Source organism: Corythoichthys intestinalis, chromosome 7 (assembly GCF_030265065.1).
Source record: "Corythoichthys intestinalis isolate RoL2023-P3 chromosome 7, ASM3026506v1, whole genome shotgun sequence".
In the NCBI taxonomy this organism is placed as follows: domain Eukaryota; kingdom Metazoa; phylum Chordata; class Actinopteri; order Syngnathiformes; family Syngnathidae; genus Corythoichthys; species Corythoichthys intestinalis.
This window is the reverse complement of record NC_080401.1, coordinates 30,681,853-30,753,941: the sequence shown is the minus strand read 5'-3', so window position 1 is coordinate 30,753,941 and position 72,089 is coordinate 30,681,853. Positions and strand designations below refer to the sequence as shown.

The 72,089-nt window shown below is 38.0% G+C and overlaps 1 protein-coding gene across 3 annotated transcripts; it reads left to right on the top strand.

The window, feature by feature from the left end:
• Positions 1-31,996: 31,996 nt before the first annotated feature.
• On the top strand, positions 31,997-63,154 carry usp46 (ubiquitin specific peptidase 46). Of its 3 annotated transcripts, none has more exons than XR_009063946.1 (9): positions 31,997-32,312; positions 40,341-40,421; positions 51,661-51,874; positions 51,947-52,191; positions 56,692-56,768; positions 56,833-56,916; positions 57,078-57,325; positions 61,917-61,995; positions 62,066-62,132. XR_009063946.1 is itself a non-coding variant. In XM_057841947.1 (9 exons), exons 1-9 carry the CDS (start codon positions 32,277-32,279, stop codon positions 62,165-62,167), a joined length of 1,116 nt encoding a protein of 371 aa, XP_057697930.1. In that variant the 5' UTR covers positions 31,997-32,276; the 3' UTR covers positions 62,168-63,154. The 3 variants fall into 3 exon arrangements, 2 of the variants coding, with proteins under 2 accessions (XP_057697930.1, XP_057697931.1); XM_057841947.1 differs by having other exon boundaries at positions 57,078-57,275; positions 62,066-63,154; XM_057841948.1 differs by lacking the exon at positions 40,341-40,421 and having other exon boundaries at positions 57,078-57,275; positions 62,066-63,154.
• The last annotated feature ends 8,935 nt before the right edge of the window (positions 63,155-72,089 follow it).

Genomic DNA, 72,089 nt, shown 5'->3' with positions numbered 1-72,089 from the left:
TTAAATGCACACATTTGTTAATAAATGTGTCATTAATTCATTAAAATGGCAATCGCTTTCATGTAAAAACTTATTCAAGTTATAATTTTTTTTTGCTACACATATTATTTAATTCATTATCATTGGATAGTCCTGTGTAGTTGACGTACTTCAAGAATTTATTTTCTTGTAACTACGCCCATCAAAGATAGTGGCCAGATCCAATAGACAGGTACAGTAGGCTGCAAGAATTTAGGCGCTATTATGGTTATGTCATGCTGGTTTCGCAATCAACAGCTATTTGACTAATATAATGTAACATTCCACTTTCTTCTCTTAGTAGATGCTCTTCTGAAATATTTTCCTTCTACCTCTGTACATCCTGGGCCATCTTTTACAGCAAATTTATCCATATCAGCACAAGTCCAAGGCCACCAAGTCCAGGAAAGAAGTGCACCTTCCAAAACAACTGTCATATGAAAGTGCAATAGATGCTTTTGCATCAGCGAAGCCAAGGTGAGTAAGGTTATAGGTCAAGGTGAAAAAAAAAAAGTTTCATTTTAAAGTGTTCTGTGTGTCTTTATATAGGTTTGCGTGGGTGGGTGTTAATCATATTGTAATAACAATTCTAATTTATTTAATGCATTTGTTTTTCAAGTGTTTTTTATTGGTGCTTTTGAATAGTTATTACAGCATTTTCTTTTAATTTATGCACTTGTTCGTTGTCTTTTTTTATATAATGAATTACAAAGAGATATTGTGCTTTTTCAGTGTGAGTGTTTAAATATATGTGGTGAAAATGGGGGTGGGCGCCAACAAATGTGTTGCCTAGGGCACAAAATTGGTCAGGAATGGCCCTGCCTTATCATGGCGAAAGGAACGTGCAGCGATATTACACTCATCAAGCCAAGGTAAAAAAAGAAATGCGGTTCTTTTAAAATGGAATGGCTACGAAATGGTGATATATCATGATACTTTGTATTCCAAAAGGTTATCGATATGCTCCTGTCAAGAATCGAGATATAATTTTATAAAGGTGTCAATGTTTAAGAAAAAATAAAAAAGAACCATCAAGTTGCTACCAAAATCTTCCCCCATAATAGTGTCTTAGTTAACTCTAAGGATGCCAGTGACGGTGCTCGACGCCCAATCCATTTAGACTGGGAACATTCGTTCATTCAAAAACAGAGCATTCACAGTCATTCAGTCCGATTTTCGGGGCATTTACAGGGCACTTGCTGTTAATTTTAGGCCATTTACTGTTGAGTTTGAGTCACTGCCTATTCATTTGGGTGATTCCCAGGTCAGTTCCTGTTCTGTAACTCAAAATAAACAGGAAGTGACCCATAAAATACCCCAAAATCAACAGGAAGTTACTGAAAATCAACAGGTAAATTGACCTTAAATGGACCAAAACTACCTCATTGCCTGGCATTGGCTGCCACTGATGGCCATAGACGTTCAATCCATTTGAACTGGGAAGGTGGCAGCGAATGAAAGTTCATTCGCTGCCACCCTCCCAGTTCAAATGGATTGGACGTCACCCTCCCAGTTCAAATGGATTGGACGTCTACTAGTGATAAACTCATTCCAATTCACAGCAGAAGCTTGTTTTTCTGTTTATTAGTTATTTGTAGAATATCCTAAATTGATTTCCTGACCAATGATTATAATTATAATAATAACAATAATCGTTGTATCGCCATATCGTCAGATCATCGTTATCGGGAGCTTTGTATAGCAAATCGTATCGTATCGTAAGGGACCAAGAGGTTCCCGCTCCTAGTGTAAACAGAGAAGAAGCTGTTAAACTGAGTGAGATTTTTTTCGGTGTTTTTTCGGTGTTTTTTTTTTTTTTTTTTTCCAAATCTGTCCTGTATACACTGCAAATTTATAACTTTTAAATCAGATATTTTTTCTTAAATCTGGTCAAATAATTTTCTCCATCTTGTTTTGAGTGTTAAAGACTAGTTAACATATTAATGCGTCGGATTATTCCACTGACTTTAAGTAAATATTTCTATTTGGTTTTATTCAGCCCCACTTCTAAAAGTTGGCCATTTTTCACCTAAATCAAAAAAATTTGCAAACAAATAATGATTTGCAAAATATGTGTTCTTGAACTAAGAATAATTCTGACCTTTCAAAGCTTTTTAAAGATTAAATATACTAATTTATTGCTTAAAATAAGTATTTTAAGCTTATTTTTATTTTTTCATTTTCCGAGCCGCTTATCCTCTCTAGGGTTCGGCTAGCTATTATTCTACAAGAAATCTGAGTAAAATTTACTTGAAGCACTGGCAGATAATTCCACTTATTTCTAGTAGATTTACACTGAAAACAAGGGAATTTAACTAGTTTTAAGCAGTGTTGTTAATCTTACTGAAAAAAAGTAATTAATTATAGTTACAAATTACTTCTCCCAAAAAGTAATTGCGTTAGTAACTCAATTACCTGAATCTAAGAGTAATTAGTTACTTGGCAAAGTAATTGGTGATAATTACTTTTTTTTTTTCCCTCCAAAAAAAAAAAAAAAAAAAATTGGCCACACTATGTGAAGTTTTTTGTGAAGGTTTTTGGTACAATTGGCCCGAGCCCAATTCTTTACCCTAATTTACCCTTTACCCTGAATCAACTGTTAAAAGTTGTTCAAATTGCTCCCATTATTGCATTTGTTCCCTTCTCTCTACTTTCGACATATGAAAGTTTTAAAACTGTTTCATCATTTAAAGATAGATTCAAGTCAAGATTTTGCCGATTTAGAAGTATTTTAGATAAAAAGTTACTTAGGTTCGCTAGGAAGGTTCTCTACAACAGAGCCGTCCTAAAAAGTCTACTGCTTTAAGATGGCGGCTGTCTACTAACGCATTTAGTGCCATGCAGTGTTGTTAATTTTACTTTAAAAAAGTAATTAATTACAGTTACAAATTACTTCTCCCAAAAAGTAATTGCGTTAGTAACTCAGTTACCTGAATGTAAGAGTAATTAGTTACTTGGCAAAGTAACTAGTGATATTTTTTTTTTTTTCCCTTAAAAAAAAAAAAAAAAAAAAAAAAAAAACGTCACACAATGTGAAGCTTAAAGGGTTTGGGGGACAATTGGCCCTAGCCCAATTCTTTACCCTCAACTTAACTAGACAAAAGGGTATTGCGATAACTAGCTAGTAACCTTTGCTATGTGTGGAAGTCATTTAAAGTTGTGAATCAATCGTTAAAGTTGTTAAAATTTCTCCCGTTATTGCATTAGTTCCCTTCTGTCTACTTTAAACATATGTAAGTTTTAAAACTGTTTCATCATTTAAAGATAGATTTAAGTTAAGATTTTGCCGATTTAGGAGCATTTTAGATTTTTTAAAAAATTACTTAGGTTCGCTAGGAAGGATCTCTACATCAGGGCCTTCCTGAGAGGTCTACTGCTTTAAGATGGCGGCTGTTTACAAACGCATGTAGTCCTTAAAACATGTTGGCAATGCAGCAGTGTCTGTCATTTGCATCTAGTTCTATAATATGATATCTACCGTGTCATGTGGGTGTAGTTTGTCGGCTATGGCTGCAGTCAGGTATTATTGGAGCCACCTAGCATCGCGGTTGCAACGGCGTCTTCCCCACTCCTGCTCTGCTCTCGTCCCCGTGAGTCCGTTTCTCTCAGACTTTTTTTATTCAACCAACTTAGTAACGCATAGTAACGCACGCCTTTCCCGCCTCAGTAACGGTAACGGCGTTGCCAAGATGAGAAAAGTAATTAATTAGATTACTCATTACTGAAAAAAATAACGCTGTTAGTAACGCCGTTATATTGTAACGCCGTTATTAACAACACTGGTTTTAAGGAGGTGTGTTTTTGCTGTGTAGCTGCTTAGACACGGAAAATAGGACTCTTGAGTGTCCCTGTTGTCTGAACAGTTTTAATGTAGGAGTTTAATATACTGTACTTCCATTGTGGTTGTTCATTTTGTTTTATTTATTAACTCACCCATGCAACAAATGGACCTTACCCAGGCCAAAGCAGGATTCTTACTATGGTTAAAGCAGGGCTCTCACATATAACATAGTACACATCTCATGAACAACAAGATTTTGGTCTTTTTCATTTTAAATGGGCTAAATCAATTATATTTAAAGTAGGGCTGTCAAACGAATAAAATTTTTAATCGAGTTAATTACAGCTTAAAAATTAATTCATCGCAATTCATCGCAATTCAAACCATCTATAAAATATGCCATATTTTTCTGTGCCATATATATTCTGTAAAATAATTTGTTGGAATGGAAAGATAAGACACAAGCTGGATATATACATTCAACATACGGTAAATAAGGACTGTAGTGGGCATTTCTCTCTACTGTCATTTAAATCTGTCTATGCTGTCCTCACTCTGAAGCGTCTACTTTTTCCAAAGCTAGACAGCTAGTGAACGACGCCTTAATAATCAGACTTCTTCCTTTTTCATCTGATTTATTAATAAAATGGCCTCAAACCACTGTCCTCTTTAGACCGTAGTGAAACTACAAAAAAAAAAAGTACACAAGCATTGCATTAGCAACAACGTTAGCTTAGCACGCTATACAGGTTCACTAAACATAAACAAAAAGCGTCTCATACAAAATATGTAACATTTCGCTTACTAACATAATATGTACATTCTTTACAACAACCATACTTACGGACAAATCTTGTCCAAGGATCATATAAGCACAACATTACAACGTAGGCGTCAGCCCGAGACGTCGTGCAGCCATAGTGAACTGACAAGAAAGCAATAAACCATGTCGCAAAGCGACCACAAGAGTTCGCTGTTAGACAGCACAAAAAACCTTGCTGCAAAACTTACCAAAAGGCGAATATTGTCTGAGCGGGACATGTGCGTTAATTGCGTCAAATATTTTAACGTGATTAATTTAAAAAATTAATTACCGCGCGTTAACGCGATAATTTTGACAGCCCTAATTTAAAGTAAAAGAATGAAAATCGCTGCTGTAATTTCATTCTTTCAAGTCATGTAACTTGCTATGATCTGAGGTTTTAAACAGGCGTGATATTGGTGTGTTGCCACTCTGTACACATCTGATGTTGCTCACCGTGGTCCGCAGTGTACTCAGGGAGCTAGTGAGTCTGCTCAGACACATGAAAAATTAGAGGGAACATTGGTTTCCATCACATTTTGACAATGTATGACATTTTCATGTGTAGTTAGCCTGCATCGTAGCAGTGTCATCCTGTGTCACTCTTGTGACGTGCTGCAGCCCCCCACCCCCACTCACCAGTGCAGTGTTCTCCAATATCAAGGCTTGCACACACTGTAGGATTTGTTTTCTTATCTTGGCCAGAGAAAATATGCAATGCTGCTTTAGCCTTTAAAGGTCTGTACTGAGTGATCATCACACACTAAATGTAACTTGTAGCATTAGCATAGCATTCGCTTTTTTTACATACAGTTCGTGCAGTCTAGTTGGGTATAATTCATTGAAAATAATGTACTGTTTTCTTGCTGAGTGTGTATTTTCACTAAGTTGGCATCGTCCTTGTAGACGCAACAATATGTGCTAAAACATTTTTAGTTAGGGCGATTAAAACTAGAGAAATTAGTCTTGAGTTTTTGTCAACAAAAACTAGACAAAGACAAAAACATTTGGAGCTGACTAAAATATGATAAAGACTAAAAAGTATTATCGTCTAAAAGACTTAGACGAAAATTAAAATGGCTGCCAAAAACAAAACTGTTATATAGGATTCCTAAATATATACTTTTAAAAAACAAAACAAAAAAAAGTAAATAATCATCTCAAAGCAAATATTTTAATAAATATTTTTGGTTCTTTTTTGCTCATTAGATAATTAAAAAAAAACATTTTAAAAATTTGAAAAAATGTGTTTTCATTCATAAAAATCAGAAGACAATATTTGTTTTCACCAAAAAACATAAATAAAGAGAATGACAGTTTTTTTAAACACTTTCTTTTATTTAAAAAACAAAAACAACAACTATGATAGATAAATGAATAGATATGAGACTATTTGATATCAAGAGGCTCAAAAAAGAGGAAATGGAAAATATTTAGGTCAACAATATCTAAAATCGATTCATTGACTATCAAAATTGTTGTCAACTCATTTGATAACTGATCAATTGTCAATTTGGCACAGCAGCCTTAGTTGGCAGGCAAAATGGCCCTCTGAAGGAACCCTAACTACAATGTGGTCTATGACAAAGCAGAGTTTGGCACTCTGCTCTAGAGTACTGGACATGACGTTTACAATACAAGCAAGAGAGCAGCGTGACGTTCAATTTGGTAGACAGCAGATAGTGACATTTTGCAAAATGGCGGCCTCCCCGAGATGGATAAAGAATTATGATTTTATTTGATAAATGGTAATCCAACACGTGCAATATTATACAATATTTTACAGTGTCCTTACTACTACTAAAATAGAGTCTGTGTACTTTTACCACTCATGCACTCACACATACACACACAAAGCCTCCTCCCACCTGAGGAATTCTCAGCCTTAAGCCGCAAGTCAAAGTTGTGAGGAAACCTGAAAAATATCTCAATCCAGATTCAATCTCCATTCATGTCGCGCCGCCTGTTTACATTCCGCAAGCTGATCTCTGGCACGACGCTGGATAATTGGGCTCCGTCGTGCACGTGCCCGTACAAACTATTATCCTGTGCGCTGTGTGTGTTTATGCACACCCTGCCAGATTAAAAGCACTTAGTGTTGCAGCAATAACAGAAGACACAGAGTTTTTTCGCTGCATGTGACATATACGTTGCTGTTTTTAAGACTTTAAACTGCTAGATTATTCTCCTTTCACATTGTTGTTTTCTTCTTCTGACAGAGTCAAACTTGGGATGCTGAAAATGTTCAGTGAATTTTGGGATATGTGGACATTTTGCAAAAAGGGCACGTGTACAGGCATCCTAACAGATCCAGTAGATTGCATTAGAAAAATATAAGTCGAAGTACCAAGGGCGTAGGTTTGGTCTCAACATTGGTAGGGACGATATAGCAGCATAAACTGCATGTACACGTTTTGCTGGGGACGGGACATTAATAAGACCAAACAGATTATTGAACATGGGTCAGGGCTACATTTCTCACGAATATGAGATAAGAGATGATGATCAATGCTAAATAAATCTGTATTAACTTGTACCAACTTTCATGCAGACTGGTTCAGGTGAAACAACGTTCAATTCAACCTTTGTTTTCAAAAACTATTAAAGAACCATTTGAAGTGCAAGTCCCTTTATTGAAAAAACGGGGAACTATCCAAGAATGGGTGCACTTTTGGGGGCACTGGAGCACCCCAAGACTCAAACTAAAATATTGCAACATACAGTAAAAGTGATTTGGGAAAAAAATCAATGAAAAAAATATGAGCTGTCCAAGGACTGATCTACATCTGACCCATACTAGACTACCCCAAGACTTTAAATAAAGGGACTTGCGCTCTGAATCCACCGTGACGCACATAATGCAAATAATGATCCAAATGAGGGATGGCAAGCTTGACGGCAGTCATTTTGCAGGTTAGCAAGTTCACACAGTTTAATGTTATGCCAACTCTGATACAGATCTGACTTTCAGTACCAAAGTTAGTGTTATGTTCCTCACCTTCACAAGATTGACGTCTTTTTACATTTTTTACAGTGGCTGCTGCTGGCTGAAAAAAACTTCTAATATCCCTCCTCTTTTAAGGGGGCGGAGGATGCGGCATGTTGACAATATGAATCTGTTGGGGTTGTGTGAGTGTGCGTGTGTGTCTGTGTGGCGGGAGGGAGTGTGTGTGTTCAAGTCATCAGCCAATCAAACGTGCATTTGAGGGGGGAAAAATGAACAGGCACATTCAGCAAGTGAAAAGGGATCAAGTTTGAACATAATGAAAATAATTTATTAAATAATGGTAGGGTGTATTCTATCCTTACAACATATTTGAAAATAATCTAAATTTTTATCATATTATAAAGACATAATTATTATCATATAACTGATTTCATTATGAAATGCAAATAAGGTTGCTTAAAAGTTGGTGGGGACAATTTGAACATCCTGAAAAGTTGGAAGTGTTCTGTTCCCACCGTCCCTATGCAAACCTACGCCGTTGCTTTTACTTGAGTCAAGGGCGTAGGTTTGGTCTCAAAATTGGTAGGGATGCTATAGCAGCGTTACCTGCGTACACTTTTTCTGGGGACGGGACATTAATAAGACCAAACAGATTGGGTACGTTTCTCAAAAATGGCTGGTTCCTACATTAAAAAAAAAAAAAAAAAAAGTTAACATTATTTTCAGAGGGAGAAAGTCATTTTTAAAAAAATGCTCGCTTCAAATTATGGAAATTTAGAGTGGTTGTGCTTTTGAAGTTTTTTTTGGTGGAGGGGTAATATGCATAGGCTACAAATATATATATATATATATATATATATATATATATATATATATATATATATATATATATATATATATATATATATATATATATATATATATTAGGGCTGTCAAACGATTACAATTTTTAATCGAATTAATTACAGCTTAAAAATTAATTAATCGTAATTAATCGCAATTAATCGCAATTCAAACCATCTATAAAATATGCCATACTTTTCTGTAAATTATATATATATTCTGTAAAATAATTTGTTGGAATGGAAAGATAAGACACAAGATGGATATATACATTCAACATACGGTACATAAGGACTGTAGTGGGCATTTCACTCTACTGTCATTTAAATCTGTCTATGCTGTCCTCACTCTGAAGTGTCTACTTTTTCCAAAGCTAGACAGCTAGTGAACGACGCCTTAATAATCAGACTTCTTCCTTTTTCATCTAATAAAATGACCTCAAACCATTGTCCTCTTTAGACAGTCGTAAAACTACAAAAAAAAAAGTACACAAGCATTGCATTAGCAAAAACGTTAGCTTAGCACGCTATACAGGTTCACTAAACATAAACAAAGAGCGTCTCATACAAAAAATATAACATTTCGCTTACTAACATAATATATACATTCTTTACAACAACCATACTTACGGACAAATCTTGTCCAAGGATCATATAAGCACAACATTACAACGTAGGCGTCAACCCGAGACGTCGTGCAGCCATATTGAACTGGCAAGAAAGCAATAAACCATGTCGCAAAGCGACCACAAGAGTTCGCTGTTAGACAGCACAAAAAACCTTGCTGTAAAACTTAACAAAAGGCAGAATACTGTCTGAGCGGGACATGTGCGTTAATTGCGTCAAATATTTAACGTGATTAATTTAGAAAATTAATTACCGCGCGTTAAGGCGATAATTTTGACAGCCCAAATATATATATATATATATATATATATATATATTTTTTTTTTTTTTTTAATGATGTAGAAAATAAATACATTTTAATTAATGAATAAATGCACAAAATGCACAGTTAAATTAACATTAACAATACAAAACATACAGGAATCTCTAAGCAGCTTCCTACTCGAGTTTTACAGGTTAGCAAGTTCACACAGTTTAATTTTATGCAAACTCTGATGCTGGTTGCACTTTTAGTAGCTAAATTATTAGTGGTGTGTTCCCCACCTCCACAACATTGACATCTTTTTACATTACTTACAGTGGCTGCTGCTGGCCTGACAAAAAAAACTTCTAATATCCCTCCTCTTCAAAGGGGGCGGAGGAGGCGGCATATTGACATGCATTTCTGTCGGGATTGTGTGAATGTAGGGTTTCTAGTCATCAGCCAATCAAACATGCGTTTGAGGGGGAAAAATGGACCAGCACTACTAAATAGCTAGTGAAAAGGGATAAATGTAAGTCTGAACATAATGAAAGTAATTCACTTAATAATGGTAGGGTCAATTCTATCCTAACAACACATGGGAAGGCAATCTAAATTACATTTACAGCTGAACTCATTGTATAATGCAAATAAGGTTGCCTAAAAATTGGTGGGGACAATTTGAGCATCCTAAAAAGTTGATAGTGTTATGTCCCTACCGTCCCCACGCAAACCTACGCCCTTGCGAAGTACCACTGTTCTCAGCTGTGATGCCGTCAGGAAATTTGTAATGAATTGCAGAACTTTTGGTTCTGTCAGTAACTGTTGAAAGACAAACTGGAAGCACATCTGACACAAAAGTAATGTGCTTGGTTTTCCTGTTATTAGCCTACCTAAGTGCCTTTAACGATGGCGAGCCAAGACGCAAGCAACACCGTGAGCTTTGAACGTTGCTCCACATTCCATTCTCAAAGTTCAAATGAGGCAAAGAGTCATTTAGTCATTCGCACAACAGAGCTTAGAAGGAATAACAAAATCATGACATGTGATTACTTGCAGGACCGTCCGACAACAACAAATTTTTGTCTGAGGACCAGCCCGCTTGGTTGTTTTTATGTGTGACGCAACCTAGATGGACCGCGAATGCTATCAACTGGGACACAAGAAAATTTCAGTATTCAACCGAAGGGCCGTGGGCAGGGCAAGCGTATGTCAACACTTTTGCACACAGCAATGTTGCTGCACCCGGCTGAACCCAGATATGGCGGAAAACACAGACAAGACTGAAAAAGCAGTTTCTGCTCTTGCACCCCTGTTTAAAATAAATTACTGTATTTTAAGCCAAAAGAACTGTTGTGTTTGATAGAACAATATGTCTTTATGCCGCCATAGCAGATTCATGGCGTACTACGCCTCCAAATTATTTTCAATTTTTCGGTTTTACCCTGCAAACCCCCGTTTACAGACGTCACGCAACCGCTTTTGTTTCAACCTAGCCATAAAAAGAAGGTAAGTAATTATATTTATTATTCAAAATGTCTGTTATTTTTAGCTTATAATCATTAATTGATGTCTATAATTTAGTTTAAAAAAAAAAAAAAAAAACGACTAAAAAAAATTATTGACTAGCATATTTTAAACTTTTAAACAAATTACGTCATAATGAAAAATTTGGCGTATGTAAAAAAGTCACGGATATCTACTTCATAACTATTGCTTAATTGAATTTTTTTTTGTTACTGTTGCATTTTCCCGATATGTTAGATGATAAATAATCGATCCAAACAAAGTGTAATTGAAAAATAATGTTTAAAAAGGTAAATATATGAAAAGGAAAATCTCAACCACTCCTTGTTGTCTGCGATTTCTGCATCGCGACCCTTGTTATATCACCATGTTTCACCCATAAAATCCCAAAAAAATCCGGCTGTGGCCATTCACAGCTGTGTCTTGACACTCAGTGATACATGCTACGTGGAGTTTTTGGATCAAAACAAGGTAAGTACGCAATAATATCTCGTTAAAATCGTGGCGTCTTTAATTCTGCTCTCGCGTGCTCTCGCCTCCAGTTAGGGTTTTTAAATTTTCTTGAATGCACTCCTGTTCAAAATTTTTCTTCCCCCAGAAAGTTGAGATTTTAAGCTTTCCAATGATGTATCACACATGCACATAGGACGATTTTGAAATTTGGCCAAATTGGGGGTTTCAGAGCGGAACTTCAAGTGACCTTAGTGTTTACCGCCATATGTCTGTTCAGTGATCAGTATGTTTGTGTTCATGATGACTCACGAAGGAAGAAAGGAATTATTATCAAACTTGCAGGATATGTGAAACGGAAGAGGTGATTCAATTTTGATGTAATGAGGTCAAGGGTCACAGAGGTCAGAAAAGGAATTTCACCCTATGCTGATAACGGATTGTAAAAGTATTTTTCGGACTACAGACAAGTTTCCTAAACGAAATATGGGCGGCGCCATCTTGGAAAATATCTGCTTTGAACTTCCGGTTTTCAGGAAACCTCATGAGTTGCGGTTGAAGTTAGCAGTGTGTTGAGGAAGTTAAAACTGCAAAATCAAGGCAGAGGAACCCACGGAATCTCCAAAAATAGATTCTGCAAAACGTACAGTAGATGACATTGTATGATTGTTCTTATCACTTTGTTGATCTTTCATGGACAAAATTACCGTATAACAACCTGTCTGCCTCTGTTGACATGAGGTATAGATTGATACGCCGGGCACTTGAGTGACCAAAATGAGGTGAAATTACAAATTATATTACATTTGCCGTATGCAGAAGGGCTGACACAGATTTTGTTGTTACAAGGAAGGAAATACTGCAAGGTATGTACATATCAACAAAAATAGTATGTCATTCTTTTTCATTGCAGATATTGATCGCAATAAAACATTTGGACAACATGATTCCATTTCTTGTTTTATTTAAAACGATTGGGGCATGTACAAAACAGGTCAAAATATCCCACTGTGTAAAATTATTTGAAAAATATTAACGAAGGTTAAGCATACTAGGAATGTGTTATCAGCAGTGTTGAGCATGTCAATTTAAAAAAGTAATTAGTTATAGTTACTCACTACTTCTTCCAAAAAGTAACTGGGTTAGTAACTGAATTACTCTACAGTAAAAGTAATTAGTTACCAGGGAAAGTAACTATTTCCGTTACTTTAAAAGAAGTTGTTGTATGTCAAAGAATTTGAAATTTTGTGAGCAGTATTCGAGTCAGTTAAATAGAGAAGAACAGACAGGTAGTTGTGTTATAAAACCTTGTAATATTTATTGCACCTCACCAGCAACAGATTTATCCTACACTTGAAGTGCAACAAAGTTAAGCAGATTTGAATTGCTTACCACAGATGTCGACAAAAGCTTTGCCCCGGGATATAAATTACACTTTACATGCACGTTCTTTCCTTTAATTTCGACCATCTTGAAATACTGTTTATATCCCCACCTCGTAAAGGACAACTTTTGCTCCGAAAGCTCTTCCATCATATCCCTCTGCATCTTTTTTGCGTGTGTGTGTTTGCCGCACGCGCTGTTCCGGTTTGTGTGTGAAAACACCGGCTCTGAAGTACGTGCGCTATTAGGCTCGAGTGTTTACGTCACAGAATGGGGGATCACGTGAGATTTGACAACAACGCAGCCATATTGGAAGCAGGTCTGGCTCGCGGGACATTAAACTTTAACTTGCCAGTTCGATAAAGAGACAAACTCGTTACTAAGGCGAAGCACAGATATGTGATCAAACTTAAGGATGTGAACAATGTTGACCCTTACGAGCAAGCCGAAGACAAATGGAGTAAAGATGTCGACGGGCTTCCACAATTACGCAAAATGGACATTCTGCGGTATTTATTGTTTGGTGTATGTCACTAAACTCATCAACGATTTCGAAATTACAAATCGTTACAAAGCTACGAACAGTTTTGCTGCGGATGGGTGCTGGACCTGCACATTATGACCCTATCAAACGGCAACTCCATCGTTCTTGCAAAGGTAGGCTATGTGTGTTTACTATTTTCATTGCCATGAACCTGAACGCACCCCAAGTCTTGGATGACAAATAAACAGAGCAGAGTAGACTCGCTACGGCTGGTAGTTTCTTCAATTTATTCAAAGTAAGTAACGCACCGCTTTTGACCGTCAGTAACGGTAACGGCGGAAAAAATTAGTCAGATTACCCCGTTACTGAAAAAATAACGCCGTTATGTAACTTTAGGGAGCTTCTCCAAACTTTCACCCGACATCACGGAGACCCTTGGTCTGCTCACTCAGAGTGCTCACCTAGAATATGGTATTTATTTATTTATTATTGTACCTTTTCCATGATCTGTTCAAGTGAGGTTGTGAAAGATTTTACTACAGGTGGCCAGTATCAATTAAGACACAAAAAATGACATGGGCCTAATAGGTTAAAGAACCCTTGAACTAAATGATGTCCCGTGTGACACCATCACCCATCAGAAAGACTGCCCTTCAAAAACTCCTTTTTATATCTATCGATAAAAGGTTTGTTTTGACACCTCTTGTCATCTTTTGTCTTTTTATTCAGGTCCAAACGCGACGATGGACGGGCTCGGGCCTGTAACTAAGCACCATGCGAAGAATGGTAGGATTAGACACCTGTGAACACACCTCTAGCAACAACCTTGATGGATTTTAACTCCTTTTGGTGTCTAGATGGGAGTCTCTTGAGGATTCTTGTCTAGTTCTATTTCTTGGTGCTACCTAAAAACTCAAACAATAAGATCCTAGAGAAAGCTGAGACAGATAGACGTTCAATCGATTTGAACTGGGAGCCAATGTGTAAAGAAGAAAAGTAGTTCTTCACATATAACGAATTTGTCTCTCTATTTCTCGGATGACCAGATACTCAACTGGACTCGCGTGATTAACGCGCCTGTTCGAGTGCTTGCCATTGTTTGGAATGCACGTGTGCCCTCCTGGCGCCTCCCCTGCAAACCCCACTCAGGCGCCATCATGCTGGCATATGCCCAGCTGTCAGGGTGTCTGCTTCCAATAACGCTTTTCAAAAGACAAAACAAAACTCAATTTTACCCACGTGTCTCAGTCACTCATAAACTGTTAACATTTTAACTCATTGGCTGCCATTGACCATTAATTTTGGTCAAAAGCAGTAATATTGCAGAAAATATCAGCCCTGCCCCTTGAGATGGATAAAATGGATGATTTAACTACAAAATAGTTTCCCAGTCAAAATGAGTTGAACGTCTATCACAGTCATTGCAACTGAAACATAATCATTCAGGGCTCCAGACTAACATTTTTTACTAGGAGCAGAGTGGCCCCTAACTTAAAGTTTTAGGGGCACAAGCAGAAGATTCAGGAGCGCACACTGTAAATTGACATGCAAAGTTTTCCTCTAATTATCACTGTTTAATCGATAAACAGACCTGGGTGGAGTAGCCAAAAATTTTAGTAGTGTTACTTCAAAATAATATTACTCAAGTAAAAGTAGTAATCCTAAAAATGTACTCAAGTACAAGTAAAAAAGTATTTGGTCAAAAGAATACTCAAGTAATGAGCAACATTGTGAGTAACTGCTTACATTTTTTTTTTAAATAAACACTGGTATATTCTTCTCAACACAGTTATCTCTATTAACTGTTGTTATAATGATACTGTAAAATAACCCATTACATAACCACTTTAAGCAAAAGAAATACGAAAAAAGGGGGGAAAAGTCCGCGAATTCCACTGAGAGAAAGAAAATGACAGAAATGAGCATTCGTCCAAAGAGCATGAGCGCTCTCTAGTGGAGAAAATAGTTCCTAGTTTGAATTGTGAATAGTTCCTTCATAGTTACTATTATGATATTAAAAGGATCATATCTCTGTTTTTTCGTGGTCAATCGGCACCAAGTAAAAACTGGGAGAGAGGTTAAAATCCGTGCCCTCGAGTCAGGTTGAGGCTCTATGTCAAATGCCTCATTTTTTACGGTGCTTTAAAGACGCCACGTGATTGAACAGACTGGTGTGATCATAGAACAGCAAGCTTGCATCTGATTGGTATAATGGAGTCATGTGATTATTGTTGTGACGTCTCATTGGTGAAATTGGTAGACTTACTCTTGGCATCACTGGCAATTTTTTTTTTTTTCAATATAATATGTAGAATAAAGACGAAAAATGTAACGACTCTTGTGTAGCCTAAAGTAGCGGTGTAAGAGAAGCGTTTTTTTCTTCAAAAAATGTACTCAAGTAAAAGTAAAAATTATGGCTTCATAAAACTACTCTTAATCCAGTATCGTGCTTAGAAATTAGGTTAACATGGGAAGTTTGTTCTATTTCTGTCGCTGTCACCTGGCACTACAACCAATTGGCAACAGAATTACTGATCGACAAATCACCTAAGAGGACACTGGCCAGGCCAAACCAAAAATTGACATCCACACGCCACACTTTGGCTAGGTTCATATCGCAGGTCTTAATGCACGAATCCATTTTTTTTTCGCGTTTTTCCGACTCCAATTAGGCATTAACTTGACGGTCTGAAGGTGACAAGTTGCATAGAAGTGGACCATTTCAAATCCAATCTGATTTTCTTGAAAAATGTACATATATAAGTGGCTGAAAACATTCAGGTGACTTGAAGTTCCGCTCTGAGACCCACAATTTGGCCAAATTTCAAAATTGTCCTATATGCATGTGAGATACGTAAGTCAGGTGTGTGCCCAATCACTGATGAGTGGTTTAAAGCTGCCCTGCCCAATATAAAACACACGGCTGGTCAGGATTGTCTTAATGAGAAGCATTGTCTTATGTGCATCATGGCTTGGTCAAAAGAGCTGTCTGAAGACCTGCGATCAAGGATTGTTGATTTAAATAAAGCTGGGAAAGGATACAAAACCATCTCTAAAAGTCTAGATCAGACATGTCCAAAGTCCGGCCCGGGGGCCAAATGCGGCCCGTGGTCAAATTTCATCCGGCCCCCAGCCTGTCATAAAATCAATAACGTCTGGCCCGCACACAGACTTCATAAATTGGTCAGCAGTACTGCGACCAGCATTTGAAGTAGCTTACACACTAAATGATGCTCCTCATTTACCCACTAAAAGGCAGCAGCACTGTAAGCAACATTACCCAGTGTGACCCTCTACTTCCAATTTTCTAAAATGGCGACAATCAAGAAAAAAAAAGTTGACTGCGATGACTGACGCTTCAAGGATAGGTGGAAATTGGACTATTTCTTCACTAAAATACATAACGACTGTGTCTGCCTCATTTGCAGAGACAGTTGCTGTTTTTAGAGACTTCAATTTGAGGCGATATTACCAAACAAGACACACTGTCACGTACGACAAAATTTCAGGGAAGATAAGCAGCGAGAAATTGAAGCAACTTGAAGCTAGTTTAATTTCACAGCAGCAGAATTTCGCAAGAGCCCGAGAGTCGAAAGGGAACGGCACAAAGGCCAGTTGCGAGATTGTTGAAATTATTCATTAAAAAAAATATCAAAGCAAATGTGACACACAGAATGGTTTGCTAAAATTTGCTTAAATATATTGTTCTACGAAAAGGACGTCAACCAAGGTCGGCCCCCCACATTTTTACCACACCAAATCTGGCCCCCTTTGCAAAAAGTTTGGACACCCCTGGTCTAGATGTTTTCATCAATCGACAGACAGAGAAGCTGTCTATAAATAGACAGAGTTTGGCACTGTTGCTTCTCTTACTTATTTTTTCCACCTTCTGTCATTGTTTGCATACTATCCTGATTAAAATATGAAAACCAATAAATGTGTGGTTTTAGTTAAGCAGACACTGTTTTTTCATCTGTGTGATTTTGACAAGATCACATGTGATGGTGATTTTATGCAGAAATGTTAGAAATTCCAAAAGGTTCAGACACTTTTCATACCGCTGTAACTCTTGTTATGGCTGCCAATAACAACAAAGTTGATTTGTTTTTAATTAAATAGTATTTTAATGAGTCCCCTATAAAGGTTTAATATGAAATCAATGTCTTTAGATTTGATCCCTTTTAATGCCAAAATTCAAACCATTAATAACGCTTTTGTCACTGCACACTTGTCATTGGGGTCCATTAGGAAAACTGGCAGTGATGTAAAAAACCACAGCAAGGGTCCATAGTGCCCCCTGGGCCGGCGTACTTGTGCGCTACTTGTTTCTGAAGGGTACACGCTGTACAACGTACACGCCGTACGTGTAAATTGGCACCGGCGAAAGAAAAGCCTACGTCAGATGTCTTGAAGATCCTTTTGGAAAACCACTGGATGTAGCACATTTGGTGGGGAAAAAAAAGAATACTAATATTAAGTGGTTAGAAAAGCCACAGACTCATTTTCCTTTAGCCATGTAGTTTTCTCACACACCAACAACCAAAGACGAAAACAGACTTGTGACGAAAAAGTATGTTCTGTGGGATAGTTTTAAAAGTTTTTAAATCAGGAAATATAGATTGAATATGCATGTAAATTGAGTTCCAAGCACTGTAATAGCACCTGGTGAGGCACTCAAAGGTAGCATGAAATTTGCTTTGTTGTCATACTTTGATAGCATCATGCATCATGTTGCATTTATGTGCTTTCCACAGGGACAGAAAAGTAGGTCAAGTAGCTCTATGGGTATTGGCGGCCGTGTTGTCATTATTGGGCTGGAAAAACAAACTGCAGATGGAATGAGAAGATATAGGACTGGAAGTGAATGATAATGGATGCCATTGATGCTGTCAGTCCTCCCAGTTCAAATGGATTGGACATCCATCATCGTCAATGGCAGTTGCGCAGTAATATGGCTGCCATGATTAATTAACTAATTGCCAGCTAATCGATTATCAAGTTAATCGGCATCTATTTTGACAGTTGATTAATGGTTTGGAGATATTGTTGACCAAAGAATTCTCCAAAAAATTTTTGAGCCTCTTAAATAAATTACAGATTCCTAATTACAGCATGTTTTAATTACATTTATAAAAAGATTTATCAAATAAAATTGCATGTATGAAAGCTAATCAATAATCAAAATTCTCAGTAACTATTTTGATAGTTGATTAATCATTAAAAATTAATAAAAAAGAGAAATTTTTTTAAAATCCCCTATTTTATTTGACATTTTTATAAATAGTACAGGGTGCTGTTGTTAGCTAATTATATTTATCCATTGATTAATTTCTTTTAGAAAATAAAGAATAAACAAAAAGGTTTTAGGGTCAGAAAAAAAAAAAGTCATTATTCACCGATTTCTATTGTCCACTATGAAAGTATTCTTTGTACTTAGTCAAATTAAATCTTTGCAAATTTCTGCATTTCCCTTTGAAACCAAGGGTATAATTACATAATTACGTTATATCTACAATCCAACTTTTCTTATACCTTACTATACCTTTAGTTTTCAAAGCATATTTAGAGCTAAAATGTGACGATTTACTGTATATTGGAGTTGATAAATCACAAAAATACTTAGTAATTAATCCACCATCAAAATAGCTTGTGGCAGCCCTGATGAGTCATGTCATTAAAACAATGAGAGTGAATTCCAGTTGTTGTTTAAAAGGACTCTTGGGTGACATCAAGTTGCCCACGCAGAGAAGACAATAAGCTCTTACTGAAATGATTCTGTGTAAAATAGGTCAGTATGTCCGCTGAGCAACTTATTGTTTCTGAGATGAGAGTGAAGCAAGTCATTGTGATTGATTTTGTGAGGCAGCTGCCATTTGCATTCGGGGAACGTCATCTTAGGAGTTGTGCGTGATCAAGAGGCTGTTCTGGCTGTTTGTGTTGCCGTGTGCCACTTTGTATGACACGTACGACATGGAAATACATATGAAATGCATAGAGTTCATTTAAAATTGTTGATTAAAAAAATGCATATTTTAACAAGTTGAATTTATTATTTTTTTGGTCACTGGATTACAGTGGGGCAAATAAGTATTTAGTCAACATCTAATTGTGCAAGTTCTCCCACTTGAAAATATTAGAGAGGCCTGTAATTGTCAACATGGGTAAACCTCAACCATGAGAGACAGAATGTGGGGGAAAAAAACTGAAAATCACACTGTTTGATTTTTTAAGAATTTATTTGAAAATCATGGTGGAAAATAAGCATTTGGTCAATACCAAAAGTTCATCTCAATACTTTGCTATGTACCCTTTGTTGGCAATAACGGAGGCCAAACATTTTCTGTAACTCTTCACAAGCTTTTCACACACTGTTGCTGGTATTTTGGCCCATTCCTCCATGCAGATGTCCTCTAGAGCAGTGATGATTTAGGGCTGTCGTTGAGCAACACGGACTTTCAACTCCCTCCACAGATTTTTTATGGGATTGAGAGCTGGAGACTGGCTAGGCCACTCCAGGACCTTGAAATGCTTCTTACGAAGCAACTCCTTTGTTGCCCTGGCTGTGTGTTTGAGGTCATTGTCGTGCTGAAGGACCCAACCACGCCTCATCTTCAATGCCCTTGCTGATGGAAGGAGATTTTCACTCAAACTCTCTCGATACATGGACCCATTCATTCTTTCCTATGCACAGATCAGTCGTCCTGGTCCCTTTGTAGAAAAACAGCCCCAAAGCTTGATGTTTCCACCCCCATGCCTCACAGTGGGTATGGTGTTCTTCAGATGCAATTCAGTATTCTTTCTCCTCCAAACACGAGAACCTGTGTTTCTACCAAAACGTTCTATTTTGGTTTCCTGAGTTATGCTCCTGCGTTGCGGTGACGGCGCAGCGACTACGGCGTCATTCGACATTCGATGGTTCTCCGGCTAGGTGACCAGTTGCTCTGTAATTCACCGCCAAGCCACTAGAGGGGTGTGGCGTTATGTTTATACGGTTTTGGGGCATGCTTGTTGACTTCCGCTAGTCCAGTTTAAGGGAGATAAAAAATAAATAATGCAAGATGGAACTCTTGAAAGTAAATATTCTGCTCATCAACATTGAATAAATATTGAACATACAAATGTTGAGGGGCAGGCGACGCAGAAGACTGTTTCAAGGCGGTCTGGCCGACTTTTGATGCCGCACGGAGAGTTTTAGACTCGGGTGGAGAGAGCTAGCTGTGGCGGCTAGCTTCAAACTGGCGTCAAACACTGCGTTCAAGGTCTGCAGAGCCCTCCAGCTTGATTTGTTTGCAGTGTCCTACAACCAGCCAGTGGGAAGCCACAGCAGATTTCTGGCGTCTATGGAACTTCCCAAACTGCGTTGGGAGCCTTGATTTTAACGTTATCATAAAAAGCACCGAGGCACTCTCAATCAGTGATTATGTATTGTAAGTGAACTGTCTGGTATTGAAAATTAAAGATCAAAACAGCTCTTTTGACACCAAATCTGTGCTTTATTCTTCATATACTTGATGTGTGACACGTAAATAAGTCACAGACTCACAGCACACATATGTACACAATAAATGATGAAGTGCACCAACCAAAACTACGACATAAAGTGATAAAAAGTTGGCAGTTTTTGGCCGACTGGGTCACCGCTTTGTGTGGCCACTCGATTCCCAAAAAACATCTTGGTGGTTCTTCCATTTTTTTTTTTCAATCGCCGACCTTGCCATTTGGCAATCACAATAATGTCTTGACGAGACTTGCTCTTCGATGATACTCGCGTCGGCTTGGTCCATTTTTGCGTGTAGAAAATAATGTTTGATTCTATTCTACAATAGCGGTGATCTCACGCTGAACCGGAAACAACAGTCTGAGCGGACCAATCACAGTCCGTTTCTGCCACGTCACATCTACGCGACGCGAAGGTTAGAAAATTCTAGAGCAGCGCATCAGGCTACGGCGCAGGGTCGTAACTCGGGTCTTTCTTGACGGCGCAGTTCTGACGCGGAAGTATAACTCGGCCATAACACATTCACCTAGTCCTCTTCTGGATCATCCAAATGCTCTCTAGCGAATCGCAGACGGGCCTGGACGTGTACTGGCTTCAGCAGGGGGACAGGTCTGGCAGTGCAGGATTTGAGTCCCTGGTGGCGCATTGTGTTACTGATAGTAGCCTTTGTTACTGTGGTCCCAACTCTCTGTTGGTCATTCACTAGGTCCCCCCGTGTGGTTCTGGAATTTTTGCTCATGTTATCATTTTCACGCCACGGGGTGAGATCTTGCATGGAGCCTCAGAGCGGAGAGATTGTCACTGGTCTTGTATGTCTTCCATTTTCTAATAATTGTTCCCACAGTTGATTTCTTTACACCAAGCGTTTTACATATTGTAGATTCAGTCTTCCCAGCCTGGTGCAGGGCTGCAATTTTGTCTCTGGTGTCCTTCGACAGCTCTTTGGTCTTGGCCATAGTGGAGTTTGGAGTGTGACTGACTGAGACAGGTGGACAGGTGTCTTTTATACCGATAACGAGTTAAAACAGGTGCCATTAATATAGGTAACGAGTGGAGCCTCGTTAGAAGAAGTTAGACCTCTTTGACAGCCAGAAATCTTGCTTGTTTGTAGGTGACCAAATACTTATTTTCCACTCTAATTTGGAAATACATTCTTTAAAAAAAATCAAACAATGTGATTTTCTGTTTTTTTTTTTTCCACATTCTGTCTCTCATGGTTGAGGTTTACCTATGTTGACAATTATAGGCCTGTCTAATCTTTTCAAGTAGGAGAACTTGCACAATTGGTGCTTGACTAAATACTTATTTGCCCCACTGTGTATGCAAAATTATTTAATGGTATTTATGAATATTATATGAATCGTTTTTTAATAATTGTAATGGCATTATGATTTTTTTTTTTTAATTATTGTTGAGTTAGTTGACTTTTGATTTATTTGATGGCAGTTGAATTATTTTTATATTCACAAAAAATAGGAATTATTGTATTCGTGTGTTTGTTTTTTAACTTGGAATCTTTTATTTATTATTATTTATTCATGGCCATTCTGGGGGGGGCTGTAGATTAAATTTGTATTTGTCTAATGATTTTATTTAATTCATGACATTATTTAATTTGTAGTATAATTTTTACTCATTGAATGGCCATATTGGATCATTTCTTGGAATTTGTGCAGGGTTTTTTGTTTGTTTGTTTAGTGAAAAATTATTTAATGTGTCATGCGACTCATGTTTAGTTTTTCTGTATTTTCACTTATTTCTATGAAATATTGAATCTAAAACACCTAGGGATTTATTTATTATTACCATAATTTTCTGACTATAAGCCGCTACTTTTTTCCTTCTATTTGAATCCTGCGGTTTATAGTCCAGAGCGGCTTATTTGTTTATTTATTTGGATTATTAAGTAACGCTTTATTCGGCAGCAGTGGCATAAGACTGTCATAATTATGACATGACACTATCATGGGCACTACTAAATGCTTATGACAGATGATCAGGTGTCATCCAGCAAATTATGTCCAGTTCGGATCTTTTACATCCATTCAAAAGTGAGATAATTTGCCGAATAACACTAAATGACATTTGTTATAAGCATTCATTAATGCTCATGACAGTCTCATGTCATAATTATGATTGTCTAATTACAGTCTTATGGCGCCCCTATCAAATAAAGTGTTACCATATACCATGACTAGCAATTCATGAAACAATTGGAACAGTAACTGAATAAATAATTAACACAGAACATGAATTTTGATTATTTGCATCTGTAGCGATGCAATGTATGCTAGGAGGCATGTTGGACAACAAGTGTTGACAGCAGGTGGCAGCAGAGGTTTACTGTCCCCCCCAAGGGAGCAGTGATTACCAAATGAAGCTTCTTAAAGCAATGAATCTTTGCAGCCAATTGGTTCAAAGTTTCATGGTGGTTCAATTGGTCTTATAACAGTCGTATGATGCCGCTGTTAAATACAGTGTTACTGGTTAATATCTTTTGGTGTAAATATCCCATAATACATTGAGGACAGCTATGACTTATAGTCCAGTGCGGCTTATCTATGAACAAATGTCATTTTTGTTTCAAATTTGGTGGGTGGCGGCTTATAGTCAGGTGCGCCTTATAGTGCAAAAATGACGGTACTTTACAATTTTTGTATCATTCTATTGTATTATTATTATTATTATTATTAAATCTTACCAAATTTGTATTTTGACGACCCTTTTTATTCATTTCATTGATAAATGCTTCCCACATGACGCAACTTTGCAAGTTTTTGTCCACTGCATTGGAACATTCACTAATATTCAGAAGACAAATTAACAATCAAATTTGAAATATGGCCAAAAGACCGACTCATTGCGACAAATTTCTTCTGACTGCACTAAGCAAGTATTGTGATGATGGTCCGTACTTGTGCAGCTGGTACCGATTTGTTTAATCAAAGCTTCGCATTGGACATGTCCCCTTGAGTTCTCACGTTTGGAACACTGTGTGCCAAGCCAAGAGTCAAGCCAGGCCTTGTGTGAATTTGAATAATAATGACTGCTCATCTGACTTTTGTTGCTTTGTACAATTGAGAAATGACTCCACTTAGGAGTTTTTTTTACGTGACATGCTTGTAATTTACTATTATATCAAATTAATTTTGCCCAAAGCAATAAATAAAATGTCAAAATGCCATTTTTATGTTCAAATCATCGTTTTTGTTTTTACCGGAAAGACACATATGTCGATCATAACAGGAAGCACAAAGAAGTCTTGCATGGGTTAGTAAAAGTGCAAACATCCTGCCCTGACACTATGCTTCATCTACCTGGCATGGACTTGTTGTGGAAACAAAATTCCAAGGCGCACACAGCAGAACATCGGTTACCACACAGCCTGAAAAGGACTGGAGAGATTTTCGGGCCTGATTTCAATTAACCCCTTGATGCCTGATTTTACATTTACCGCACTCCGTGACATTGACGATGCTAAAAGTCCAACCATGTTGCGTCCAACCGTCTTTCTGCTGTGCATTTAAATGCATTTGTCACTAGTAGACATCCCATCCACATAATAAAAAGGATAGTCGTCATATCCATTTGAATTGGGAGGATGGCAGCGGATGAATGAATGTTCACCGCAACCATCCCACTTCAAATGGATGTGACGTCAAGTGCTGTCAATGGCAGCCAAAGAGTTAGCAAACATCCATAAAACATTGGAGGAATACATAAGTACATAAAAATAGTATTGATTGAAAGAAATAATAAATATTAAATTTAAACAAAAGGTAAAAACCCCTAAAAAAATAATTGTTTTTAATTGATTTTACAAAATCATTAAAAATGAATACATAAATAATACATAATCCGTAGGAATTTTTAGACAGATTTCTCCCATTTAGATTTTTAAAATATATAATTTTAATTTTTTGTAGTGCTTTATTTTGAATGTTTTATTTTTATTTTTTTATTGACAAGTTTCCAAGGTACCTTTGCTTTACTTCCGCATTTCTGCTTGCAACTTCCATTTTACATGTTCTCCATCCAAAACAACAGTGGAGATGGAGTAACCTTACTCATCAAATCCCTCAAAAAAGACCATTTGGAAATACCGCATCCATCTGCCATCATCACGACATGGGAGGACATGTTCATGAAGCCAGATGTGGAACCAAGCCCGTGCCACCACACAGACCGAGTGTTTATGTACCCATGTTGCCACTGGTGTTATGGAAGGTATGTTCTTCCTATCCCTGTATTTTCATGTGTCCTGTGCTCAAAAAATACCAAAACTAAAATCTTGCGCATGGAACGACTTGTTGTCTTTGATATTGTTAGTACGATGATGATTGTAATTATGATGATGTTTCATATGATTTACTACAACCACTGTACTGATGTGGCTACAACACATGCTATCTGCTGCTTGCCTGTTGCTAATCAGTACATGTAGAATGGCACAATTATGTAAACGCATAAATGCAAGTGTTACAATTTTTTTGTTTGTTTGTTTACAGGTGAAAAACGCTGTTAAGCAAGGGAAGACAAATTGATGTGCCTCACAAGAACACTTACTGTACGTCGATGGACATATATCAAGACTACGTGTGTTCCACTTTGATGATGGAAGGCTCGACTTATGCTCCACCTTTGTTAATATTTTTCTAATGATTTTATAAATTGTAATTTATTGACCTGTTTTGCACATGCACCAATCATTTTAACTAAAACAAGAAATGGAATCATATTGTCCAAATGTTTTATTCTGATCAGTATTTGCAATAAAAAAGAAATAAATACTATTTTTGTTTTATATGTACATACCTTGTAGTATTTCCTTGTAACAACAAAATCCGTATCAGCCCTTCTGAATTCGGCAACTGTTATATTATTTGTAGTTTCACCTCATTTTGGTCATTCAAGTGGCTGGCATATAATCTACAACTCAAATCAATACAGGCTTCACAAGTTGTAATAATTTTGTCCAGGAATGATCAACAAAGTGATAACAACAAACAAACAATCGTTTATGTAGATCCTTAGGTTTAAATCACAACCTTAACTTATTGTCTGCAGCTGGTTTCTATTTAAGGCGTATAGCGAGGTATATCCACACTGGCGCTTTAAAGCTGGACGCAGTTCAAAACATTCCACTTCCAACAATATATATATTGGCGCTTCCAGGAGTTCACGCACAGCACAGAAAGTCTTTGAGTCTCATCTACGTCGTGCTGAATCCGTTTTTTGGAGATTCCGTGGATTCCTCTGGTTTGATTTTGCAGTTTTAACTTTGTCAACACACTGCTTCAACTGCACTTTATGTTGTTCTGTCTAAACCGGAAGTTCGGAGCAGAAATTGTCAAAGATGGCGCCACCATTTCGCTCAGGAAACTTGTCTATATTCCTTTTATTTCTTTTTTATTATTATTCATTTTTACAATCTCTTTTTCTATATTTTCTACTATTTGTTTTCATTTATTTATTAATTCTCCTTTTTTAATAATAACAGTAATATTTTTCTGTTTAACCTTCTATATTTTTCTTTTTGATTATTGTTGTCGTTTTCATATGTTTACGTATTCCCTCGATGCTTTTTGGTATACTGGACTGTCTCAGAAAATTAGAATACATAATATTCTAATTTTTTGAGACAGTCCTGTGTATATATACAGGACTGTCTCAGGAAATTAGAATACACAATATTCTAATTTCCTGAGACAGTCAGGAAATTAGAATATTGTGTATTCTAATTTCCTGAGACAGTCCTGTATATATACACAGGACTGTCTCAAAAAATTAGAATATTGTGTATTCTAATTTTCTGAGACAGTCCAGTATATTTGTGAAATTTAACTTCAGGCAGCAAGGGATTAACAACCAATGATGGCAATAGACGTCCAATCCATTTGAACAGGGAGGGCTGACAACAATCATTCGTTGCCGGCCTCTCCCAGTTCAAATGGAATTGGAAGTCTATCGCTGCAGTGGCAGCCAGTGAATTGACTCACGCTGCAGGGTTCCCTACAGACATTAATGACTGATGACATGACTCAGACAATGAATACAGTACATCAACACAGGGACAGAAATAGCTAAACAATTCAGTGGAATGCTTTGTATCGCAAGGCCACGAGCTGCAATTGTTTCCTCGTCAATTACAGGCCTACATAATGTAAGCAAAGCTAGCTGCATACCAAACACGACGCCCTCCCCGTCCCCCGCCCCCCTTTCCCTTTTGAAGTGCCTTTCATCCTAATTATTTGTTGTTTTCCTTTCTTTTTCAGGGCTCCATATTTAATGCTGAGGAGATAATTGCGAGGGATTATTGTGAAAGTACAAACAAAGTGGCCTGAGGGTGGGAGGATCCCTACAGAGAGAACACTGCACCTTTACAAAGCCCCCCGTAGGCTACATCATGCCTTCAGGCATGCTGAATAATGCAATGTGACACTTACAGAAAATTAACATTAAAAATATTCAAATAGGACAAAGGCATAATCAGATGTGGGTTTTTATTTCTGGGAAGTGTGGGCATTTTCACAACAGATTAGTTAACATTATTTTGCCAATGTAAACTGTTTGTAATAAAGTGTCATAAAACATTTGTTTTCTTCAATGTTTTTTTTTTACACTCAGGGGTCTCGAACTTGCAGCCCGGGGGCCAGTTGCAGCTCACGGGCAATAATTTGTAGCCACCATTTGACATTAGATTGTTGCCCGCAAAACTTTACGATGAACAGTTATAAAAAGAAAAATCTATATTTTTTAAGAAAAATCAATGAATTAATTGAAAGATATATTTGGAGAAGAAAAAAAAATAGTAATGTTTATATTAGGGCTGTCAAATGATTATTTTTTTAAATTGAGTTAATAACAGCTTGAAAATTAATTAATCGTAATTAATCGCAATTCAAACCGTCTATAAAATATGCCATATTTTTCTGTAAATTATTGTTGGAGTGGAAAGAGAAGACACAAGACGGATATATACATTCAACATATTGTACATAAGTACTGTATTTGTTTATTATAACAAAAAAATCAACAAGATGGCATTAACATTAACATTCTGTTAAAGCGATCCATGGATAGAAAGACTTGTCGTTCTTAAAAGAAAAATGTTAGTACAAATTATAGAAATTTTATATCAAAACCCCTCTTAATGTTTTCGTTTTAATAAAATATGTAAAATTTTTAATCAAAAAATAAACTAGTAGCTCGCCATTGTTGATGTCAATAATTACACAGTGCTCATGGTGCTGAAACCCATAAAATCAGTCGCAACCAAGCGCCAGCAGAGGGCGACAAAACACCAAAAAACACAAGTAACAAGTGGACATGACATTGTGCTGTCATTTCAATCTGTTTGAGAGGGGCATGTGCGTTAATTGCGTCAAATATTTTAACGTGATTAATTAAAGAACAATTAATTACTGACCATTAACGCGATAATTTTGACAGCCCTAATATATATATATATATATATATATAACCATGAGTAATCAAATATACAAAGTAAAATGAAATGATTAGTTAAAAATAATAACAACTTCAAAAAATAAATTAAAATTAATTGTAATCAACTGAAAAAAGTAGTAGAATAGAGACATAAATTCAAATAAGTGTGGCTTGTGTGTATTTTACGCTGGTATTTTTTTCTTTTTTCATTTTATAAATCTTTTGTGATCTCACAAAGCTTAATTCTTTGGCTGCCATTGACAACAATAGACGTCCAACCGCTTTGGAGAGGCCGGAAGCAATCTTGAAATGGATTGGACATTGTTGTTTTCAGTATCAATTTCCCTATTTTACAAACTACCACAACACATACTCTGTAAACTGAAGTGGCAGTGTATGAATTACACTTATGACAACCTTTGGTGTTTATACTAACAAGGTAGCCAAAGTAACATTAACAACAACATAGTAACATTCATTCATTCATTCATTTTCCATGCCGCTTATTCCTCACGAGGGTCGCATTAGTCCCTTTTATAAGAAACCTTGATGCATCCCTGATCCGTATTTCCAGCAAATGGGTTTATCACTAGCAGAAGTACAATCATATGAATTGAAGGACTGGCAGCAAATTAATGTAGCTGTCAGCACTCCTGCATCAAATAGATTGGACGGCTAGCACCGCCAATGGCAGACAATGAATTAAGCAGTGTCTGGCTGAGCCATGATAGCAATAACTGTGAGTATGGCGTAATTTAGTTTCAAAATATATTTTCTTTAATTTCTACAATTTTTTTGAAAACAAAGCAACGGTACAGTATCATTATCGGCTGGTACCACACAGTCAGGTCGGAATCAGTAACATTGTACCGGTGCAACACTATTAAAGCAACACTTGGTAACTTTTCAACCTTTATAAAACCTTTTTTATAACATTTTTGATGACATGTCGACTGACAATTAGTTGAATGATACCTCTTTTATATCGTTGGGGTCTGTATTGCTTTCACCAGTACAAATTAACCTTGAGGAGGGTGGCAGGAACCCTGCCACACACAAAAAAAAAAAGTGCTGAATGCTTTACGGCATATGTCACTTCCCCCTTTAACCCTTTAACACCTAAGCCTATTTTGGCCGAATTTGCACGCATTTGATGTTGCCTTTATATTTCAAAGAAAAAATTGTTCACAATGGCCAAGTTGGGTCCCGTTTTTCAGGACACCTTGAACTTCATGTCCAAACTGTTGTTTTCTTCACTGACCAATTAAAATCCACATTTTGGACCCAAAACGACAAAAAGATCCCCAAATCTTTTTTCAAAATTTGTAATGTTGATGTCCCGTTGACAACCAAACATGCTCGACCAACCATTTTGAAGCTTGATAATATTTATTCAACTTGTTAGGATGAACATTTAATAGAAAAAATTAAGTTTGAATAGTTTTATGTTTGACAATTCAACACAAACAGCAGGTATGGTCTTAGGCGTTTTTGGCCTTTACACATACTACGGTCAAAACAGGTTATATATAGTGCAAAATAGTGAGAGAAAAAAATAATAATAATAAATATATATATATATATATATATATATATATATATATATATATATATATATAATCGAACACAAAAAGGGTCTGGAAGATATCTCTTTGTGAAGTTAGGTATTGTACCCATCACCTTATCAAAAGTATGTACGTACATGCAATCAAGCTTCTCGAACACACATCTATATAAAAATTGAAAAGATTATAGTGAAGAAAAAAAATATATATAACATTGAAAAAAAGTATTTTCAAAAATATTGAAAAGTAGATCAGTTCAATTCAAATTTTTCAGGCATGCAACCCAATAAAGTTTTTTTTTTTTTTTTTTACACACTCAATAAAGCTTCTTCTTGAACAGGTCACGGAGCTGCGTCACACACAACGTCACACAGCTTACTCTTTTGCCATTTGCTGTTGTCACTTCTACTCGCCGAGATGCTGACTCATCCGACGAAAACAACGACAAATACGGCTCATCTTCTTCCTTGAGTTAATGAAATAATGCATTAGCTTGCACTAAATTTAGTTTAGATTCATTCAAAGTCGCTCGCTTATTAATCCAACCCACCGTTGCTTGCTTCGCATGCCTCCCTTTCCTTAGTTGGCGCCTCGCTCGAAAATTGATTTAAAATGTTCACATTCGGTTCTTCCTTCTTGACATCACAACGGCTCTTGGGATATGTAGTCTTTTGTGCTGCTTTCGGTTTTGAAAATGGACAAGAAATGATGGAAATATGGCGATAGATACATGGTCCATGCAGCGTTTTAATGTATATTTATGACTGCAATTAAACTATAAAACTCAAATGACATTATCTCCCTTTTTTCTTGGTCGATTGACTTCAAATAAAAAAGGATGTGGACATCAACTTTCGCATTTTCAAATGCGACCAACCAGCGGCACGTGGGTGACGTAATTACAGCGTGACGAAGCTTCAAATACGATATACGTAAACGCGTCGCTGCCGACACGTTCGGTGTTAAAGGGTTAACCATTCATTATAAAGACAGAAGTTGATGGTGGGGGTTAGCCACACTAAGCCACATGGTTGCTAACCATCATATGCAATTGTTTAGCCACAACTGGATTTATTACTTTATTACTATTCATCCTTCACACAGCCGCTGGAAACAGAAATGTCGTTTAATTCATTTGCATGCGACAGGGCGATCATGATTGTATGACACTGTGTGGGTGTGCGCTGGTCCTCATGGGAAACGCAGTCTTCCTGAAGGCAAATCACTACTGCTTTTGTTCACCAGTGACACTAAAATCGAACCAAAACTGAAAAGTTACCTAATGTTGCTTTAATCAGCCTGGCACTTAGGACAAACACCATGTAACAGCACAGTTGTATGAATAAAGAGAAAATGTTTTGTTTTAACACAACACGACACTGAAGTGTTTGTTTGTTTTTTTCACATTGAGCAGAAAAATATTTCAAGGTATTTACATTATTTTCAAAAAGACAAAAGAGTCCAGCACCAACAACTATTCTAACGTGATGATAAGCGGCTAACCGCTAGTGTGGTAACACAAACAACAACAGTTGAGGCTGCGCAGGATGAGGCATTTCAAGGGAGGACTGTTCTGTATAATGCAGGACTTATGGCCGCCCTATTTCTGGATTCAGCTAACACGCATCATTTTTTTAATTAGTAAGTTTCAAATTCATCTAAATGAAGTAATTCGGAGGCTAATTTGAATTTGGAGGGATCAGACTTGATCAAAGATTACTTTTTGCAAAGTAGAAACACCAACATTTCAAAACAGACAAACGGACCATTCACACAGCTATATAGTTACACTGACATTGTTAGCACTATGATGATGAAATACGGAACAAGAGACTGCAACTGCTATGTCTTGAAATAATCATTAGCAATAATAAAATTATGTTACAATGATGAAAATATGCAAATAAGTAAATTGTATGTGGCGAGCAAAATAAGATGCAATGTATTTCAAACTTAATTTTCATACATGTGAAATAGGCCCCGCCAAATACATTCATTTTTGATAAACAATAATTATGTTTTTATTGTCGGAGCAAACGTGATATGCTACTTCATTAAGTACTACGTTGAAATTGATTATCTACATAGTTATTAAAAGAAATTTATTAATATTGTATCTTTGGATATATATATATACATACATATATATATATATATTTGTTTTATTTTTTATTTACAGTATTTTTATTTTTTGTTTTGTTTTTTTAAGATTCTTAATTCATGAAATGTTTCGTCATCAATTTTTGATAGATCGACGCCAATGATTGGTTGCAGTGCAGCCAAGTCAGTTTGACAGAGCCCCTCTCTGATTGGTTGAAAGTCTCTGTCACTCAAATGCTTACCCCTGAAGTAATCATAACATTATCATTAGGTGGGCGGGGTTACATGACGTAACCACGGAAGCCTTTCTCATGTTTGTTTGCTAACAAGCCGCCTCTTGTAACTCGGCCCCATGATGTTGTAATTTTTATCTCTTTTGAGGATGAAGGCACTTCGTCGCTGAATCTCTCGGGGTCACCGCTGCCCGTATGGTGCCGCGGCAGTCCGTCGCGACGCCGCCCCGGGGCTTCCTTGCCGTGTGTGGCCTTCCCATTCAACTTGTTTGCTGTGAAAGTCATGTTTCTTTCCTGAAGATGGCGGCTAGGGGGACACTGTGAACTAAATGACTGTCAGAAACATCGCCTCCATTTGTAATATGGTGAGTACAAGTGCTTTTTTGTCCGCGGTGCTGGCCGGATTGGCCTCTGTGTTGACCCAAGCGAGGGCTGCCAAAAGCGGGCAGAGTCAATGAGGCAGATGCGGGGCTGGCTGAGCTCCATTAAACATGGCATAACATAGTCTGCTTGTATGTCGTTTATAGCATCATTTGTGGCTTTTTGTCGTTGTAGTTGTCTTACAATATATGCCAAGGAGCATGAGAAAAGTCATCTGCTTTTGCGTGGTGCGTTTAGGGACTGAACGGTCAAATAAACCCACCATGCTGTCATTATGGTGTAATGACGTAAGATCACTAGAGCGTACCATTTTGAGGTGGGAAGATTTCTCATTGAAATTTAAAATACCACAAACAAAGAACACAAAATTTAGCTAACGTCTCTAAGGTATTAGCTTTTTTTATGTCCCAAAAATGCTTGGCGAAATCCCTCGTTTGCAGCTGTAAGGCTTATTCCTCCCCCGCTCAGTCTCAGTGAGTCAGCTGTGTTACTCGATGGCTGGAGGAGGTGAAACTCCTGAACTTTTCCCCTCATCAAAGAAAACGAAATCGACCACGGCTCGTAGCAGGGGTGTCAAACCAATTCAGCAAAAGGCCAAGAGGGTCCTGGATCTCGTTCCAACCACTGAATAGGTCATCTTTTCACCAATCTGATCTCTTAAGCCTGAGTTATGCTCCCGCGTTGCGGTGACGGCGCAGCAACTACGGCGTCATTCGATGGTTCTTCGACTATGTGACGCGTTGCTCTGTAATTCACCGCCAAGCCACTAGAGGGGTGTTGTGTTATATTTGTACGGTTTTGGGGCATGCTTGTTGACTTCTACTTGTCTGGTTTAACGGAGAGAAAATAAACAATGCAAGATGGAACGCTTGAATGTGGATCTTCAGCTCATCAACATTGAATAAATGTTGATCATACAAATATTGAGGCGCAGGCGACGCAGAAGACGGTTTCGAGGCAGTCTGTCCAACTTCTTCTAGCCTCGGGTGAAAACCAGCTAGCTGTGGCGGCTAGCTTCAAATTGGCGTCGAGCACCGCGTACAGCGTTTTGTCCGAGGTCTGCAAAGCCCTCCAGCTCGATTTGTTTGCTGTGTCCTTCAACCAGCCAGTGGGAAGCACTAGCAGATTTCTGGCTTCTATGGAACTTCCCAAACTGCGTTGAAAACCTTGATGTTAACGTTATCATAAAAAGCACCGAGACACTCTCAATCAATGATGATGTATTGTGTGTGAACTGTCTGTTATTGAAAATCAAAGATCAAAACAACTCTTTCGACACCAAACCTGTGCTTTATTCTCCATATACTTGAAGTTTGACACGTAAAAAAGTCACAGACGCACAGCAAACATATGTACACAATAAATGATGAAGTGCACCAACCAAAAATACGACATACAGTGATAAAAAGCTGGCAGTTTTTGGCCGACTGGTTCACAGCTTCGTGTGGCCACTCGATTCCGAACACACACGTCTCGGTGGTTCTTCCATTTTTTTTAATTCAGTCGCTGACCTTGCCATTTGGCAAACTTTGATGCCTTGACGAGACTTGTTCTTCCATGATACTCCCGTCGGCTTGGTCCATTTTTGTTAGGCCTGAACAATATTAGAAAAAACTATTGCTGCGATTTTTTGGGGGTTTGCGATATATTGCGATATTATATTGCGATATTAAAATATATATATATATTTTTTTAAAAGACATTTTTACTAGATGACTTGAATAGCTCTTTGGAAAGACTTTGGATGACTCCTCATGACCACAGTGTACAGTATTCCATCGTTTTTCGCGGTTAATAGGGACCAGAACCCGCCGCGGCGGCAGCTACATTCGTACCGGATAATTCGCCCGCCCCGGCCGGTTCGCCGCGGCGTATTCGGGTCCTGGCTCTGCTCGCACGCCGTGGGGGAACGCTCGAGAAACTGGGGTGTTCGCCGGAGGTCCAGAGGCCGGGGAACCGGGCTCGGCCCGCCCCACCCCGCCCCGCCTATGGCGAGGCGGCGGCGGCCTGCCGGACTGGCCAGAGCGGCGGGCTCCGTCGGAAGACGGCTACTTGCCGACTATCGGTCTCCAGTAGTGCCGGTATTTAGCCTTAGATGCGAATTTACCACCCGCCTTGGGCTGCATTCCCAAACAGCCCGACTCTGTATCGTCACAAGCCCTGTAGTTTAACTTAGTGTTTACAATAGCTTTAGCATTCCTGCTAGCAGCAGCCTCGTATTTGTTCCAAAATTCTTTGTGATGCAGTTTTAAATGGCTGCTGGGTTAGTGGTTTTGAATGAGGACGCGTTCTTTCTGCCTCGTGGAACTTCTACGTTACATGTTTCGCAGATGGCGAGAGCGTCGTTTTTTTAGTAACAGCCGCCATAATATTCAACTACTTCTTGTCTTGTAACTCTGCCTCCTCAACCCTTCCTCCCTCAGGGGCTTCAGAGAGGGTAGGGGTTGAGGAGGCGGCGTGCTGAATTCTTTGGTTGCGCACATTTGGAGGCAAAATCAAGTATATAATTATCGGATTGCATTATCGGTTGAATTTTTTTTATTATCTGGATTATCTGTGTGACGTCATAATTGCCATTATTGGCCGATAATTATCGGTGACCGATATTATCGTGTATCTTTAATATATATATACTTTTTTAATAAATGCTTTTTAAGCACTTTAAATGTAATAATTATGATCAGTTTTAAACATAACTGTCCCACTGAATCATTTTTAAACAAGAATAAAGTACTGTAGTAGGAAAATGCTTGGCTTTATTAAATGCTTTTGTTTACCTAACATGGCTGTGACTCTTGGAGTGACATGTAGAAATTACAAACTCCTCATAATCACTTCTGGCGTTTATTTTATATGTCTCGAACATCTCCACATTCTCCCCCCACAGACACACACATTCATTCCAGCCCACGCTCCTTTGCAGAAACTGTTTAACAAGTTAAACAGTTTGATTGACAGATTGCTGCCCGGCTTCTTTGACCAGATCAAAGCCATCGTTAACTTTAATAAGCAAGTGCCGCAGTGACTGAGAGCTGGGAAAGGGGGTGAGAGAGGCTGTGAGAGCAAATGAAGCAGATCAAGGGTTTGTGGATCAGAAAAATAAACAAAAAAACTATCGCACGTCCTTGCGATGGGACTATCGCGCATGCGCACATTGCGATGGCGATGTTTAAACGATATATCGTTCAGGCTTAATTTTTGTGCCTGGAAAAATAATGTTTTACAATAGTGGTGATTTCGCGCTGAACCGGAAACAACAGTCTGAGCGAACCAATCACAGTCCATTTCCGCCACGTCATATGCGTTGACGTGACGCTAGGGTTTGAAAAATCGATAGGACCGCGTCAGGCTACGGCGCAGGGTCGTAAATCAGGTCTTCCTTGATGGCGCAGGTCTGACGCGGAAGTATAACTCGGCTTTACAAGTGTAATCAGTTGATTGCAGTCAGGGGCTGCTTGTTTCAGCAGAAAATTCATTGGTTAACCTGTTTGCGCAGTTTTGGTTGAAATGAAATTAGACATGTGCCGGTTACCGGTTTCACGGTTTACCGTGGTGTGAAAACGTCGCGGTTTCAAAACCACTAAAATTTTCCGTCATACCTTAGTACGGTATTCGCTATTTTTCATGTGCCAAAATGCAGCCAAGGTGGCTTGGTGCGGCAGCGCTCACCCTTCCCCTGTTTGTTGCCGTGAGTGTCAGTGACCCTATTCTGCTAAACAGCCAGCAAACCCCCCCAAAAAAACCTCCAAACACAAGGCTTACTTTTCTTCAATTTATTGAGCTCTCAAATCGTGGTGAAATATACAAATGAATACATTTAAAACGTTATACAATTGTATTTTTCCACATGTGAGTAGGTTCAACAGGATAGCAGTAGCACCATGAAAAAGGTCGCCAAAAACAAAACATACATTTTCCTTTCAAATTCAATATACAAACTAACTAAAACTTACAAAGACGAATGTTAGCCTAGGCTAAGCTGGGAGAGCAGCTTGGTCGACGTTTTATGTCTCACAGCCGCTGAGTGAGAAACAAGCTTGAATGAAGGGGGAGAAAAAAAAGGATCGCGTCAAAGATCGCTACTTGCGAAAGGAGGTCTCACTCCTCACTTTTTGTTTTAGATGAAACCTTGAAACCTCAACAATATTTACATTTTAACTAACTTATAAAACTAACTTATACATTTTTAACTAACTTATTAACTTATGAATTCTTTGTTCTTTTTAACACAAAGGCATGACATCATGTAGAAGAGAGTTGACACAGTGGCTGAAAATGGCGAAACTTCAGCTTCTCCCCCTCAAAAAAAAGTCATACAGTATATATTTTTAATTTTATTTAGAAGTGTTCTTACTTTTTTATAGCAATTATTTTGTTCTTGCTCTATTATTGAGCAACTTGAGCTCTGGCTGTGGGTATAGTCTAGGTCAGGGGTCTCCAATCCAGTCCTCAAGGCCCACTATGGGTCCTGGTTTTTGTTCCAGCCGATCCAGCAGAGATAGTTGAACCAATGAGGCTTCTGCTAAAACAAGCCACACCTGACTGCAATCAACTGATTGCACTTGTAAAACACCAGATTGGGGGAAAAAGTGTTGTCATCTTGTTTGGTAGGAATGAAATACTGCACCCACAGTGGGCCTTTGTGGAATAGGTTGGGGACCCCTGGTCTAGGTTATATTTATTTTAATTTTATATAAAATATTTGTTATTTTTTGTTAATTCATTTATTTTCACATTAATTTATTTTCACATTATATTCATGTTCCAATTTGCAAATATGTTCTGAAAAAAAAAAACCTGTTCAATGGAAAAAAGTTTTTTTTTTTTTTTTTTTTTTTTTTTTTTTTTTTTTTTAAACTCATACATCTCAAAATTTTGGAGGCAAGGCAAGGCAAATTTATTTATATAGCACAATTCCACACAAGGCAATTCAAAGTGCTTTACATCACATGAAGATCATAAAAATCACATTTAAATCAACACAACGTAGAAACGAAGACAAAAGATCGCATTTAATCACAGAATAAAAATAAATAAATAAAATAAAAATCAAACAAAAACTACTACTACTAATAATAATTGAAATCAGCAATGGAGATAAAAACAAGAGGAATAGAAAGCAGGTAGATTGAAATATATAGACAGTTATAGATATGCAGTGCTAAACAAAAGCGTTTTTAGCCCTGATTTAAAAGAGCTAACAGTTTGAGCATACTTCAGACGTTCGGGTAACTTGTTCCAGAGGTGAGGAGCATAATAACTAAATGCTGCCTCACCCTGCTTGGTTCTTGTTCTTGGAACATGCAGAAGACCGGTTCCAGACGACCTTAGGGGTCTAGATGTCTCATAGGACTCTAACAAGTCAAGCATGTATTTTGGTCCAAGGCCATTAAGTGTTTTGTAGACGAGCAGTAGTATTTTATAGTCTATCCTTTGACTTACTGGAAGCCAGTGTAGCGATTTCAAAACTGGTGTAATGTGGTCCAGCTTCCTTGTATTTGTGAGGACTCTGGCTGCAGCATTCTGTACCAGCTGCAACTTCCTGACTGATTTTTTTATCAAGACCTGTAAATATACCGTTGCAATAGTCCAATCTGCTGAAAATGAATGCATGCATAAGTTTTTCCATGTCTTGTTGAGTCAGAAGCCCCTTAATTCTGGTTATATTTTTTAGGTGGTAATAAGCAGATTTAGTGACGGACTTTAAATGGCTATCAAATTTTAGGTCTGAGTCAATAATTACGCCAAGGTTTCTGACTTGATTTGTAGCTGTAAGTGACATTGTGCTAAGTTGGCTGCTTATCTTTGACCTTTCCTTTTTTGGCCCAAAAATGATCACCTCTGTCTTCTGCACATTTAACTGGAGAAAATTCTGGCACATCCATTCATTGATTTGATGAATGCATTTGCTCAGGGTGACTAAGGGACTATAATCATGTGGGGACACAGAAATGTACAGTTGTGTGTCATCTGCATAGGCGTGATAGGAGATGTCATACTGTTCCATTATCTGAGCTAACGGAAGCATATAGATGTTAAATAAGAGTGGTCCAAGAATTGACCCTTGAGGGACTCAAGGGAGCTATAATTGCAATACCGTGATACCGTGAAACCGCGGTATTTTTGCTCACGGTTATCGTACCGTCAAAATCTCATACCGGCACATGCCTAAATGAAATCCAGGACCCTCTTGGCCCTTTGTGGAATTGGGTTTGACTTTGGCTTAGAGGATTTCCGACATGTAAAATGTGTTTGGGGAGGGTGGCTGCCGAGGAGGTAATACCTTCAATATGATTTCGCATTTATACAAAATTAAAGGTTAATAAACACTGTCATGAATGTTTCCCACCAGCTACGAGAGTTAACTCCAGCATGTTTAGTGTATCTAACGGTGATAAAACATGTTTTTTTGTTCTTTTTCCTCCACCGTTCTCACAAAGCTTTTTTATTTTTTTCCACCCACTTGGAGCTTCCGCTATTCTTCTCTAGACGACTTGTGTACACTTTACCTTCAACGCCACTCTTGAGCGCCCCTAGTGGACCGCCAAAAAATTGCTCAACAAACATTGAGCAGTTTACAGCATCCATACTGCATTGTATGGCGAATATGTCAAATAAAAGTATCAATACTTGGCGGGAGCATATCGATAACCAATAGGATTGCAAAATATCGCGATATATCGCTGTATCGAGATATTGTCACACTCTTACTGTCCATGGCATCGCCTTACTTGGGCGCCAGTTGAATGTTAATTGGCTGTCATGGCAAATGGTAAAAAATCACAAGGACTTATGTTTTCCTGCCATTGAAAATGAATGGGAAATTTGGACGTACATGGCTGCCAATGGCATCCCATTAGAAATGATTGTGACAGACCTTGGCGAATTTTGGGGGAACCGTACGTTTTTGACAAAATCTGCTACTTTTACTAAAACTTTTATGCCCCTTACCGTCCTGGAATGTTTTATGTGTAAATTATGCGGCTTGGTCAAAAATTGTCGGACGAGATACTTAAAAAAAAAAAAAATTTTTTTTTTTAATTTTTTTTTTTTTTTTAACCTGCGTTTTTGGGCGAATGGAACATTTTTTTAAGGGTCATTTTTAAAAAATCCCTTAGTCACACGAAAATTCTGGTCGTTTTGATATTTGAACGGTGCCGGTCGGTCAAACGAAGAAACATCATAAAACTTTTTTTTTTTAAATAATTTTACTATCCGGGCCTTTGCTTTGCAAAACCCCAGTGGCTTGCTTTATTATACTGTCAAAACTAGCGGATGGAAATTATAGATCAAATATTCCATGGACTCTTTTGATTTCTGGTGTTGAACTCTGCAGTAGTTAGTTAGACATCAATAATCGTCAAGCAAATTCTTTTGGTTCATGTCACTAGTGGTATCCTTTTGAGGTGTACGTACCTTTGCAATGTTTTCTTAATCCATTTTTTTGTTACAGCATTGTACAGTAGAAGAGCAGTATATTCATTTTCATCTACAAGGCACAAAAAAGATGTCAGGACTCAGGACATGCCGTAACTTTTCACTAAGCACTTGATCACTTATTACAATAACTTAATAGCTTTTTCCTGTAATTTTGTAAAATTGATTATATTAAATGGTAAACCTATTGCAGTGGTATTGCCCATCCTTCACTTGTCCATTGGTCTCCTTCCTGACTGTGGATGTTCAAAGCTGTTGCTGTTAATAGAAAAGCAAACAATGAATTCAGAGACAGCAATTGAGGTAAAATACGCTAATGCTGCTACTTTTCCTGGATCGCTGTCTCAAAGCACCATTCAGCTTCAGCGTCTAAATGGTCGCCCGCTTCGTCTCAACAAAGCTTACTTTGAGCCCGGAGCAGAGATAAGCGCTGGAGCCAGGTAATCATCTGTAAAACACACCCAGACCATTAAGACTAGATCCACTTTCGCATACGTGACGTGCTGCTGTCTGTGGGAAAGACTTCCGCCAAGGCTAAACTTTCTTCATTTTGGTTATGGTCTCTCTACTTGCAGGGCACCAATGCCTCCGCTCTGGAGAAGGACATCGGCCCGGAGCAGTTCCCCATCAATGAACACTACTTTGGTCTTGTCAATGTAAGCATCTAAACAAATAAACACCATTTCTCAGTAGACATGTGCCGATTACCAGTTTCAAGGTATACCGTGGTATGAAAACGTCAAGGTTTCAAAACCGCAAAAAAATTCCATCATACCGTCCCCCACTTTATTAGCTATTTTTTATGTCCCAAAAATGCAGGGAAAAAATCCCTTGCTTGCAGCTGCAAGGCTCAACCCTCCAGCAATAGTTGTTGCTCAGTGTCAGTGAGTTGGCTGTGCTACACGATAGCTGGAGGAGGTAAAACTCCTGAACTTTTTTCCCTCATCGAAGAAAACGAAATTGCTGGTATGGGAATACTTCGACTACAAAAAAGTTACTGACGGCTGCGGCTTAATAGAGGAGGGCTAACCAACATGTAAAACATGTTTGCGGAGGGTGGCTGCCGGGAAGGCAATACCTCCAATATGATTTCATGAACATTTCCCATCGGCGACAAGAGTTAACTTTAGTGCGTCTTGAACATTAAACATTAAAACATGGTCTTTCTTTCCCTCTTTGGCAACTGTCTGTGTTGAGAAAGAGAGTGTGTGTAAGATGTTAACGTGATACAAGTCATACACACGTGCTCTTTCTGGAAAATAATTCAATTGTTTTTGTTCTGATGGTAATAACGTTGAGCTGTGAGTGTGGGTTTTGGCTCACCTAAAGTACTGCATTTATTTTAAAATTTATTTTGAATATTTCAGTTATTATTTATTTATTCATTTATTTTAACTAGGGCTGCAGCTATCGAATATTTTAGTAATCGAGTAATCGACTGAAAATTCTATCGATTAATCGAGTAATCGGATAAAACAAATATATTTTTAGGTGAGGAGCAATTATACATATACATGAGAAAACAAGACATTTCATCTAATCTTGAACCATTTTCAGTCAATCAATGTCTTTATTTTCAATGTATATTGTTGAAAACAGCCAACAATTGCATCTCAGATGTAACTAGAATTTAAAAAAAAGACTAATTCACTGCTTTCACTCAAAAAACTTTTAGATCTTATTAAAATATATATATATATCTTACCTAAAAATGCCATTATGCTTGATAACACACATCACTTAAAAGTTAGGATTTTTTCCCACGTGTTTCAATTGAATTTCTCTTTGTGTCAAGCCATTTTTAAGTTCTAGTTAAGTTTTAAGTTAGTCTAAACGGTAAGTCCTGATAGGATTTTGAGTTTTTGCAGTGTTCAAAATAAATGTATAATACAGGCTGTATTGGAGCACATTAGGGACCAGTGCTACTTAGTGTTTTATCCAGCAATGACTATTTAGCTAAAATTGATAGTTAGCATGATTAAGTTTTTATTTTACACCCTCATCACTCCACAATGCTATGTTATGTTAAAGCCTGTATGTAAGACACGTTAGCCATGCTTCGACAGTGGTCATAATTAATTGAAACCTAGCCCTCCGCAGGGCTAACGTTACGTGAGCTAGTAGCGACAGTAACGTTAATCTTATTTATTAGCGCTTAGCGCTCTTTATTAGCGCTTAGCGCTGTACTGCTTTAAGATGGCGGCTGTTTACAAACGCTGCCCAGACGTGGCCGAGTCTGTCATTTCGCATCTAGTTCAATATACATGTGATCTCTATGAGACGCACCAGACGCTACCTGTTACCAATGTAGCATTGTGCGGGCTAGTACTTAACAACGTCGGCATCGTTTGTGGTGGCTGTCGGCTGTGTTTTTTTTTTTTTTTTTTCCCTTCTTCCTCTCCGCACGTGACGGCGCGTTGTCCCGCATTAAAAGTAGTCCCAGCAAAACGTGATGCTTAGAGCTGTGAAAATAAACAATTACTCGAGGTGAATAAAATTACTCGGATCAGTTTTTAAACTCGAGTTACTCGAGTTTCTCGAGTACTCGTTTTAGCTCTAATTTTAACTTAACATTATACTTAAGTATAAAGTTTATATTAGAGATGCACGATAATATCGGTCACCGATAATTATCGGCCGATAATGGCAATTATGACGTCACACAGATAATCCAGATAAAGCGAAATTCAACCGATAATGCATTCCGATAATTATATACTTGATTTAGCCTACAAATGTGCGCAATCAACAGTTTTGTCCAATTCTGCTAGTTTTAAGGAGGTGTTTTTGCAGTGTAGTAATGTGATATATGTTAGGAATGGCTTACTTTTAAAGGCATTTTTGTGCAACTTGGATGTTTACTCTCTAAGTAATTGTTGCCAAAAGCGTACCATTACACAACGTCATTGCCATTGTTTAGTTGTTGGAATTTACTACTTGTTCACATTTGATGTGGAAAAAAATAGCACTAAATTACATTTTTGCACAGTAACATTTGATCTTTGTATACTTTAAATTTTACATACATATTTGAATAGAATTATCGGCGTGACATTATCGGTTATCGGGTGGAAGGGGCAGGAAATTATCTGTTATCGATATCGGTTGAAAAATGTATTATCGTGCATCACGAGTTTATATATGTTTTAATTTGCAAATATGTTTTGAAAAATTAAAACTGTTCATTGGAAAAAAGTTTTTTTGTTGTTATTGTTAAACCCAGATTTCTCAAAGTAACACATTTTAGAGCTGTTATTGCAATTCCATGAAACCGTGATATTTTGGATTGAGGTTACCATATCGTCAGTATATCATACCGGCACATGCCTATTTCTCAGTGAAAGAATTGAAATACCATTAACCTCTCTACATCTAAAAGTTTCTCCAAAGAATATTTTCGTCTTCTGAACTCATTGACTGTGATAGACATCAAATCGATTTGAACGAGGAAGAGCTGACATTAAATGATCATCCCATTAAATAAAAACTGGTAAAAAACAAAAAAAAAATCCCTTACATTAAAAACAACACCTAGTAAAAATGACCTCCATGTTTAATTGCTTAACGTATTTAAGTATGTAAACAGCAGATTTCTCAACCTCTCAGACAAAAAAAAAACATAGTCCTTCTAAAAAAAATAGCATATTGTGATAAACTTCATTATTTTCTGTAATATACTCATTAACAGTAGACTTTCATATATTTTAGATTCATCACACACAAATGAAGTAATTCAAGCCTTTTATTGTTTTAATATTGATGATTTTGGCAAAAAAGTCAAGAAAAATAATAAATCCCGATCTCAAAAAATTAGCATATCATGAAAAGGTACTCTAAAGAAGCTACTAACCTAATCATCTGAATCGACGCATTAACTCAATACACCTGCAAAAGATTCCTGAGACTTTTAAAAACTACCAGCCTGGTTCATTACTCAAAACCGCTATCATGAGCAAGACTGCTGACCTGACTGCTGACCAGAAGGCCATCATTGACACTTTCAAGCAAGAGGCTAAGACACAGAAATAAATTTCTCAACGAATAGGCTGTTTCTAGAGTGTTGTATCAAGGCACCTCAGTAGGAAGTCTGTGGGAAGGAAAAAGTGTGGCAGAAAACGCTCCACAGCCAGAAGAGGTGACTACACCCTGAGAAAGATTGTGAAGAAGGGCCGATTCCAGACCTTGGGGGACCTGCAGAAACAGTGGACTGAGTCTGGAGTAGAAACATCCAGAGCCACCATGCACAGGCATGTGCTGGAAATGGGCTACAGGTGCCGCATTCCCCAGGTCAAGCCACTATTTAACCTGAAACAGCGGCAGAAGCGCCTGACCTGGGCTACAGAGAAGCAGCAATGGACTGTTGCTCAGTGGTCCAAAGTACTTTTTTCAGATCAAAGCAAATTTTGCATGTCTTTCGGAAATCAAGGTGCCAGAGTTTAGAGGAAGACTGGGGAGAAAGAAATGCCAAAATGCCTGAAGTCCAGTGTCATGTACCCACAGTCAGTGATGGTCTGGGGTGCCATGTCAGCTGCTGATGTTGGTCTACTGTGTTTTATCAAGGGCAGGGTCAAGTCCAGCAAGCTATCAGGAGATTTTGGAGCACTTCATGCTTCCATCTGCTGAAAAACTTTATGGAGATGAAGATTTCATTTTTCAGCACGACCTGGCACCTGCTGTCACTGCCAAAACCACTGGTAAATGGTTTACTGACCATGGCATTACTGTGCTCAATTGGCCTGCCAACTCTCCTGACCTGAACCCCACAGAGAATCCGTGGGATATTGAAGAGGAAGGATGAAGAGGAAGTTGAGAGACACCACACCCAACACTGTGGATGAGCTTAAGGCCGCTATCGAAGCATCCTGGGCCTCCATAACACCTCAGCAGTGCCACAGGCTGATTGCCTCCATGCCACGCCGCATTGAAACCGTCATTTCTGCAAAAGGATTCCCGACCAAGTATTAAGTGCATCGCTGATATAATTAATTGAAGGTTGACTTTTTTTTTTTTTTGTATTAAAAAAAACTTTTTTTGTATTGGTCGGATGAAATATGCAAATTTTTTGAGATAGGGATTTTTTGGTTTTTCTTTTTTTTGCCAAAATCATCAATATTAAAACAATAAAAGGCTTGAACTACTTCAGTTGTGTGTAATGAATCTAAAATATATGAAAGTCTAATGTTTATCAGTCCAGTGTTGGGCACGTTACTTTAAAAAAGTAATTAGTTACATTACTCACTACTTCTTCCAAAAAGTAACTGAGTTAGTAACTGAATTACTCTATAGTAAAAGTAACTAGTTACCAGGGAAAGTAACTATTTCCGTTACTTTAAAAAGAACTTGTTGTATGTCAAAGAATTTGAAATTTTCGGAGCAGTATTCGAGTCAGTGGAATCGAGAAGAACAGACAGGCAGTTAACTTGTTAGGTGCTTCAGCAGATTTGAATAGCTTACCACAGATGTCGACAAAATCTTTGCCCCGGGACATAAATTACACATTACATGCACGTTCTTTCCTTTAATTTCGAAGAACTTGAAATAGTGTCTATATCTCCACCTCTTAAAGGACAATTTTTCTTCTGACTGCTCTGCCATCCCGACCCTGTGCATCTGTTTTGCGTGTGTGTGTTTGCCGCACGCGCTGTTCCGGTTTGCTTGTGAAATCACCGGCTCTGATTGGCTTACCATGACACATGACTCTAACCCTCAGCCAATCACAATCACTTCCATCGCATCTCTCGAGGGGCTGCATTTAGGTAGGCTTGTTTCCGGACAATTCACGTCACCTTCAAAGCGCCTGCCGTCCTCAAGATGGAAGCAGAATTATTGCTGGCTGACAGTGGGAGATGGGAACGAGGCTAGCATCAGGTGTTGCAAACACAGAAACGTTACCAAACTTTGGAAAGCGTTGTCTAATTGAATGAGCAGGGACAAACAGCTTGGAGTCAGAAGTACGTGCGCTATTCTCGAACCTGAATACACCCCAAGTCTTAGATGACAAATCAACAGAGCAGAGAGTCGACTCGACACGGCTGGTAGTTTCTTCAATTTATTCAGAGTAAGTAGCGCACCGCTTTTGACCATCGGTAACGGTAACGGCGTTGTAACGGTGGAAAAAGTAATTAGTTAGATTACCCCGTTACTGGAAAAAATAACGCCGTTACGTAACGGCGTTATTTATAACGGCGTTACTCCCATCACTGTATTACAGAAAATAATGAACTTTATCACAATATGCTAATTTTTTGAGAAGGACTAGTATATGCATGTATACATGTACAAATCATTGCTTTCTTTTATATATACCTCATAATTAAATGGTATTACATTTACAGTGCTGAACAACATTGTATTAAAATATACATATAATGAGTTTTTTTGTTTTGATTTATTTTTTAATATCACTTTGAGGGGAAAAAGGGGAAAACATGTCAGGGGGTAGCGAAAAACTATGGATCGCTTTACTTACATTTAACACTATTTAACCCTTTATTGGGCACTCATTTAACTTATTGGCAGTGAAAAATGAGCATTCACAGCCAGTGCTCCCAGTTTAAATGAATTGGATGTGTCTTGTTGTGAAGGGCAGCCAATGACTTAAAACTTTTGTAGCAGACAGTGGTAACTATAGTGGACACCTGGGTGGGGATTTCTGATCTTGCCTATAGAGTTCTGAAATAGTTGAGAAAAGAATACTAATTTAGGTTTTCATAATTTGTGCATGACAGAGTTAAACCTTAAAGGCCTGCAACATGACACAATTGTCAGAGAATCCCAAAATTTGAAAAATACGGTCTTAATGGAACATTTTTTTCAAATTTGTAAAAAAAAGAAAAATCTAAATGAATATGTGTAATAAGCGCTCTAATATGTAAAAACGTTGTTGAATCTTGATTTTTTTTTTTTTTTTTTTTTACATGGAACCTGCTGGTGCATGTGTTGACATGCATCCATCAATTTGTTAGAGAAAGAAATTTCTAAATTCTGCATTAGTGTCAAATGTGATACATTTTGCAATAAAGGGTAATAAACAACAACTTTTGATTGTTATTGGGGGCCATAACCAGAGTGTATTTCTGTTTTTATGCATTTTAATTGTATGAATTTTGTTTTGATTAACTTTTTTTTCATAAAAAAAACAAAAAACTAAAATGAAAAAATACAAAATGATTAATAATTTTAAAATTTTATCATTGAGCCCTGGCATCCCCATACAGTGGTATGAAAAAGTATCTGAACCTTTTGGATTTTCATTCTTTCATTAATAATTGCAAGTTGTCCAAGCCCTGTGGTAGCAAAAAAGCCCCAAATCATGATGCTCCCTCCCCCAATACTTTACTGTGGGGATTAGGTGTTGATGTTGGTGAGCTGTTCCATTTTCCTCCACACATGATGTTGTGTGTTACTCCCAAACAATTAAACTTTGGTTTCATCAGTCCACAAAATATTTTGCCAAAACTTCTGTGGAGTGTCCAAGTGCCTTTTTGTGAACATTAAACGAGCAACAATTTTTTTTAGACAGCAGTGGCTTCCTCTGTGGAGTCCTCCCTTGGACACCATTCTTGGCCATAGTTTTACATATAGTTGATGTGTGCACAGAGATATTGGACTGTGCCAGTGATTTCTGTAAGTCTTTAGCAGACACTCTAGGGTTCTTTTTTACCTCTCTGAGTATTCTGCGCTGAACTCTTGGCATCATCTTTGGTGGACGGCCACTCCTTAGGAGAGAAGCAACAGTGCCAAACTCTCTCCATTTGTGGACAACTTCTCTGAATGTCGATTGATGAATGTCCAGACTTTTAGAGATGGTTTTGTATCCTTTCCCAGCATTATACAAATCCACAATCCTTGATCGCATGTCTTCAGACAGCTCTTTTGACCGAGCCATGGTGCTAGGCATGTGCCGGTATGAGATTTTGACGGTACGATAACCGTGAGCAAAAATACCGCGGTATCATGGTATTACAATTATGGCTCCAAAATGTGTTATTTTGAGATTTATGAGTTTAAAAAAAAAAAAAAAAAAAAATTTAAATCCGTTGAACAGGATTTTTTTTTAATTTTCAGAACATATTTGCAAATTGGAACATGAATATAATGTTAAAATAAATAAACAAATAACAAATATTATAAATAAATTTAAAATAAATAGAACTATACCGACAGATTAGAGCCAGGACAAAATAATTGCTATAAAAAGTAAAAACACTTCTAAATAAAATTATCAAATAAAATATATAGGCCTACTGCATGACTTTTTTTTCGCTATTTTCAGCCACTGTGTCAACTCTAATCTACGTGATATCATGCCTTTGTGTTAAAAAGAACAAAGAATTCATAAGTTAATAAATTAGTTAAAAATGTATAAGTTAGTTAAAATGTAAATATTGTTATGGAAAGGTTTCATCTAAAAAAAAAAAAAAAAACTTTGGTAGTGAGACCTCTTCTCGTCCAGCGAATGTGGATTTGTGCTTAGGGCAAGATCATATTTCTCAAATAGCGATCTTTGACGCTATCCTTTTTTTCCCCCCTTCATTCAACCGTGTTTCTCACTCAGCGGCTGTGAGACTTAAAACGCCGACGAAATTGCTCTCCCAGCTAAGCCTAGGCTAACGTTCGTTTTTGCAAGGTTTTAGTTAGTTTGTTTATTGAATTTGAAAGGAAAACGTGTGTTTTGTAATTTGTGTGTTGTTTTGTTTTGCAAACTTTTTCATGGTGCTAACCTGTTGAACCTACTCACACGTTGAAAAATACAATTGTACAACGTTTTAAATGTATTTATTTTGTATATTTCACTTAACACGAATTAAGAGCTCAATAAAATGAAGAAAAGTACGCCTTGTGTTTGGAGTGTTTGTTTTTTGGGTCGCTGGCTGTTTAGCAGAATAGCATCACTTTCACACACAGCAACAAACGGGGGAAGGGGTGAGCGCTGACGCGCCAAGCCACTTATGTCTGCATTTTTTTGCACATTAAAAATAGCAAATACCACACTTTGGTATGACGGAAAATTTTAGTGGTTTTGAAACTGCGACGTTTTCACACCACGGTAAACCATGAAACCAGTAACTGGCACATGCCTACATGGTGCACATCACACAATGCACATCACATCAAGACAATTCTTACCAGGTGTATGTTTTATAGTGGGCAGGGCAGCTTTAAACCACTCATCAGTAATTGGGCATACACCTGTCTTAAATTGTTTGGTAAAAATTGGTTTCAATTGCTCTTTAAAGTGCCTGTGAAACAAAAAAGCATGTTTATTTCATAATACACGCGGTATTTTATGCCCCTGAATGATATGGACCGCTTGGATGTGTGTGGAAGCGATCCCTATATTTATTTAGTTTTTTGAATCCCGCGCCATGAAAATGAGTGACTTCCGGCTTCGGTCTTGCATTGAGGAGGAGGGCGCTGTGACGTGTACGGTAGAAGACGTTCTCTTCACTATACAGTGTACTGTTGTGTATGAGGACGAAGGATTCAGCTGATTTTGCGGATTAATACTTTTATTTTTTGCATCACGCCAGCCAAACGGCTGCAGAAAAATCATTCTGTATGCGGGAGAGGCGTATGCGCCTTTTTGGAGTTTCAAAAGGTTCCCATTCACCGTGGATATTTACTGTGGGACCATTGGACTTACAAGGAAGTGAGTAAACATCTTGTTTTGTATTATGTCAAATACGAATACAGTGATTACAAAGTAAACACTATAAAATTCCTTTAAATAAAGGACTACTTACGTTTGATCATTGATAGGCATGTAAAAAGCTATCCTCATGCTCATTAGCAGTTAGCTGTTAGCGCGTTAGCTACACAACAACTCCAGCCACCCTCCTCCAGGGAACGAACTGTAAATTGCTCTCCGCCGGGCGGTTTGCCGATCCGCAAAGAAACTCGACAACCGGGTCGTCATGTCAAATAATCCAGGCTAGTTATGTGTGATTTTCCACTTCGAAGACTTTGAAACATCCCTCGGTTCGGGTTAGCATGTCGGCTAGCTGTCACTCCTTCTGGTCTGTTTACATTCTCCGAAGCCGGGGAAGGGAAATTACATATGTCCGATTTAGGTGTCATAAAATATCGTTCAGGAGGTGTGACAGTAAAGGTGAAGTCGACTGTTTTGACCATTATGGAGTAATTTTGCCATTTCGTCTTGAATAAATGGATTTTTATTAATTTATATTCCGTTTAGCACAAGATTGTTATTTGTCATGACCATGCCATTTATTTAGCATTTGGGGAAAGTACTTGGGTAAAAAGAATATCCTGTAAAAATATTGAAGTAAAGAGACAGAAACAATGACATTTTGCCACTCTTTTCGTCGCGTTTTCCTCATTGTGAATAGTTCCCCCTCGACGGGCTGACTGGTCCTTCTCAAGCCATTTATATAGCTATTGGGGAAAAATACTTGGATAAAAAGAATATCCTGTAAAAATATTGGGAGTAGAGAGACTGAAACAATGACATTTTGCAGCTCTCTTCGTCGCGTTTTCCTCGTTCTGAACAATTCCCCCTCAATGGGCTGAATAGTAAAACCGATGAGCCTAGTCTACCGCTGACGTCATCCACCTGTTGGGGACGCTAAAGCCCTATAATGGTAGGCGTGGCTAACCGGCAGATTAAAAGACTAATTTCTCGTCATCTGCGCTTTGCTAAATTGTTGTATATAGTCGAATCGTCTCAAAATATGATTCTAATTCACATAATAATGCCATTTAAGACTTTTTTTCTGGTGTCATATGCTCTTTAAGTCTCCTTAGGCAGAGGGTTCACACACTTATTTTTCCCCACTTCAGTCATTGTTTGCATGCTATCCTCATTAAATTATGAAAACCTATAAATGTTTGGGTGGTTTAGCTAAAGCATACATTGTTTTTAAATCCGTGTGATTTTGACAAAGATCACATTTGATGGGGATTTTATGCAAAAATGTAAGAAATTCCAAAAGGTTCAGATACTTTTTTCATACCATTGTATGTGGACTTCACATTTTAGGTCAAATAGTTATGTCCAAATATGTGGACGCCAGGTCTTGAGGGGGTTAAGTTCTTTTGTTTTTGTTTTTTTTTAATGTACCGAAAACAGTCACTTGTCCTATAAAAGGTTAAACTAAAAATGTACGTTCTCCATATTTCTAATCCTTTATGTTTTGCGTATCCTAACATTAGGATCACAAACCATCTTCGCCATTCCAAAACCCCTAAATCATTCCTAATTCCTTTTTTCGCTCCACTGTGCTGGAAATAATGTTCTTAACATGAGAAGCACAGTTAGTGTTGACACTCTTTGTTGAAAAACAGTTCCTAGAAAAATCACAAAATCCTGACATTATGCCAAACTTTAAGCAATAAAGACACGTGCGGCTTGTAATTGCTTCAACTTAAAGATAAAGTTGTAGATCTCTTTTAAACATGAGAAAAGGTCTTAAAAATCTTACTTTAATGAAGCCACCATCTGTGAGAGGTTCTGGACAAAAATAAGATTTCAAGCATTTGTGATTGAGGTAACTTTGAGATATAAACAATTTGGAGTGATAAACACGTCCTGTGTCAAGTTGATCCTTTTATTTTGTCCCTGTGCCTGAAGTTAATGATTTGTGACTTGGTAAATATGGATTAAACAGGATCCTGAGATGTGCATAATTTGATCCAGGAATATAATTGCTGTTCCTGAGAACAGAAAAACAAGGAGAGTTTGAGGTCTCCAATTTGACCTCTTGAAACTACTTAAGCATAATTTGTGTAATATGGAACCAAATGGTAATGGAGTTCCTAATGAGAGAAACAATTTGCCTGAATAAATATGCTCAAGGTCAAATTGACCCAGAAGCTATTACTGCTGTTCCCGAATGTAACATCCATGTTTTTTGTTTGTTTTTGCTTTTTCAGTTCGGCAACACATGCTACTGCAACTCGGTGCTGCAGGCGCTCTACTTCTGCCGGCCGTTCCGCGAGAACGTGCTGGCCTACAAGGCCCAGCAGAAGAAGAAAGAGAACCTGCTCACGTGCCTGGCCGACCTCTTCCACTCCATCGCCACACAGAAGAAGAAAGTGGGTGTCATCCCGCCCAAGAAGTTCATTTCGCGCCTGCGCAAGGAAAATGGTGAAAAGACGCTCCCGGCGGGGTTGGAGAAACTCCTCCCTAATAACTGTGGCGCTTTTCATGTTGCTGCAGACCTGTTTGACAACTACATGCAGCAGGATGCGCACGAGTTCCTCAACTATCTGCTGAACACGGTGGCTGATATTCTACAGGAGGAGAAGAAGCAGGAGAAGCAGAACGGGCGCCTGAAGAACAACGGCGCCCCCGTCGAGGCCGAGACAGCCGCAGTGACTGAAAATAAGACGGAGCCCACGTGGGTGCACGACATCTTCCAAGGCACGCTGACCAACGAGACGCGCTGCCTCAACTGCGAGACGGTAAAGTATGGCTTTTTTCTTTATTTATTCTTCAAGAATTGTGGTAGATTTCCTGGAAACAGCACAGCGTTTTTACATGTAATAAAAAATTGATTTTAAAATCACTTTGTATGCAAAGCTCAATTCGATAATTGATAAATTATTTGTGGTGAGAAAATAGAAAATATTGTTAAAATTAACCATTTTAAATAAACACAAATTCCAAATATTAGTCAAATCTGCTATTTTACATATGAATTTGTTTAAATAATGTATTAATAATGTATTTTTCAAACTAACATTTTCAGTCAGTTTAAAAATTAAGGATATATTTTTTATAATGTATTTATTCAAATTTAAAAATATACATTTTTAATAAATTCAGTCATTTAATATATACAGTGATTCCTCGTTTTTCACGGTTAATGGGGACCAGAACCCGCCGCAATAGGTGATAAACCTCGAAAAACTTTTATGTAGTAGTATATGGCGGAAAACACTCAGGTGACTTGACTTGTTGTCCTATATGCATGTGTGACGCATCATTGGAAGGCTTAAAATCTCAATTTTCTGGGGGAAGAAACATTTTGAACAGAAGGGCATTTAAAAAAAATAATAATAATAATAATTTAAAACCCCTAAACCCTTACTCGAGGTTATCGCGTACTTATCTTGTTTCAATCCAAAAACTCAGTGTAGCATGTCTCACCGAGTGTCATGACACAGCTGTGAATGGCCACACCTGGACTTTTTGGGGATTTTATGGATGAAACTCGGTAATATAACCAGAGGTGAAAGTGGCTAGAAATTCTTGCCGGAACTCCCCGACGTGAAGGTCACCACGGAGCCAGATTTTTTTTTTCTTTTTTCTTTTTTTTTTTTTTTTTTTTGGGTGGAGGGGGGTCATACTTCTTAAACTACTGAAATGCAAGGAAAACTGTTTTAGCACAGTTCATAGGCGGAGTTTGATTTTTGGGGCAGGGGGGCACAACATGTTGATGACCCTGAAACGCAGTGTCAGCAATAAAATTAACTTACAAGAATATTTATATTAATAGTTGACAATGAGCGTTTTTTGTTTCCCATCATTCTTGAGGGGAATCAGGCTGCTTTGGACAGAATTGACTTCTGATTAAACAAACTGTATGCCAATCAAAACTAGTGCTGCAACGATTAATCGATTTACTCGAGTATTGGATGAGAAAAAAATATTCGAATTAAATTTTGTTGCTTTGAGTATTCGTTTACTTAAAGTGGCGTTGTAATGGTTTATTTTGAGAGTGTTAGCATTTAGTTTTATTGATTAGGGTGGATACACTGCCCTCTGTTCTGCCTCATTTCACATGGCTGAATCCAACTGCTCCCTGTTCAGACCAACGTAAGCTAAGTATTTGTTTGAGCTAATGATTTTTATGCATTCATAATTTAGTTTATAGGTATATTTTGCTGTTTTAGTGGGAATATGTCTCTGAACCATTTAAGAGCATTGTAAAAATAAAAAATAAAAAGTTAGCATTTTATAGCATTTAAGCTAGTAGACTTTTGCTATGTAAGTTAGCCAATTGTTCTTTTGTTGTACATAGATTCTTTTTTTTTTTTTTTTTTTTTTTTTTTTTTAATGATTTTTTTTTAAGGGCTGTCCCAAACGACTAATTTCCTCCCGATTAGTCAGCCGACTATTTTTACGATTAGTCGACTAATCTAATTTTTTTTTTTTTACTAATTTAATAATGAAATTTTTGTTAAAGCTTATTTATTCACAAAAAACAATTTTGGAACACCTAAATTCTTTATTAATTTAATAATAATAATAAATAAATAACAAATCAATAATAAATCACAAACAATGAGGTCAAATGCTGCTGGCATTAACTGGTGCAAAAAAATGTAAACGGAAACACTGTGACTTCACCTTTTTAACCGGAGTCAAAACAATTCTTACTCTTTTTGCGGTATGTCATTGTTTATATTGTTCTAAATGTTAAAATGAATTGCAATGTCCCGGACAATCATTTCCAGAATACTTTGTGTGAGTTCAGATGCTCTTTCTGGTGTGCATTCCGCATTTTTGGGGGAGGGGAAAACTGTTCAACTTTTGTTTGTTTTAACCTAAAAATAGATAAAGCAGAGGGCACACTGAAATATTACCAAAATTATTTTGAATGAAAGGCACACATAGTCATAGTAACAAAAATTAAATATATAGTATTAATTTTATAGAATACTACAATACACAATAATACAATAATACTTTATAATATAAAGTAACTAACATTTGTGCAGTCATGGATTACAGTAAGCAGGCCAGTGCTGTGTTTCCATATATATTTTTATTATATTATATATATATACAGGATATGTATATTTTTCCCTCAAGTGGGACCTTCCATGATCCTAATACATTTATTAATAATAAAATATTATATAAAACCATTTATATATATATATATATATTTTTTGTTTGTTTGTTTGTTTGTTTGTTTGTTTGTTTGTTTGTTTTATTAAATAAAAATGCACATTGGTACGACGCACATAAAGGCAACTTCAATTTTTTTTAAAAAATCGTTAGAAAGTTGTATGGACTTACAATCCGCTAGCTTGTTGTTTCCTGTTGTCTTCCGAAATACACCTGGGTGATGGAGCGTCAAGTGTTCGTTCATAGCCGTTCTACCGTGGTATGCGAGCTCAGCTTAGCAAAGAGTACACACAGTGGTGGCACCCTCCATATTTTCCTTGAAATAATTTCAGGCTCTGGCTAGTTTGGTCCACTTTTTTGGCTTTATGCCTCTTTCACCGTGTTACCAATTCTGCCCTTCTTGGTAATTGGCGGTGTTTTCAACTGCTCGCCGCAGTGAGGAGGGAACTGGCGATTCACTTGACTCTTTGTCGTCGGTTCGTCCGATTTCCTCCTCTGGAAGGCGGCGGCGTGCATAAAAACACAGAGAGGCATCGGATGGCTTTTTATGGATACTTTTATTGACCAAAACAAAAACGTGATGGATGCAGCCACTTAACTCCGCGCTGCCCGCGCACTTTTCAAACTCTCACGGATCTCGTTCCCTCCCTCTCTCTCGCTCGCCCACTTTCTTTCTCTCCGCTCAATCTGACAATGCCGGTCACATTGATAATAACAGCAGCCTCCTTGGTGGTGCCGGTAACAACCGCTTGCATCGCGAGCGCCCTCCATTCTAAACTTTATCTGCATGTAATTTTTTTAACCCGTCATTATCCGTCGACGGTATGTTTTGCCCGTCGACGCATTTACGTCATCGATGACGTCGACAACGTCGACTAATCGGGACGGCTCTAATTTTTGAGGTACTGTTTGAGGCTCAGCTCAGGTATTTTAATTTTTCATGTTCCGTATTCGATTATTCGAACTAACTAGTTCATCGATTAATCGACTGCTAAAATAATCGATGGCTGCAGCCCTAGTAAATTGTTTTCTTCTTGGAGATGAAATGCATGTGTGGCAGCTTAAATTGTTTTTTTTTTTTTACATAGCTGTTAGGTTTTGTGTTTGGTTTCTCCTAGTGTGACTTGTCCCTGTGATTACCCATTGCTCTCACCTGTGTGTGTTTTCCCAGTGTATCCTGCAATCTGCATCCACCTGTGTTACCCAGCTGTTCCTCGTCTCGTTACCCCTTGTCTGCGTATATAATGACCCAGTTTCTTGTCACTCCTTGTTGCGTCATTGTCTATGTCTGTCCTTGCCAAAGTCAAGACCCGTCCAAGCCCTCGCGTACCTGTCCATCCGTTTACGTAAGTTTTGTTGATCCATAGTCCTTTTGTTTAAACTTTGTGATTTTTGTTAGTTATTATTAAAACGTTTTTTTTTTTTTTTGAGTTCACTGCCTCCTGCCTTGCATTTTTGTTTCACTGCTTTTGGGTCCACACAACCTGCCTTCCCGCGCATTCCCTGATAATAGCGTTTTGACGTTTGCCGTCATATTTTCAGAATCAAAATACAGTGTACTGGAACAGCATTCCGGCCCTGAATCTTATACCGGAACTGCGTTCTGGCCCTGAATCTTATACCGGAACTGCGTTCCTGACCGTTCTGGCCCACTTTCACCCCTGAATATAACAAGGGTCGCAATGCAGAAATTGCTGAGATCAAGGAGTGGTCGAGATTTTCTTTTTTCAAATATTTACCCTTATAAATGTTTTTTTGTCTTCGTTTGGATCAATTAGTTATCATCTAAAATATCAGGGAAAACACGATAGTAACAAAAAAAAAATACAATTAAGCAACATTTATGAGGTAGCTATCCTTGACCTATTTACAGACACTACTTTTTTCATTGTGACGTAATTTGTTTAAAAGTTTAAAATATCCGAGTGAATAATTTTAGTCGTTTTACAAAACTTATTATCCATTCACCACTTTTGCATTAATTGGTTAATACATTATATTAGTATTTAAAATATTAGTCAACTATTAAGAGATGATACTTAAAAGAAATCCAATTTGTTGCCCTTTTCCCCCACATTCAAGCTGAACTAGTCATGTTTCAATAGGTAAGCAGCAAAGATGAGGATTTCCTCGATCTTTCCGTGGACGTGGAGCAGAACACATCCATAACGCACTGTCTCAGGTAGCCTTTCTTTTCCGATATGGAAAAGTAGGTCAGATTGAATAACGGGCGCGTCACTCCGCAGGGACTTCAGCAACACAGAGACACTGTGCAGCGAGTACAAGTACTACTGCGAGATGTGCTGCAGCAAGCAGGAAGCGCAGAAGCGGTCAGTTTGTAGCAGTTATTTGAACTCTTTTGATGTCATTAATGATGATAGATGTCCAATTCATTGAAAGTTTCCGCCCCAGTTCAAGTGGATTGGACGTCTCCGGCCGTCAACGGCAGCCAATGAGTTAACCGACATCAACCTGCATGTCTTTGTTGTAGGATGTGCGTAAAGAAGCTTCCCATGATACTGGCACTGCACTTGAAGCGCTTCAAGTACATGGAGCAGTTGCACCGTTATACCAAGCTGTCCTATCGCGTGGTCTTCCCTCTGGAGCTCCGCCTCTTCAATACATCAGGCGACGCGGTCAACCTGGATCGCATGTATGACCTTGTGGCTGTGGTAGTCCACTGCGGCAGGTGACGTACACTCCGTCTGGAAATATCATAGCGGGGATATGAGCAAAAAGGTACCGCCATTTTGGCATGGACCCCATTTATTATTATTGTGGTGCAAGAGGAGAGGTTTTCACCCCAGTATTCCCAACACTTCAAGCAAATCTATAATACGATGATGAGCTGGTCTCACATTATTATTTGATTATGAGCTTAGGCTAAGTTTATCATAATTCATCATGTTTCGCTTCATACTGGGCAGCTCAGACGGGAATAATACAGTATGTAGCGGACCCGCTCCGAATAAGGGTGAGACTTGACTGATGATTTGGTGTCTTTTATTGTCAAACATTGCAAAACCATTCCCTTGAACCATAAGAAAATAAAGCCGTTCACCTTGGAAAATAAAACGATCACCAGGATCACCGTAAGAGCTTTTCCGCAAGACTAGATCAAAACTTACATAGTTTGCTGTCACTCCTTTTGGCCCGCCTTGAAGTTACACACGGAACAGGAAATACACCAAAATAAAAGTGTAACAGGGAGTAAGGGCAAATTTCAAAATAAAAGACGTTCAGTAAACAGAAGAATTAGGCTTCGATTATTATCATAAATACAGTGCCTTGCAAAAGTATTCGGCCCCCTTGAATCTTGCAACCTTTCGCCACATTTCAGGCTTCAAACATAAAGATATGAAATTTAATTTTTTTGTCAAGAATCAACAACAAGTGGGACACAATTGTGAAGTGGAACAACATTTATTGGATAATTTAAACTTTTTTAACAAATAAAAAACTGAAAAGTGGGGCGTGCAATATTATTCGGCCCCTTTACTTTCAGTGCAGCAAACTCACTCCAGAAGTTCAGTGAGGATCTCTGAATGATCCAATGTTGTCCTAAATGACCGATGATGATAAATAGAATCCAAATGTGTGTAATCAAGTCTCCGTATAAATGCACCTGCTCTGTGATAGTCTCAGGGTTCTGTTTAAAGTGCAGAGAGCATTATGAAAACCAAGGAACACACCAGGCAGGTCCGAGATACTGTTGTGGAGAAGTTTAAAGTCGGATTTGGATACAAAAAGATTTCCCAAATTTAAACATCTCAAGGAGCACTGTGCAAGCAATCATATTGAAATGGAAGGAGCATCAGACCACTGCAAATCTACCAAGACCCGGCCGTCCTTCCAAACTTTCTTCTCAAACAAGGAGATAACTGATCAGAGATGCAGCCAAGAGGCCCATGATCACTCTGGATGAACTGCAGAGATCTACAGCTGAGGTGGGAGAGTCTGTCCATAGGACAACAATCAGTCGTACACTGCACAAATCTGGCCTTTATGGAAGAGTGGCAAGAAGAAAGCCATTTCTCAAAGATATCCATAGAAAGTCTCGTTTAAAGTTTGCCACAAGCCACCTGGGAGACACACCAAACATGTGGAAGAAGGTGCTCTAGTCAGATGAAACCAAAATTGAACTTTTTGGCCACAATGCAAAACGATATGTTTGGCGTAAAAGCAACACAGCTCATCACCCTGAACACACCATCCCCACTGTCAAACATGGTGGTGGCAGCATCATGGTTTGGGCCTGCTTTTCTTCAGCAGGGACAGGGAAGATGGTTAAAATTGACGGGAAGATGGATGCAGCCAAATACAGGAACATTCTGGAAGAAAACCTGTTGGTATCCGCACAAGACCTGAGACTGGGACGGAGATTTATCTTCCAACAGGACAATGATCCAAAACATAAAGCCAAATCTACAATGGAATGGTTCAAAAATAAACGTATCCAGGTGTTAGAATGGCCAAGTCAAAGTCCAGACCTGAATCCAATCGAGAATCTGTGGAAAGGGCTGAAGACTGCTGTTCACAAACACTCTCCATCCAACCTCACTGAGCTCGACCTGTTTTGCAAGGAAGAATGGGCAAGAATGTCAGTCTGTCGATGTGCAAAACTGATAGAAACATACCCCAAGCGACTTGCAGCTGTAATTGGAGCAAAAGGTGGCGCTACAAAGTATTAACGCAAGGGGGGCGAATAATATTGCACGCCCCACTTTTCAGTTTTTTATTTGTTAAAAAAGTTTAAATTATCCAATAAATTTTGTTCCACTTCACGATTGTGTCCCACTTGTTGTTGATTCTTGACAAAAAATTAAAATTTTATATCTTTATGTTTGAAGCCTGAAATGTGGCGAAAGGTTGCAAGGTTCAAGGGAATACTTTTGCAAGGCACTGTATGTATCACAACTAGGCAAAAACAGGAAACTGTATTTAAGCTTCACTCCTGGTATTGAAGCCAATTAGGATGCCTCACCCAATTTTCGAGAATTCCTTTTTTGTCATTTTTTGTGTCCCTCCCTCCGTTTAAGACTCCGCCAACTTTTCTTCCTCACCATTTAAATTTCCCTCGAGGTGTTCAAGTCACTTTTGACTTGTCCAATGCAAAATTGCACTGTCGGGACGAGAGAACGAATCCATGTCTTTATACAAGCTATTAATTATGTCAACGCACGTCATACTCTTGAAGGCCTAGAAGAAGAATGCACAACACGGTCGTGGACTGGTCACCGATTTCCAGTCTTCAAATCGTAACGTTTTAACTGGCAAAAATTTGAAAAGGTGGACCAAAACGTACTATTGTTGTACTATTGGCACCTCAACCTACGATCGCTTCGACACACGATCTTTTCGACATCCGATGACATGCTCGAAATACGACGATTTATGACAGCGCCGCAGTTCTTTGTTTTCTCGAGAGACGGACGCATGGCGGATTTTCTTATGAGAAACAACATGGGCTCCAAGAAGGTCTGTGCTGGTGGTGAAAAAAGGAAAAGGGTGACACTTCCAATTGAAAAGAAGATGGAAATAATCGAAAAATATGAGCGTGACGTGTGCGTCCGTGAACTGGCTCGATAATACGGCCATAGGATGTCTGCGATCTCGATGGTCCTTCCCGACCTCCGTTCGCCAGTCTTTATAAATTGATGTTACAGTTAATATTGTGGTAACCACTGTCAAGTCAGCCACGCGGTGCGTTCAGGTACAGTACGTAAAACACATCCTCCTCATAAGAACTCGATTCGCTACCTTATTACAGGAATTACTATTATATTAATCCGATTTTTATTTATAATTTATTTGTTTTGCTATGTGTAATTGCCATTTGCAATAGTACCAGCAGTATTTAATGATTTAGTGTAGGTTTTCGAGCTGTGGAACGAATTAATGGAATTATAATGTATTTTTATGGGATAATCCTGCTCGACATACAACCATTTCGAATTACAAACAAGGTCCTGAAACGAATTAAACTCGTATGTAGAGGTACCATTATATACAATTATACTCATAATTGCATTATAGAAATTCAGGCTAAGCTCATAATGGTATTAAAGTTTGAACTAGGCTCATAACTGTATTTAATTATTATTAGGGTTGTTCCGCTCATGTTTTTTTGCTTTCGATCCGATCCCAATCGATTTAATTTGAGTATCTGCCGATCCCGATATTTCCCGATCCGATTGCTTTTTTTTGCTCCCGATTCAATTCCAATCATTTCGATAATTTTTCCTGATCATATACATTTTGGCAATGCATTAAGAAAAAAATGAATAAAACTCGGACAAATATATACATTCAACATACAGTACATAAGTACTGTATTTGTTTAGTATGACAATAAATCCTCAAGATGGCATTTACATTATTAACATTCTTTCTGTGAGAGGGATCTACGGATAGAAAGACTTGTGACTTTGTATATTGTGACTAAATATTGCCATCTAGTGTATTTGTTGAGCTTTCAGTAAATGATACTGTAGTCATGCCCAAATGCATTATGGGAAGTGGAACCATGACTGTGCGTAGTGCTACCAATTGATATAACTTCTCTGCGTTGGCAAATAAAATAAGGTATTAAGATAAAGATCAATTGCTACCTTGCTTCCCCACATTGCTTCCCATGATATTTCTAATCGTAGGGAGAGGGATTGTAAGGTTTTAGCCAATTAAAAAAAGGCTCCAAAGGCTGCCAAAATTCACTCTACTCATTTTACGCTGCCTTTTATCTCTCTATATAGGTAAAACGGCGCCATTACAGATTGAGCACGACAATGCGTGAGAGGGTCGTGCAGCGCATGCATTAATTGCGTTAAATATTTTAACGTGATACATTTTTTAAAAAATTAATTACCGCCGTTATTAGGATAAATTTGATAACCCTACCCTAAGCCTAAACTAAAGACTCTGGAAGAGTGAAACATATTATGTCTGTAACGTTAAATACAATTAGAAAACGATTTATTTAAAAAAATATATATATATATATATATATATATATATATATATATATATATATATATATATATATATATATATATATATATATGTTTAAAAAAGGCATGGCCGATATTTTTTTGCCGATTCCGATACTTTGAAAATGACGTGATCGGACATCTCTAATTATTATATTTGCGTAATATTTCTAAATAGTGGTGAATGAGGTCCCCTCTACCTCATTTTTGTCGTCATGGCAAAAGGTTCCAAGCTCATATAACAGCATTATAGCATCAAAAAACGTACAGTAGTTAAAGTCGGCCATACTGTAATGAGATCATACCTCAGGCCTGAAACTGAACACTTGTTTATGTTTACTCAGCGGTCCAAACCGAGGGCATTACATCACCATCGTGAAGAGTCATGGCTTCTGGCTGCTGTTCGACGATGACATCGTGGAGGTGCGTCACACCCGCGTACGCCTTTGTTCGCTGGCCATGTTTGGCTCATCGGTCTTCTCTCTTCCCTCAGAAAATCGACGCCCACGCCATCGAGGAGTTTTACGGACTTACGTCAGACATCTCCAAGAACTCTGAATCGGGATACATCCTCTTTTACCAGTCCAGAGAGTGACCCCGCCCCACCCCACCTCCTTTTTCCCCTATCCATGTTTGTCAACCACCCCAACCTTAATTTTTAACTGACTTCACCTGCATCTGACCGCACTTTATTCAAAACAACGTACTGTCAAAAGTTGACATTCCTCTCAAATCCTATGCATTTTTGAAGGGGTTTAAAGTCATATTTTCATATTATAATTTTGGCAAACTACCTAACTACAGAATCAGATGACACACATTTACATGTTCTGTAGATTTTATTATTTATTCAACTTATTTATTTCTGTTATTGTAGCACTAACCGCAAGACACTAGCAGGACTTATGTGTTTGGGTTTTTTAGCGATTGAACACTATTTTTGTGTGTGTGAATAAATCAAACATCCAACTTGGTGGGACTTTGCTTGCCATTAAAGGGCGATGGACGTCCAGCGACTTCCACTTAAAATGGATTGGATGTGTCTCGCTGTCAATGGCAAAAATTTTAAATTTTAGCGATTTTTGGTTGTTTTTATTTTTTTGCATTTGGTAATACTTAATCATTCCCACATTGGCATAAAAGTTTTTTATGTTATATTTTCCTATCATCATGTTAATTGAAAATTTCTCCCACAAAACGAGCATTTCAACATCTCAAGTTTTCTCCACATTGTGCCAAACTGTTGTACTCCTCGTCATAATGAAATGTCCATGTGCTCTTTGTAAACATGTACATAAATGGTCTAGTCTATAGAAAACAGCGACATTATTTTTTTAAAATAAGCGTATAACTGTGCTGTCTTTCCCACCCGGTAACAAACTGTCTTGCCGTGTGATTCGTTGAGAAAGAGCTTCCATTCATGACACCCACACCCCTTTTGTTGACTACTGTGACGTGGCCACAAGAGCGCCACCCGAAGGCGGCTTGCATCTCGATGATGACGGAGGCGTCATTAGCTGTCAACTAAAAGTGCACTTTATTGCCTGATGTGAAAACACTCGTTTGATCTCAATAAAAATGAACATCAATGTCGGTGTGGTCTGTTGTTGTGTCATGATGACCTCGTACATATTTACAAATATTTCATATTGCTACATATATATGTATGTAAATATAAATACTGTTTTTCTCTAGGTTCGAGTTTCCAACTATAGTTAAGTTTCAAACTAGGTTCAGGGTTTGAACTAGAGCAGTGTTTAGGGTTTCCAACTTGGGTTAAGTTTTCTAAGTAAGGGTATGATTTCCAAGTTTATGATTTCAAACTGTTTTTTTAAAACTATGGGTGGCAAAGTACAGTGGCTTAAAATCACCATCAAATGTGATCAGATATTTGTCAAAATCACACAGATGTAAAAACTGCCTGCTTTAACTAAAGCCACCAAACATAAGTTTTCATATTTTAATGAGAATACCATGCAAACAATGACAGAAGGGGAAAAATAAGTAAGTGAACCCTCTGCCTAAGGAGACTTGAGCAATTGAAACCGATGTGTGCCCAATCACTGATGAGTGGTTTAAAATGCGTACGACAGGAGAAATTTTTTTTAAAATAGCATTATTATGTGAATTGGAATCATATTTTGAGACTATTCGACTATATACAACAATTTGGCAAAGAAACTAGCGAGAAAGTCTTTTGATCTGCCGGTTTAGCGGATTCACGATTCACGAACGAGGAAAACGCGACAAAGGGAGCCGCAATATGTCATTGTTTCAGTCTCTCTACTCCAATATTTTACAGGATATTCTTTTTATCCAAGTATTTTTCCCCAATAGCTAAATAAATGGCATGGTCATGACAAATAACAGTCTTGTGCTAAATGGAATATGAAATAATAAAAATGCATTTATTCAGGACGACATGGCAAAATTACTCCATAATGGTCAAAACTAAAGATGCACCGATACCGATACTAGTATCGGCAGGGGGCGCCGATCCGGCCAAAATGGTGGTATCGGTATCGGCGAGTACCAACAAAGACGGCGCCGATACCATTTACCGGTCCATTATTATAACATTTGACCGCAGCCTTTTTTTTTTTCTCCTGGCGCTCACTACACTTTGTCTCTGTGTTGTGTGATGACACGTGAACACCAAACAGCTATCGCTATTGGCCTGCTCCAGACCAATGAGAACGGGCCAATAGCCACTTCTGACCAATGACATGGCCGACATGGCGGCGGTCGGGAAATATTTCAAAATAGAAATCCCGTCAATTAAAATCAATGGCTACATGCAAGATTTGCGGCCTGGAAGTTTGGAGATGTGGAGTTAAATCGGCCAGTTTCAATACATCAAACCTGATAAAACATTTGAAGACGAAACGCGAACGAACACAACGAGTTTGAGCCTGCAAGAGCAGGACTGCTATCCAGAGGAAGCAGGGCGCTGGACCTGTGTTCTGCCAAAATATCCTACATCGGCGAAACGTCTACATTAGTTGAATTTGACAGCTAAAGTACTATCGTGCGCTCTAAACTTGTTTTGTTTAGATGCATATAGGAATAACGTACTAAAAAAATGCCTGCAGAAAATACTTAAATGTAGTTATATCAAATAAGGACGGTTTAAATACGCTACTCGACTAATGTGGTCAACTGCTTCAAAGCTAACACAAAAAAACACAATGGTTAAAAGTATGAGAGGGTAATACATGCAAAAAGTATCTTTGAGGCTGTGAAAAGGTTCTAAATAACTAAATAAAAACAAAAATAGTGAGTACTCGCCGCTTCCAACCGATGTGCACATGCGTGTGAATGCATGCGCAAGCGCCCTGAGCATTGTGTAGGATGTTTGGCCGAACACCTGAGCAACTATCTCTGGTCAGTTCACTTCGTCTACTTTACTTTTACTGTCTTTTAATGAAAGAAATGCCACAGTAATTTGGGAAGTGTTTCCAAAGTAGGGTTGCCACCTTTCAGAAATAGAAATAAGGGACCCACCGCCTCCCGAAAAAAAACGAGGCTAATAGAGAGACGGGATGCTGTGGTCAATTATTATTACTTATAATTGTGAGCATCCGCAAATGCGGAAACAAGGTTGGACCTCGAAGCGGACAACAAGCGGGGGATAAGTACAAGGGTTTAATGATTGCAAACAAAAAATACCACGCGATCGCGGGATAGTAGAAATAACAAAAGGAGTCCGTGACAGCAGGTCGACGGAGCTCAATACTAAAAACTCGAAGATTAACTAAGACGATAGGCAGCGAGCCAAAAAAGCCAAAATAAAAACACTCAAATACCTGCACAGGGTAGAGGTTACAAACGAGTGCAGCACACTAACAGAAAAAACCCAATGCAGGGGCGTAACAAGCAAATGTAGCGAGACTATAGTGCGAGATGTCAAATGGCGATCAGCAAAGCAAATATCTCGGCAGCCTTCTCTGAGCTCACCCGTGCTTAAATGCTGCGTTGATAAGCCCGCATTGGATTCAGGTGCGACGTCAGGAACGCCCCCACTAACAGCCCGGCAACAAAACACAATCTAACCAGCAGCAGAATGTGACAATAATTTCATGAAAGTTGCAGTGTTTGGCATTTGAGAGGTTTAAAAAAAGTTTACTCAGTTCATTCAGAGTTTATCATTATGAACTTATTTTTACTTTCTTACTGTTGGGCTAGTATTATACTTTGTACTAGTCTTTTTCCTATTTTGCAAAGGTAAGCAACAGCCTGACAAAGCCTTGATAGCAATGATTTCACATCCAATTATGTAGCTGTTTGGGAAAAAAAATATATATATATGTATATATATATATATATATATATAATCGGGGTGGTATCAGTATGGTATCGGTATCGGCCAATACTGCACAGCCAGGTATCGGTATCGGGGCCAAAAAATGGTATCGGTGCAACACTAGTCAAAACTGACGATATTTTATGCCACCTAAGTCTGGCTTATGTCATTTCCCTTCCCAGGCTTCAGAGAATGTAAACAAACCAAGAGGCGTGACAGCTAGCCTACATGATAACCAGAATCGAGTGATGTTTCAAAGTCTTCGAAGCGGAAAATCACACATAGCTAGCCCGGATCATTTCACATGGCGACTGGGTTGTCGACTGTTTTCGCCGAACGGCAACTCGCCTGGCGGCGAAAAAGTTAGAGGTTGTCGTTCCCCTGCTGGGGGCAGAGGGCTCGTTTCGGGGCAGCAGCTGGACATTGACCGCCGGACAAACCGATAGAGGATTATTGTTCTGTATTAAGCCGGGAAAGGTTCAAAACCGTCTCTAAAAGTCTGGATGTTAATCAATGGACAGTCAGAGAAGTTGTCTCCATATGGAGAGAGTTTGGCACTGTTGCTTCTCTCCCAAGGAGTGTCCGCCCACCAAAGATGACGCCAACAGTTCAGCGCAGAATACTCTGGTAAAAAAAAAAAACAATCCTAGAGTGTCTGCTAAAGACTTACAGAAATCACTGGCAAAGTCCAATATTTCTGTGCACACATCAGCTATATATAAAACTGTGACCAAGAATGGTGTTCATGGGAGGACTCGACGGAGGAAGCCACTGCTGTCCAAAAAAAATATTGTTGCTCGTTTAATGTTCACAAAAAGGCACATGGACACTCATCAGAGGTTTTAGCAAAATATTTTGTGGAGAGATGAAACCAAAGTTGAATTGTTTGGGAGTACCACACAACGTCATCTGTGGAGGAAAAATGGAACAGCTCACCAACATCAACACCTCATATCCACCCTGAAGCACGGTGGAGGAAGCATCATAATTTGGAGCTGTTTTGCTCCTTTAGGGCCTGGACAACTTGCAATCATTCATGGAAGAATGAATTAAAAAGTTCATCAGGACGTCTTGCAGACAAACCTGAGGCCGTTTGTCAGACAGTTGAAGCTAAAAAGAGGACAGATGCTGCAACAAGACAATGATCCAAAACACAGAAGTAAATCAATTTCAGAATGGTTTCAGAAGAACAAAAAACAATTTCTGGAGTAGCCAAGTCAAAGACCAGACTTGAACCCCATGGAGATACTGTGGCATGACCTAAAGACAGCGATTCGAGTCAGACATCTCAGGAATCTCTCTGAACTACAGCAGTTTTGTAGAGAAAAATGGCCAAGATTAGTCCTGATCGATGTGCCAGACTGATCTGCAGCTACCAGAAGCTTCTGGTTGAGGTTATTGCTACCAAAAGGGGGGCCACAAAATATTAAATGTGATGCTTCACTTACTTATTTTTCCCCTGTTTGTCATTGTTTGCATACTACCCTAATTAAAATATGAAAACCTATAAATGTTTGGGTGATTTTAGTTAAAGCAGACACTTTTTTTTCATCTGTGGGATTTTGACAAAGATTAGATCACATTTGATGGTGATTTTATGCAGAAAGGTGAGAAATTCCAAAAGGTTCAGACACTTTTTCATACCACTGTAGGGTTAGGGTTTTTAACTGGCGTTAGTGTTTACAGCTAGGGTTAGGGTTGGCAGCTAGGGTTTCAGGCTACCAGTTGGTTTATACTTTTAAACAAGGATTTCGTTTTCCAACCAGTGGCGCCTCCAGAAATTTTTCATAGGGGTGGTCGGATGGGGCCACTTAAAATCTTGGGGTGGCCAAAACTAAAAGCCATAATTTCAGGTTTTCATTATATTATTGCAGTAAAAAGGTCAGGAGAAAACTATCAGAAAGACTTAAGGACACGGCTACTGATATACTTTGGAGTATTGTGTAATATTTTATGTTACTAATGATTTAATGTGCATAGTCCGTAACTGTCCAGTCAACATTTTGAGTTCCACAAAAAATCTGTTTTATTGTGTTATGTATATATTAGGCTTAAGGTGTACATTTAACTAGGGTTGTCAAACGATTAAAATTTTTAATCGAGTTAATCACAGCTTAAAAATTAATTAACCGTAATTAATCGCAATTCAAACCATCTCTAAAATATGTCATATTTTTCTGTAAATTATTGTTGGAATGGAAAGACAAGACACAAGACAGTATGGAGGTAGATTTGTGTCTTTATTATTTAATCAAAAAAAAAGTTGCTTCAATCAAATAAAAAGTTGCTTCAATCAAAATATATATTTTCAATCGTAGAAAACGTCACTTCGAACAAAAAAAATGTGTTTGAATGCAAAAATAAATTTGAAACTCAAAAAAATATATTTGAAAACTATTTTTCTTTGATTGAATTTTATTTTTTTGAATAAAGTCAAGTTTTTTTTGATTGAAACACCATTTTGATTGAAGTCATGTAATTTTGCGTTTGGACCACATTTTGGCTAGGACATTTGTGTCTTTATTATTCAATCAAAAAATAAATTGCTTCAAACAAAAAAATATATATTTTCAAAAGAAAAATCACTTCAATCAACATTTTTTTTAAAAAATCAATCGTAGAAAAAAAGGTTTGAATGTGAAAAAATATTTGAGACTCAGAAATTCGCATTTGAACACTTTATTTTTCATTCAAACTGTTTTCTTTGATTGAAGCAATCCTTTTTGTCTTTGAGCCATATTAGGGGTAGGACATTTGTGTCAAAATCATTCAATCGCAATAAAAGTTGCTTTAATCAAAAAACTATTTTTAATCAAAGAAAAAAATCATTTGCAAAAACTTTTTTTTTTTTAAATATATTTTTTATTTGAAATATATATTTTTTTAATTGAAGTGTCACTTTTTTTAAAAAGCAAAAAGTTTTAAACTTTTTTTTTTCAAAGTGGAAAAAGTTTTGAACACACTTTTTTTTTTTTTGAAGTGGAAAAAGTTTTGAAGGCACTTTTTTTCCACTGAATCATTTTGACACAAAGATTCAACTTCAACGCTAGTTCCGGTGTGTTTGAGTGGCAGGTGACTATGCCAATGACATAAAAGTATGAAGCAAGCATAATGGCCACCAGGGCTCCATCCAGCCATCGGAGTCTGCTAAAGTCTAAGCCGAATATAGGGCACCGGTAAGGGCGTGTGACGTCGGCATTATCAATATATATATATATATATATATCAAATAAAAAAATATATTTTCAAAAAAAAAAAATGTTTTTGCAAATGATTTTTTTCTTTGATTAAAAATAGTGTTTTGATTAAAGCAACTTTTTTTGCGATTGAATGATTTTGACACAAATCAAACAAAGACAAAAAGGATTGCTTCAATCAAAGAAAACAGTTTGAATGAAAAATAAAGTGTTCAAATGCGAATTTCTGAGTCTCAAATATTTTTTCACATTCAAACCTTTTTTTCTACGATTGATTTTTAAAAAAATTTTGATTGAAGTGATTTTTCTTTTGAAAATATATATTTTTTTGTTTGAAGCAATTTATTTTTTGATTGAATAATAAAGACACAAATGTCCTCGCCAAAATGTGGTCCAAACGCAAAATTACATGACTTCAATCAAAAATGGTGGTTCAATCAAAAAAAAAACTTGACTTTAATCAAAAAAATAAAATTCAATCAAAGAAAAATAGTTTTCAAATATATTTTTTTGAGTTTCAAATTTATTTTTGCATTCAAACACATTTTATTTGATTGAAGCAACGTTTTCTTCGATTGAAAATATATATTTTGACGAAGCAACTTTTTATTTGATCGAAGCAACTTTTTTTTTGATTGAATAATAAAGACACAGATCTACCTCCATATGACAGATATATACATTCAACATACTGTACATAAGTACTGTATTTGTTTATTATAACAATAATCCACAAGATGGCATTAACATTATTAACATTATTTCTGTGAAAGGGATCCACAGATAGAAAGACTTGTAAAAACAGATAAATGTTAGTTTGTATATTGTGACTAAATATTGCCATCTAGTGTATTTGTTGAGCTTTCAGTAAATGATACTGTAGCGACTTAACTGTTCTGCCCAAATGCATGATGGGAAGTGGTGCAACCATAACTGTGTGTGGTGGCTGCAAATGCTATATCTTCTCTGCGTTGGATACACTACAGGGTGTTAAGAAAAAGATCAACTCTTGTCATTCTTCCCCATGTCGCTTCCCACAATATTTATATTTGCTCTGGGACAGATGACAAAGCTTTTGCTAATTAAAAGCACGGCCCCAATGAATGCTTTTATCTACTCCATTCACTTGACACTGCCTCTTATCTCTGTATAGAAGTAAAACGGCGCCATTGTAGACTGTGTGCGGCAATGCGTGAATGAGTTGTACAGCGAATGCATTAATTGTGATAAATATTTTCACGTGATTAAATTTTAAAAATTAATTACTGCCCGTTAATGCGATAGATTTGACAGCCCTACATTTAACAAAACAAAATAAATGCATTCATTTGGGATGAAATGCATAACTGATGCTCCAACAATCTAACGATATACTGGCAAGCGGGGTGGCCAGTGGGGTGGCCAACCAATTTATGGGGGTGGCCATGGCCACCCCCTGGTGGCGCCACTGTTTCCAACTAGATTCAGGGTTTCACACTAGGGTTAGGGTTTTCACCCATGATTAGGGCATCAAGCTAGAGCTAGGTTTTGTACAGTAAGGTTAGGGTTTGCAACTAGTGTTAAGGTTTTACAGACGAGATTAGAGTTTTTAACTAGGGTTGCGCTAGGGGTTCAAACTAGGGTTAGGGTTTTCAGCTATGCTTAGGGCCTGGCACGTGCAGAGGGTGCTTGAGCACCTGCCCCTTTGCCCCTACCTACCCAAAGTGCCCCTTTTGCCTGGGCTTACATACAGTTTATATATGTCGTTCTACCAGGCAGCAGACTAGTGCCAGCCCTTTCATTGGAAAAACTGTCATGTCGGTTCATGACCTTGCTTCAGAGAAGACGCTGAGAGCTGTGGCTCTTATCCGGTACAAAATGATCTAAAATTGAATGTACCAAGTACAATGACCAAACATGTGCGAACAAATATCTCTACAGGTTTCAAACTAACATTCTGAAGTCGCGTGTCAAACAAGGATTAGGATTTCCAATGTGCGTTATTTCAGATCTTCAGACTCCGACTGTTTTAACGAGTACTGCTTTGCAACAACTCAATTAAGGATGGCGAGACAAGGACTTGACTTGTTTGCAGCTGGTCCCTCGCACACTCGTTGCTCGCACTCAGCGTGTGTTCAATCAGTGTAACCCAGTGTTTCTCGGTATGTTGCCAAAGAACTCCACGGGTGTCTTGACTCTCCGTTCAGGAGTTTTCACGCGGAGGAGGGGGGGGACGAGTTTCTCAGAAGGCACACACACAACAGGGTTTCGACCACACAAACACACAATTTACAAGAAGCTTCTAATTGAGTGGACAGCAAACATGTTGGGTTCATTCAGTGCAATGAAGTCTATGACTATTCACTGTCCAGTAATGGCTACAGTCACTGACATCTAGTGGTGGGATTGGTCCACGTGATCATATTTCAGTGCCAATGACGGCAGTAGACGTCCAATGCATTTCATCGCTGACAATTCTCCCAGTCAAAATGGATTGAACATCTATCAGCCTCAATGGCGTACCGCAAGCAACGCGTCACTTCCGCTCATTAATATTCATGACATTAGCTACTGTTGCTAAGGGGGGGGGGGGGGTCACACCACCATTTGTCCCTAATAGGAAATGAATGGAAATCGTGTACGAAGGAGATGTTTACAGAGCTAAACCTACCAATTCTCTCTGAAAATTATGTCCCTGGTGCCAAATTCACCGGAAAAGATGTGGAAAAACAAAAAAATGTTCAGTTAAAGAGATGGCTTGAGTGTCGCAGGCTGAAAAAGACGGAAAAAAATGAGCCGACCTAAGCATAGCCTTAGCTTTCTTATCGGTGCGACTGACAATAACATTCTCCTGTTTCAACAAGCTATCCTTTACCACCAGCCCTGTCTTTCTTATATATTATATCCTCTGGTTGTCCTACGTCTCTGACCGTTCTTGGGGGTAATTTAGTTAGTTTTGTGTAGCAATCGCAAATGCTAGTCAGTGACAGCCAGCGAACACATAATTTTTTCATTGATAACAAATCTTAATTCTATAA

Excerpts from the sequence above, each read along its gene's own strand:
- usp46 (XM_057841947.1), top strand. The coding sequence starts at position 32,277 with ATGACTGTCAGAAACATCGCCTCCATTTGTAATATG. Across the intron at positions 40,422-51,660 it reads ACTACTTTGGTCTTGTCAAT|TTCGGCAACACATGCTACTG; the intron begins GTAAGCATCTAA and ends TTGCTTTTTCAG. Across the intron at positions 61,996-62,065 it reads TCGACGATGACATCGTGGAG|AAAATCGACGCCCACGCCAT; the intron begins GTGCGTCACACC and ends CTCTTCCCTCAG.